This window comes from Mytilus edulis, chromosome 10 (assembly GCF_963676685.1).
Source record: "Mytilus edulis chromosome 10, xbMytEdul2.2, whole genome shotgun sequence".
NCBI lineage: Eukaryota > Metazoa > Mollusca > Bivalvia > Mytilida > Mytilidae > Mytilus > Mytilus edulis.
The window spans coordinates 42217709-42289797 of NC_092353.1; the positions used below are offsets into that span (position 1 = coordinate 42217709).

Consider the following 72089-nt stretch of genomic DNA (forward strand, 5'->3'; position numbering starts at 1 on the left):
GATGTTGCCGTATAAAATATTTTGATATGTGTTTCATTATCTAGAGAATTTGGCGTTGATAGATATGTTTGTTTCTGTTTACGAAATCGACGATTTGATCACGAGCTTGGTATTTTGTATTGTCCCATTCTATAGTTCACGACTTCCGGTTGCTCTCTAGTTATTTTTGGTGTTATTTGAGTTATTGGGTTGCTGTCTCATTACTCTTATTGATTTGTTTCTAACTTGGAACAAAGTTCTTGCTATCTATCAGAAAAAAAATAGAATTCTTTTTTCACAACCGTTCATGTCCATTTTGTCTCTTTTTGCATAATATAAATAATTTTGTGGGTAAATTTTGAGTTTCAAAACTTACACCCTTTTCTTGAATATGTGAAGATATATGGTTTACTTATTTGTATAGTATTAATATCCTCATTATATTGTTGTTTTTGCATGTAATTGTTATTCTTCTAACCTTCTTATGGGTGCAATTTGTGCTTCATAAAACAAAACAATACAAATAGCAGTAAAGAGGTTTTAATAATTCAAATTCGAAGTTAACATTAAAGTGTTGTCAAATGTTTGATATGAATAAATAAATAAATAAAAGCAAGCAGAACGAAAACCAGCTATTTCCATCATTCACACAATTAATCATTGAGGTAATTATGTGTAAAACTATTTACCAATGTGTGTGGATACCAACATACATTTCTTTTAATGTATTTTACACTAATGAAATCAATAAGGTTAAAATTTCGGTTTTCTGCCATTTAAAACATTTTTACATTGAACAAATAGCGCAAGGTAATTCATTATTATCTACGTAACTTGGGCATGGGAGTGCCCCACATTTTCCTTCAACCAAATAAAGTTTAGCAGTATCATCTCCTGAATAGCTATTATCTATAGTAACCGGGGAAGCATCCAAGCAAAGATAACCCTTTGAAGTCCTTCCAGATGTCGCTTTTTCGGAAACTAGGTAACCAGCGTACTCAAGGTCGAAGCCGGCAGGACAAACAGGATATCCTGGGTACATAAACGTTGTCTCTGCAGATTTAGTCTGACAAAGAGCGCATGTCAATTCGAGAGAGTCCAGAGAACTACTATACGGTCCAGCGCTGTCTGTTATAAGCTGTGTACCAAAAATTGCACCCTTGTCCGTACCTAAAGTAAAGTTGCTACCACCAGTACTAGGGTTTGTAGGTAAGCAGAGGAAATTTGATCCCGAGCCAGTACCACCAAAATTTGCACCACCCATAACGCCTGTAATGTAAATCAAAATAAAATGAATATTTAACATGTTTAACGATATACATGTATGTATGTTGTTAGATGAAAATATTAACATCATTCATAAATTATATAATTCATCTTTTGTTGGGGCATAGCTATTTTTTTAAATTTATTATTGTCGTGATACAACTTTGAATAATGTTTTATCAGGACCACATTTTTTGTCACTTTCTCATTTTATTTTCTCTTTTATTAAAATCACTTATATTTTTCTATTGTTTTAGATTATTTGTTTTCTGTCGTAATAAACCCTTATCAAGGTGGTACAGTACATAAAATTACAGAGAGATAACTTAGAAAAAAGCAGTTGAACGTTTTAATCACAGTCTATTGTTAAGGAAATCTTAAGCTTTTCAATGATTAAAATTAGTGTTTGTCAAACTTCTATGTATCCAATGATTTTTTTTATTTTTTTTTTAATTGACGTTCACGTCTCAATACTAAGGACACTTGCGTTTTCTTAAAAAAGGAACATTTATTCTTTGTTATACATGATATATGCACTTTAATCCACACTATTCTAACTTTGATGCAGTTAGTGGGTTGTAATTGGAGGGTTTTCTTCAACAGGACAACAACTTCAGTATGGGGATGAGTTGAGTAAAATTGTTTATAAGAGTGGGCACGATTGATTCTGGAACATTCGGTGTTCCTTTAATGTTGGTTTTACCCTACCCATTGTATTGGCAAAAAAAGAAGCCAACGGCCATTCTATATAGTTTGAACATTGAGATTTCTTAAATTTTCAGCCATCCAACTTTCAAGGTGATTCGTTGGCCGAATGGTATAAGTAGTTGATCTAATGTAACACTAGCCTGTCAATACTGGCTTCCAATTGTAATTGACTAGGATTGTCAGTCTTACTGGAGGTCGTAAATTCTCTCCGGGCTTTCCAGCTTTTCACACCAAATAAAACTTACTGACATGAATTGGACAATAGTGCTTAAAGTGCCGTTGAACACCAATGAACCAATCAAGAAAAAAATCTTAAAAATCGTTATCTTGAAGAAATGATTACACGAAAAAAGAAAAAAAGCATGCGATAATGTTCTTACTTTACAGGTTCTCTCTTTGTGTTTCCTAAAAAACCTCAATGACCGAATCTTTCACCATCAAAAGTGTGTATGATATAAACGACTATATATAAGCGAACAGGTGGTAAATAAAACAATGACTTCAAAGTAAACAACAAAATTATTTTTATAAAGTTGAAATGTCCGTCTCATCAACATGAATGATGCTTAGACAATTGAAATAAGGATGTTTAAATACTTCGGATTATCAGGGCAACATCATTAACACAACGCGAATATAATTTCAATTTTCAAATCAACAAATCGTATAGATATTTCTATTTTTTTTAAATATTCTTCGACAAACCCCAACTATAGTACCGGCATTTGTTAAAATGATATTTCCATTTACAGGTACACTTTTACGGGAAAAAGCGCAAATTTGCGGTCAATTGTACATAGGTGTATCAACGTTTAAAGCACAATGTCCATAGCGCTTGAGTCGAACATGTTTTGCACCGATAAAAAATATATGGTTGAATAACTACGCTGTAATAAATTCCGGTGTATTCTTTTGTTGTCTTCATTTAGATAATGGCAACCATGAGCATTTGGTAGCAAAGTCATGGAATCGGTAAATGGGTGCAGAACAAAGTGTCATTTACTTTTGACCATCTTTAGCATTTTTTAATAGTCAGGTCAGATGATATGGCGACCGTGAATATATTTCTGTCGCCGGTCAAGTTATTCGAAATTAAAAAACAAACATATCCCGTAGACCAAACATTCCTTTTAAGTGTTAAAAAAAGTAAGTTGTTTAAACAATGCTTCCATTTTTTTCTTTTTTTATCAAATTAAAAGATTGCTTGTACTTACCAGCATAGATTAATGAAGCCGAAGTTGGACAGGTAACGGCCCCCCAACGTTCATACACTGGACCACTCGCTGTAAAAATATATTGAAAATGAATGTTTTAAACAAGTGTTATGCAATAATTATATTATATATAATGTGTAATATATGACCAGATTTGTGCTTTTCCAAGCGAGAAAGATTACGAAGGTAAGTTTGCTTTTTTTTCTATTTTGCTCAGCAGAATTTCTCGGGGACCTAAATTTTTGTAACAATAATAACTAATATAAGATTTAGAGTAGACTTTTTTTTAAAGGCATATAACAAAGCTATTTTTTCATATTTTGACCCTAAAGATTGACTAAATCTTATACTACCGTTTATACAATTTACATCAAAGTCCTGATGGGGGTGTATTTCATTTCTTTCTTCTTTCATTTTTAAGACAATGTCTTTCTGTTATCTATCTATTTTAACCATTATTCTCTATTCTTTAGAATTTAGCACACCATTATTCTCAAAATTTTGGGTTTTTTTTCTCTCTATATTTTTCTTATCTTCTGCTCTTTTACCCATTATTCTTTTCTTTAAAATCCCAACAAAAACACTTGTATATAAACTTACGTTTTTGACAGACGTAGGAGATTTTCAATTTTTCACTCTTACTGGCGTCACATGTTGAATCTGTAAAAGTAGCATCATCGGCCGTGACGCTGCAGGTTGTTAGATCGTCGCATAGTCCTTGGACAATAGTAAGTGCAGTAGGAGAGAAACACGAACCCTTACTGTAACTTGCTGATGTTATTAAGATGAAAGATCCTCCAGTACATGTAATAGTTTGTGTTTCACCGTTTTTTACAGTTGGTACTTTTGCTTCAGCTGAAAGTTTAAAAAAAAAAAAGCTATTTCCAAGAGTCTCCAAAAATAATTCATTTTTTTTCCTAAATAGCAAGGGGTTAAAAGGTAATTTTCCTCTTTCGGTTATTTATACACATTATTATCCAATGAACATAACGGTTTTGCATACAGAGACAAACAATACCAAATAAGATATAACAAAAGACGACATTCGACATTCGTGGTAATATTTCAAAAGCGTACACCACTTGAAAACGCTGTGATTGGCTGAACAATTGAAATTCAACCAATGACGTCTTGACGTTGTTTTCGTTTTGGGTACGAACAATAAGATTACCCAAGGTTCTTTAGATTCTGTAACGGCGAATAATCATGCGATAGAATAATGTTTTGAGTATCCCCCCTTTATTTTATGTTGATAGTATTCCTGAAACAAGACATGATATGTCCTAATTGTCGTAGTCACGTGACAATCTTGTCCTAGCGAATGTGAATAATCACTGAATTTTAACTTGCAGTGAGCAACACAATGGGTACAACTATTCAGGAGGGATCAGCTTACCCTTCGTGAGCACCTAATACCACTCCCGGTTTTCTCGGGGGTTAGTGCTGCTCAATTTTTGGGTTTCTGTGTAGTGTTTTATAGACTTTTGTTTGTCCTTTCGTCGTTTTGATTTTCTGTTTGACCATGGTGTTTGTCTGTTTTTCTCCACCTTGTGATATTTTTATTGTTCTTGTTGTTTGTTAAATAATTTGATGTCAATCGAAGTGATATCCGAACATTTATGCTGTTTCAAATATTGATTAAACTGTCGCGTGCAAATTCCTGCGAAATCTATTCGGAACATCATTACTTGATTCTTATTTGGATCTTATATATAACTCATCATAGACACATGGATATCAGAATAATTTCATATTTCTTTTACATTTTCCAACAAGTGTGTTTGGTAAAGAGAAGCAAATAACCGATGAAAAAAAATTGCATGCGTAGCAACAGATGAAAATGGATAGTCAATCCGTCTAAAAAACCCACCTCGACAGAATATCAAAATTAATGGTCGTCCCTTGCGAGTTGTTAATCTACTGTATATATGTGTATAAATTTTCTATTGTACATACCATTTACACAATTATATTTGATCTTTAATTTCTGTTTGTCCGCAGCTGTGCATGTTGAACTTGTAAACTGTGCGTTTGAGGAGGGAACTGTACAACTTGTCCTTCCATCACACAGCCCTTTAACAATTGTATCAGCGTTAGGATCGTTACATTTGTTATCATTTCCCGGTTTTTTTCCGTAATCTGCAGACGTCACTTGTATAATTTGTCCAGCCTTTTTACATAATATTTCCGCCACTTTACCTTCCTTTACAGTAGTTGACTTTGTGTGTGAATCTACAACAGAAAAAGATACATTGTAAATTTATTCAAAGTCTTAAAAAAAACTTTATCATATTTATAGTGTATGTCTGAAAAGGGAGACCAGCACTGGTAAACGTGTATATATACAGCCATGTATCACCATCATTGATGGCGATCCGATGGATACATCTGTTGTAGAGTTGTACTGACTCAGACGTACTTATATATATATACATATATAACTCGTCTAAACATCAACCCAACAATGTTAGATCTGTAAATTTGCTTTCGCAAATTTTTGGTTCTTCCCTCGTCGGGATTAGAACCCATGCTACTGTGATATCGTGACACCAAATCGTCTGCACTGCAGCCGTCCCGCTAGACCACACGACCACCTGGGCTCTCATAAGAAGAGCTTTCGCTGGCCGTGTGTTACCTTTCCTCGTCAGTTTTAATCTAGCGGCGTACTACAGTACATGATATATAAGGCTGAAGATGTTATTGTTACAGATCAGCTAAATTATCTATAGTAAAGGATCCTACAAATTAATTTAATATACAGTCACAGAAAATAATTATATTTATAAGTACGTCTGAATCAGTGACAACTCTTCAACAGATGTATCCATCGGATCGCCATCAATGATGGTGATACATGGCTGTGTACATAATGTATATACAACTCGTCTAAACATCAACCCAACAATGTTAGATCTGTAAATTTGCTTTCGCAAATTTTTGGTTCTTCCCTCGCCGGGATTCGAACCCATGCTACTGTGATATCGTGACACCAAATCGCCTGCACTGCAGCCGTCCCGCTAGACCACACGACCACCTGGGCTCTCAGAAAAAGAGCTTTCGCTGGCCGTGTGTTACCTTTCCTCGTCAGTTTTAATCTAGCGGCGTACTACAGTACATGATATATAAGGCATGAAGATGTTATTGTTACAGATCAGCTAAATTATCTATAGTAAAGGATCCTACAAAGTAATGTAATATACAGTCACAGAAAATAATTATATTTATAAGTACGTCTGAGTCAGTGACAACTCTACAACAGATGTATCCATCGGATCGCCATCAATGATGGGGGCTAGGATGAAAATTTTTCACTCTATTTGTTCCGGCCTTTTTTATTATTAGTTTATCCTGACATTTTTAAATAAATTGTCATCCTGCCTTTTTTTTTAAGTTGCTCATCCTTTTTTTTTAAATTACTTAAAACTCCTGTTCTGTCTTTTTTCAAAGTTCATCCTAGCCACTCCCCTCTTTTTCTCTCCCCCCCCCCCCCCTCCTCCCCCTAAAAATCCAATGAGAATTCCCTAACAACATATAATAATAAATATTGATGTTTTAAATCATCTTGCGTTAAAAACCACGATAAGAGGAATTGCATAGATCAATCGAAATGTGAATGGGTTACATGCAATGTAACAGTCAGGAATCTTCTTTATCATAAGTATCTCCCCAAATCGTAAAATGGAAGCCATTGTAGAGGTGACGCACTTTCAATTTAAGCGCTTGGAAACTTATTAATTTATCCACATGGCATCATTACGATCCTTACATACCAGTTGTATTTTAAAAGACATTTTATGCATCATTTAATGTACGTTTAGGACTTAAGTAAATTTAAAACTACGATTCACTCACTGATCGGTTGTAAGGGGAAATTTTGAAAACTTTAAAGGAAATTTTGCGTGGTAAGGCAAACTTAAAATGAAAAGAAGGTCTAGACTAACAACCCTATATAACACAAACAATGCAATTTTATTTTTAAAGTTCTTTGAGTTAAACTAGATGTTATTCAAACACATCTTTACTGTTGTAACAACACATTAAAACGTTATTTCGCCTGATCCATATATTTCGTTTTTAGTACGAAGTTGTGAGTTTTTAATGCTACTATATCATCTGTAGCCTCAATATACAAAAGTATAATCTTAAACGAGATAATGTTTCAAATATTTTGCTTAATTCGTCGACAAGACAAAATAGTCATATCAAACACGCCTACACATTAAAAGGTGTATTTGACTTTCTATTTACAATGAAACTATTCCCCATTTAAAGGATTTTTTCTCAAAAAATCATCGCCAGGGACAACAAAAATGCACCATAGCTGTACTTCCTGTATTTCTATTATATAAACCTGATAATGAACACCGTTGTTCCTTGCAAGGAGTTATTTCCCTTATGCAAAATGGTTTAAAATAGGAAATAGTCGGTAATTTTAAGATAACCTTTTCCAAGCATTCGTGTTTATTAATACTCACATGCGGCCAATAACAAAATTGACAGGCAAAGTCTGCATAAATTTGTAGCTCCTGAAAAGAAAATGAAAAGATAATGATTTTATAAAGTTGTCATCTGAATTGTGTCGCATTTACATAAATAAATAGCTGAAATAAGTTTTTTTTTTTTATTTCTTTCCAAAGCTGTATAGGATGATGACTTATACTTTTACCTCAGGCATAGATTACCGTAGCTGTATTTGGCAAAACTTTAGGAAGTTTGGTCCTTAATGCTCTTCAACTTCATACTTTATTTGGCCTTTTTTAACTTTTTGGATTTGAGCGTCACTGATGAGTCTTTTGTAGACGAAACGTGCGTCTAGTGTATATACAAAATTTAGTCCTTGTATCTATGATGAGTTTATTTATAACATTTATGTGTCTTTAATCCATTTTGTTTTTTCTTTGTTCCGATTATATAGTGATTAAGATTATAAAACAACGTAACTGCTCTTCGTCATTTTTTATTTTTTTTACATTTTTACCTGTTACTGACCTAAGGTCTTTATTTTGCTCACACATTGTTGTCAATCTATTAGAATGTATTCGAATGTCGTACATGTGAAAGGTTTAGCTAGCTATAAAACCAGGTTTAATCCACTATTTTGTATATAAGTAAATGTCAAAAATATTTTTGTAATTTTACTTTTTATCATTTGATTAATTAATTTAGATTTAATATATATTAAAAGTTTTTTTATTGAGAACGCAAATTACAATCTACTAGCAAAGCTTAATCAACTGTAGGAATATATCAGAAGGGTTTCATTAATATAACTGGAGAAGGGAAGAAAATATCGATCATGGCGCAGGTGCTTCTGAGGTCAACGGCTCTTGTTTCCCAAGTGCACGTGACCACCGATGTTACATATGTTTACATCCGTTTTTCGATGCATCTTATAACTGTTCATTTTGGAAATACATATTGTCTGATTCTAAGACAACATCAACTCTAAATCATCAGAACATTTGCATAATCTAATCTTATTATATTATATATATATCAGAATGTTTTTTAAAAAATCCCAGGGGGGACCGGTAACGCCAATTTTATCCTTTTTTTATTTTTGTATCAATATTTTTTCCTCTATTAAAAGTTATAAGTGGTCGTTCTTTTATGCGCTAAACTTTTATCATGAGCTTTCATATTTTATCGTTAATATTTATATAGCCATGTGAATTGATATGTTGTAAAGCTTTTAGGGTATTTTCACATTATATTATGAGCTGTAATACATACTTTATAATAATAATAATACGTTACGATGGAGTGTGCTTAACGTTTATAAAAAAAATGATTTTGATTAAACAAGAATGTAATTAAATATACTTATTAAGAAGGCTTATAAAAATGAGTGATTTATGTTTAACGCCCAGTGGCAAATATTTCTTGCATTTTCAGGGAAAATGTACAATTCGTATGAAAGAAATGTTTACATTCGCTCTTACCTTTCATGATTTTTTACCCAACCGGTCTATACTGTTCCAATAAAAGATAAGTTGTGGTCCAGATCAGTTTTTGATATTCATATTTATTCATCCGTATCCTTTTTGTAATCGCATTAATTATTTAACTAAAACCACTTACATCCTGCATGGGACGGATCTATATATTACAACATCGTATAATTTAATTACTTATATGGAAAATGAATTTATTGTACACGTTAACTTTATGGATTGGCAACTTAATTCAAGACAGTTCGTAAGTGACCTATGGTCAAGGAGATAAAAAAAAAAACGTTCTCGTCATAGAAGTCGACTTGGTCTTGTAAATGTTGAGGTTTCAAGGTATATTATTAGAATTGTGCATTAAGAAAAAATCAATGCAAGTTATTTTTAAACTTTATTTGTGATGTGTGATTTTTTTTCTTCTAGAAATAAAATCTCCGTAACGAAGAATACAAAGCCACGCGTACAAACCTTAATGGGATTTATAATGACATGAACACAATAACTGACAATTTATTGACAATCTCTAATCGAAAAAATTACTATAATCCAAAATGGAAATGGTAATTTGTTTTTACATTTTCGTAGGACTACTGCTAATAGCTAAATTGTGTTGATACTTCATAGTTGTAAAGGGTCTTTTACAATTATGAGGGTGTGGATGGGGGTTTACAAAATAGTGAATAACGGGCAAAAATATGAAAATAGACCCAAAAAAATAACGAAAAGAGAATAACCAGATGCTAAGATAAATAATAATAGAGCATAATAGTTAAAAAGTATGAAGAATAGAGAATAAAAGTCAAAAAGTCTGAAATAAGAGAATAATAGTCAAAAAGTCTGAAATAAGAGAATAATAGGCAAAAAGTCTGAAATTAGAGATTGATAGACAAAACCCCTAAAGAATAGATAATAAAAATAAAAATGTCTGGATAATAGAGCATTATAGGCAAAAAGTCTGGAGAATAGAGCATAAAATGCAAAAAGTCTGAAGAATAGAGAATAATAGGCAGAATTTCTGAAGAATATAGAGAAAAATGGCAAAAAAAAAATTTAAAAAATGAATCCAGACCCTTGAGTAACAAACTTATCAAATACTTAAAGAAATTAATTAAGTGTTCCTAAAGCGCGTATCGTATTTTGAAGACTCATCAACGGCGCTCGTATCAAAGCAGTTGAAAATACAAGCTACATACGAAATAGAATAGCATTGAAAACCCCAAAAAAGCCTAACAAAAGATGTGCCAACTCTGTCTAGGGCCAACTATGATCGGGGGTCAGAAAACCTTTTATAATGAGTGAGTGTTTCGAAAAATTAACATATTAAATAATCCCATTATAGATACCAGGATTGAAATGTTATATTTGCGCCAGACGCGCGTTTCTCATCAGTGACGCTCGAATAAGAAAATGTTAAAAAGGCCAAATAAAGTACAAGGTTGAGCATTAAGAACCAAAAATTCCTAAAAGTTTTGCCAAATACAGATAAGGTAATCTATTCCCGAGGAAGAAAAGCCTTAGTATTTCAAACACTCACAGTTTTGTAAACAGTTAATTTATGATTATGAACATAATTATCATTGATAACTCAAGTCAACACAGAAGTGCTGAATAGTACGGAATTCGAAGTGGCCGTATCTTTGATATTTCATATCAATAATGATCACAGTGTAAATAATTCAAAATCTGCATCCGGGCAGTAATTGTCTGTTCACTAATGTTTGATTGGACAGGTAGTATATGTTTTATAATCTTCTTGGGACTTTAATTTTATGAGAGAAAAAAACAACAAATAACTCTTAGTCCTTAGTTCAAAATAAGAAAGGGAAACAAGATTTCATAAGTTTTTCTTGCGTCTGAAACCCTCAACCAGTACAGACTTACTAAAAAACAAACAATGGAATGGTCCAATGACCTAACCTTGTGGCGGGAGATAGATTTAATTTAGATGTCAACCTCTCTGTATTTTAACTAAAAGATGCAGTTGAAAAGCAAAAAATGAAATTTGATTGAGTATGTTCGGCATTTAAAGAGAAGTAAATATAATTGGGTTTTTTTTGTTTATTTTTTTTCCATATTGAGATTTCTCCACACAAACGACTACTGTCTCTTGTTTGTCTTTTTCAAAGTGAAAATATACTTACCGTGTGCACTTGAGTCAATGTCAACATAGTATTCATTGAATAATAATACACTGCTACATGTACTATTTTGTTGAGTGTATTTTCTAAAGTATATTATATTATTTTATTTAAGGAATGACTGTAAATTTTTTTCTGTCTATGAAGAAATAACATAAAAAAATTTGGTGCACACTGAATAACGCTCGTAGCGGGTTATTTAACAGTGTGCACCACATTTTTTATGTTATTTCGAATAGACAGAAAAAATATTACAGTCATTTCTTATAATTTAATTCTTAATTCCATTTTAAACCGTAGAAAACCATGAAAAAAACGTTGATGACGTCACGGTCACATGACTAAATTATGTCTATGGGCTCATAACAAAATAACGTCAGCCAATCAGAAGACGCGTTACATCCAAAATTAAATTATTTTATTGCAATACGCATGTTGCATATCTATTGTCTGTGTATTGTATATGTTATTGTTTATCATCCTATTGTGTGTATGCTATATGCCCTCCTGGGGCCCTAATTTGGTAAATAAAAATATTTTATTCTATTCTATTCTATACAAAAAAAACTAAAAACAACGTTTAAAGTACATCGAACTACAGAATGCTGCCCGTAAATACAAATAAAGTACTGTTCTCCTGATTATGTAATATCAGTTCTACTCTTAAATTTTTTTAATTTTTTTTTTTGGAAAATTGTAACAGCCGATCCATTTTTTTTTATTTACTTTTTTTGTTGTTGTTGCTTATTTACTTTTTTTGTTGTTGTTGCTTTTTGTACTATTGGTATATGATGTTTAATACTTTATAATGTTCGCATTGTGTATATTGTTGTATTGTTTGCCTACAACCCCTCGGGGTATTAGTTGCATTACTCAAAACAGATATTCAATTTTATTCTAGTTTCCCATTTTTTTTAATATGTTTGATGACCGGTTGCTGTTTATTGCAGGAAACTGCAGGACCAGGCAGACTTTGAAATAGGAAGTAAGAGGTACATGTAATGTCTTTGAAACAAAATTTGGGGCATGCTTTTTATGGTTAAATACGGACAGACTATAATGTTATAATTTATAATATATTTCTTTTTTCCATTTTTCTTAACCACATTCCAAGAGCACATGTGCTCACGCCGATTTTTAGTTGGTTCGTTTGCTACTTTATATTTTTTCTATGCATTTTTTGTAGACTTAACGTTTTTTGGTTGTTGTTTTTTTTTTCTTATATCCGCTTCTTTTTCACATATTGTTTATAAAATAATAACAAAGCTATATAAACACATTATTTTTTTATATATATAGAATAGAAAAAAACATGTTTCTAATTTCCCTATAGTTATAAGCATAATAGTATTTTTCCATAAAAGCAGTAAGCTCTTTCCCCTTAACTGTCATCTTGTTATAGTTCTAAATGAGTAGACCGGTTTTGCTGGAGGGATGTAATTTGTCTCATTTTGGACCTACGTATTTGATAAATGCATAGAATTTTTATACTAGTATCACTCTTTTCATTGGATTTATTGCAAAAATCCAAGATCCCCAACTGGTGCGTATCTTTCTCCTGAAGCTAGCATGCGAAGAGACGTATGCTTTTCATAATTACATGTATCATTCATTTGGGAATAGTTTTGAAAAGAAAAGTATGTCCGAATATTATGTATATATAAATGTAATGGCCATAATTTAGTTTCTTCTGTATGTGATGAAAATAAAGTCCGACTTCTTTCAACAAATTCCACCAAAAACCGGAAAAAATAGATGCTCCTGGAAAGGGGGGTCTTTATCTGAAATATTCCCAAAATGTTAAAATTAGACAGTTTCAATATTCCGAAACAAAATACTAATGCAGATTATGCTAATTTCAGAGATTTAAAATATTTTGTGTCGGAAGATTGAGACATAATATAAAATATGTCCTTCTAGAATCTGTTAATGTGTCAACCATGTGTCAACTGTGTTTACAATTTAATATAAATTAATTCCCTAAATGTTTCACTTTAAACGGTGGGAGGGGCGTACAAAAAAATAGCTTTGAGGGATTTGCAATTGTAATTGAGTGATTTGCAAATTTAACATAATTATGCAGTGATGAATAGTCATCTGTTGATCTGTGTATTAAGACACACAAATGTATTTATCATGAATAATTTTTATTTGTACAAATCGATAAATACACAATCACAAATATCATGTTACACCTTTATTTTTGATATTCGTATTTCACAAGATCTATACACTATTTGCAAATTTTTTATCTCAATAATGACATGTGCCTCAGAGATAAATCAATTTCTAATTGATGGTTGACTGATATTTTATATTTACAACGATAAAAGATTAAGTTGTAAATTCGTTTAAACTGTCTACGTATCTTACGTTTCCTTTCCTCCCTAACTTTTTTTCGCATTTGGATTGAAATCAAAATAAGTTTTGTTTTTGTCGGCATTGACTGAGAAGGTTGGTTATATTCTGAAGAGATATAGATTAATTAAACATGTTAAAGGGTTAAATTTTACAGGTTGTATTCTATAGTTGTTTACAATATTTATGCAAATAAATTAAAAGATACTAGATCATATCTCACATGATACATACATGTAAGATATAATAATGAATATATAATAAAACAACACGTAATGTCCATAATCATTATATATTATATACATGTCCCTTGTATAGAGAAATTATAAGGTAGGAATAGTTTAACTTTTATATTTCAACTTAACAAAAAGGAATATTAAGAACAAAATGATATTTATATTGGCTGCAGCTAATAGTATTTTAAATAAGGAAAGACTTAGATGCAAATTCATGGATGAAGATGTAGATTGGGGATAATTAAGGTTTTTTTGTTTTTAACTGTTTTAACTTTTCTTAATTTAATTTTACTCTTATTCTCTATTCTTTATATGTCAGCACCCTGTTATTCTCATTTCTTTAAATTTGTTTGCCCATTGTCTTTATTCCTTATATTGTTTCTTTTTGTTCTGAACTTTTGGTCCATTTTTACTCTATTCTGTAAACCCAATTCAGACCTTCATGTATAGTGAGACATAATGAAAGATTCTGTTGTTGAAGGAGGTTGGACAACATTCCCGAGATATCTCAAAATCTATGATATATTTTTTTGTAAAGCGTCTATACCCTAACTGTGCTTATATCGGTATATATAAGCATAATACAAAATAGGACAAATGCGCTTCGTGTCGACGTTATTTAATACTGTTTCATAAAAGTTCAAATTCTCCATAAAAGTATTATGCTTTTATAAAGAATGGACATCACATGTACTGTTTCATTTTTCTGTTGTAGAAAAGAAGACAAAACGATTTAGCTATGTATATCGTAGTAAATATTATTGTGTCAGGATTACTGTTTATAGGAACGGCTTTGTCTTACGAATTTACATGTAAGCACTGTGTTTATATTGCATTTTATATCTGTTTGACCCAACTAAAAGTTTTTATATTAGCGATTAGAATATTTTCTGCTATAAATTTCAATCTGCGAAAATTTTCATAAATGCAAGAAAAAGTTGTATAAATGATGTTTATTGTAAGAAAATTGTTTGTTAAAGGGTACATTCCACAAGTGTGTGATGCTTACGGTATCAGACCGTGTCTTCTCTAAATTTCAGTAAACTTTGATAATTGCTACACATATAATATCCACAACACCAATGAAGATGAGTCATATTTGGTTTCGTGGGATGGTGATAGTATCTCCTCTTATAGCTGTAAAATTGGTTTCCATGGTTACGACAATGCCAGCCCTCTCAATGAATACAAAGTCTGTATTCGAGCAACAACATGGAACATTCAAAACACAGAGGTCCGGCTGAAATATTATACTGGACTATCAGATGTTCTTGTAAAGGTTTGTTGAAAAGTCGTTTTTATGAGCATTTTACTCCCTTTTATCAAACACGCATAGTTTACTGATGCAACCGTAATTGTTAAATATCATTAGTTGTTTAATGTATATTCGTCGCTTGGGAAGTAAAATGGATCCAAGGAGAGCGCGGACGTGTTTAATTTGATCCCAGACTATCAAACAAAACCCTTTTTTAAATCTAGTGGTTTTTGCTTCTCTACCAAGCACGCGTAGTATTTAAGAGCAAACTAAGCAAATACTATTTATCTGAAATAACGTGTCTTGGTAGACCGGCGAGCGTCACTTTTTTTCCTGTTTCAATAGAACTTTACAACTTACATCTTGACTTCTCTTTAAACTAAAACATTGTTGTAAAACGCTGCCGTCTAATACAAAACACCGTCTTTAGATGTTTAAAAAAAATATTAGGACGAGAGGCATTTTAGGGTTACAACATTTATATAGGTCATTCCGTAACACTTATACAAAAACTTTTTGTGATTGCATTTTTTTCGTTCAGTGTAATTTATGAACTATACACACAACAAACAAAAACTGGTGCTCCCAGATATACAAAAACTTAAACACTTTTGATACAGATTATAATTATTTTTTAACCTTAGACATATTCATACTACGCATATGATGATCCCACCACAGAGTGGTGCTCCGACTCAGGAGAATACGTAGACATTGAACTGACTGCGCCTGACGTAAACGATGGAGATAATAAGATAATACTAGAAGTCAGAGGTGTCAGGACATACGATTGTAAGTAAACACTTATGCAGATTCTCTATGAACTATTTTGGAAATCTAAGTTTAACTTCATATAAACAGGTCTAGTTTCTGGTTGGTCAGCTGTCACGTGCCAATGAATTCAAATATTATATCGATATTTTACAGTAATTCTTCCCATTTTTGTAAAAAAGACAATTCAGTGAGCACTACCAATTCAGGTTACTTGAGATCAAAGTTGGTTTTCAATGGCGGGTGGGTGTTTTGGCTAAGTCAAACAATACAAGTTAACTATTGACACGTTAATGTGTACATCCTGTCTTATTTCCTCTGGTTAAGTGTAACATTTTATATCCAATATCTTACCTCTGTTTGTATTTTATAGTTGCCAATACTTTGGGTTTTATTATCGGTGGTGCTATAGGAGGCGTACTTCTCATTACATTGGTGTGTATAGTGCTTGTCGTCTTGGTATTTAGAAGAAGAAGTCCTCCAATGGCAGGTACGGTATCTTGAGTCATTTCGTCAAAAAAATCAAATATTCTTTTCCTAGTTGCTCTGTTATATCATATTCTTGTATCATTTTTTTTAAATTTTTGATCGATTATTTTTCAATGTTACACGTCTAAAGACAACATTTTGTCATATGATCGTGACGTCATCAACGTTTTTTTTTTCATGATTTAATCCTTAAAAACGGAATGCAGAATTGAATAAAAGTAATTACTGTAATATTTTTCTGTCTTTTCCTATCCCCTAAAAAGTGTGATGCATACTTTTAAATACAGTTAATTGTTTAAAACTTCAAAAACATTTACCCATAATTCAACATGCCTACGCAGTTGATCCCTTAGCTAATTTAATTTGTGAAGTATGTGTATATGTTAGGTATTGCTTTGTCCGTTCGTTTGTTCGTTGGTCCGTTCATTTGTTGTATCGTTCATTCGTTCATCCTTACTTTGATTTATTTCAATATTTTTCCAAAAACACTGACTAGATTAAAGTGCAGTACATTTATACTATATTTTTATAACCAGGGATAATGGACACTGACAAAAAAATCGAAAAAATGAGTATCGAGTATCTAAAAGCATAACACTTCGGTGGACATATCCTAGTATGATAAATAACAAACTCCCCAACCGCAAAGAACTTCGTTGGACAAATCCTATTGTCACAAATAGAAACTGTGACTGGGAAATGTGTCGGCCTGGAACCTCACACATACAATAAACAGTACGACAAGTCTGCACGGACTCTAACTCTGGGACTAGCTGTTGTAACAAGAGACGACTCTGGTTAGCGCGATGTATAATTTAATAAGTTCAGCATGGAATAAAATTGTGTAGAGTTGGAACTGCTCAGTGTAATACTAAATCCAATCTGCCACATCAAAATAATAACATAGTTTATATAGCAAACCAAACACTAATTCAATAGACTTGACAAATATTTCTCTTAAATGAGTGAGAAAAGTCAATTAAGGGATTACAGAAAAATTAGCGCATAGATATTATGATTAACAATAGAACATACAGACTTATTTATGGAATTAAAGTCTTGCCTTGTCATATACGAATAATAGATCAATTGAAGTAAAATGTCGCTAATTAAAAAAACAAATTAAAACATGAAATTAGATTAGCTTAATCTTCTAAACTTGACTTAAATCTTGCACAATAAAAATAACAAAATCCCTTAGTGAAATATTGCAAATATAACAAAAACAGTGATTTTACAAAATCTTTTACAAAATGTCTGAAAAGTCTCAAAATAAATGTTTGTCCATTTTCCCACTGTGACACTATGCTAAAATAATGATTCTTTAAAATCATTGGAACGTTGGAACGTCATCCAGTAAATTGTGCACATATTTTTGATATTCGGTATCATGTGGATGCTTGAAAAAGCATTCAAGAAACTGCCCGTTAAACACGCATTACCGATTTTCATGTATATAGATATCTCTATTCTTAACTAAAAAAGTTTACCCCCTTACGTATATTAAGAATTATTAGTGTAAATGATGCCTAATTTTAGCTTTTTGTTTCACTTTAAGGATATGTTAATCAAGGTTATCCAAATATACCAGCACCACCACCATATTATGGCACAACAAAGAATGTGCAGACTGGTTACGAAGCGCAAAACTACCAAGATCAGCCGTCCTATCAACAGTACCCAGTCCAAAGTTCATCACAACAGACGACAACGACATCAAATTCACAATCACAACAATCGGGTTCACAGGAACAGTCAAACCAGTCGACTTGAATTTTCTGAATATATATTTAAATACGTTTTAACTGTGATCTAATATATGTGCCATCTGCATCTGTGTCTTTCAATTAATATCTAATAAAATGTATAAAGTGATATTTTTACTTATTGTTGTTCCGAATTGGACCTTAAATAAATATTTTGAACATTAAATTTGCAACTAATGTTGCAAGAATTTTTATCACATACTAATTCCAAGTTATTTTTCTATACAAACTTGTATACATAAGTATACATGCATGTAAATATACTAAGAATTGACCTTGTCCTTGAAGAAACAATGTAGATATTTTTTAAGACTTTAAGATGTTAACTAAGTATAGCCGTTCTCGTCAAAACTATATGTGTAAACCTTCTTTTTTTTAAATTTGCAATATATATTTGAGATATAAAAAACATATACTCAGGTTAACAAAAATTTTAAAACAATCACTGAGAATATTAAGAATAACACTGAGATTTCATAAAGATGCATTGAGATTACAAAAAATAAAAAAAGCACACACTGATAATTGAAAATGTAATAGATAATTTAAAATTACACACTGAGAATTTAAAATAACATACTGAGATGTATGCGCTCTTACTATGCGCACTTATCTAGTTAACATGCATAATCTGAATCTTTTACCAGTTTACAAACTTAAAACAACAAGGGGACATAACTCGTCAGTCTTTCAATTTCGTGTCAAATGTTTATAAAAGAAAAACAACGTATAGAAAAACTAACAAGAAAAATACCCACTTACTCTCGTTACCAAATATAACAAAATGATGAAAAACTTGATAAAAATCTGTGTAAGAAGACATTGGAACAATCTGAATAAAGACCAACTATTCGATGAAATGTTTTCACAAGTACCTATCGTGTCAAATAAACGTAAAAAATTATACAAATTTACCTTGCAAAATATGGCTAATAGTTGAAAGGCTTTTGTAAAGGGGCCCATACGTCCAAGCAAAATATCCCAATTAACTTTAAGTATTATTATGATAGTTTGTCAAAATTATCTCCCCATTACGCCAATCAATTTTGACAATCGTCAAAATGGAAGCCATTGTAGCGATGATGCGCGACCAATAAAGCTCTTGAAAACCGATAAATTTATCCACATAGCCCCATTACGATAATTTTATGCCATTTGTATTTCAAAAGACAAAAATAATTCAAGTAAAACACTTTTATAAGATGCATACAATCCTACATTATGCTCATCAATTTCGTACTCTTTTTTTTGGCCTTTTCATCATTTTTTTATTCGAGGGTCACTGGTAAGTCTTTTGTAGACGAAACACATTTCTGATATATATGATGATTTTATCATTTAACTTAAAAAGTGAATGTTTTTCGTATTTTAAAATCTCAGTGTGTTATTTGAGATTTTTTAAACCTCACTGCTTTTTTATAGATTCTCAATGTGTAATTTTTACGAAAAATTAGTTTAAACATAGTTTTGACAAAATTGGTTTGCCATACTTGACCTGTCAACTATCTGAGGCAAAGTTGACCTGATATGGATTCGGCTATTTCATGTGTATTTATGTACATGTTCTAATACATCATTTCTTTCAAATAGTCGGCTTTTAGTGTTCGTCATAAAGGTAAGTCCTTTAAAGCGCTGTATATGAAAACTATTTAAAAAGTGTTGTTTATAAATTTCAACATTATTTAGAAACTAAAGTTTCAACTCCTTTAAGCAAAATTTATATTGAATTGAGTTTGGTATTATTTTTATGTCCTGTTCGGTCATATTGCTCTTGAACTGCAAAGGTTCTTAAACACCATTGACCTTCAAATAGTCGGCTTTGGGCGTTCCTCGTGAAGTCAAGTTCATAAAAGCGTAATATGAATACAATTTAAAAGTGGGTTTTTTTTTCATTTTTTCCAGAATTGGGTCGATACCTTTGCTGGTGGACTATCAGTCCCGGAGCGTCTCATCAGTTCAATCGTTAGTACTGACTTGATTTATAACGAACCTCATTATAATTGTCCGTTTATAAATTTCGACATGACTTAAATTTTAAACTCCCCTAAGTTGACATTAGATGGATTATTTTTATGTCCTTCCGGTCATATTGCTCTTTTACTGTTTAGGTTCTAATGCACCATTGACCTTCAAAAATTCAAAACGTTGCTAAAGGTGATTGCATCAATTCCTTCATTGGTATAAAACTGAACAGAAAGGAACTTCCACCAAACCTCATGTAAAGGCTCCGGTCTTTCTTGTTAAAAAAAACGAAAAGAAATTTTACCTTCTAATAACTATGTACCATGCTTTATGTAACATGTATAGATAAAGCAATCTCTTAATTGAAAATTTACGTGGATGAGAATTTATACATTCAATAAACAATAGAAAAGAGTACACATTTGAATATGTTTGAATTTGTTGATGACAAAACGGATGTCAATTTCAATATTAACAGTATTAAAAGATCTTATTTAAACATTAAATAGATAACCGTCACTAATAAAATTGATTTAAGGTTCGATGAGTTAATATGAGTAAAATAATTATTTCCGCTCTTTTAGTACAATACCGTCAAATTGAGGATGTGAAATAGCGGTTTTAAAACTATTATCTACAGTTACAGCTAAATTTATGAATCAAATTTCTGTATATATGAAAGAATATAGTAAAAGTTTATGTAATACATGGTAACGAAATACCTGAGTTAATAATTTATGTTAAAATCGATGACATCACTACATGTACAGACATTAAAAACGAGTTGGGGTATATGAACACCGTATGATGGAGCCTTGGGGAAAGGTTATGTTCAGATTACGTCTGTATCATTGATATAGATATCTTTGGTCGCTATCTGAAAAAAATATGACGATTTATGACAGTAGTTACACCATACAATGGCGATGTCGTGTTCTAGAAAACACGCTTAATACGTTGGAGACAACGAAATGTCAACCGCTGTTACGCATGTGATTATAAGGAATAATATAATGAAACAAAACAATAAGATTTTAAAATACATTATTGTTTTCTCTATAAGAAAAAAAAATGCGCTCGTACTTGATAATAATACAATATATGTAATGTCAGATCATTAAAAATAACATATTTGGGTATCAATTTTAGGTTATTTGGATCGGAAATAAACACATTTATTCAAAAACCAGTTGAAGGCATGATACACGCGCTATGTTCTTCTCATATATTTTATGATGGTATGATACTAAACCCCTAACGGAAAATATAGTGCTTGATTTTCGTATGATGAAGACACAATCTTTAATCAATTTTATTGAGGTCTGGAGCTGGCATGTCAGTAACTGTTAGTAGTTCCTTGTTTATATAATTGCCTTTTTGAGTAGTTTCTTTTGTTACCTATTCTGACATCGTACTCGGACTTCTTTTAAACTAAGTTTAACTATGTGTATTTAAGTGTGATTGTTTATTCTACATTGACTAGCGGTATAGTGAGAGGGCTGAGATATCACATACCATGTTAAACCAGCGGTATAGTGAGAGGGCTGAGATATCACATACCATGTTAAACCTCGTCGCATTTTTGCGACTGTCCCAAGTCAGGAGCCTCTGGCCTTTGTAAGTCTTGTATGTTGTTAAATTATAGTATCATTTATATGTTTTGGAGTTTCGTGTGACGTCTATTTTCTTTGAATTATTAAAAATATGTTTAGGGTCAAATTGTAGCCTGCTCCCGGGTTTGTGCTTGTCTCAGCCGTTCTCTGTTCTGTGGTCGGGTTGTTGTTTCTTTGACATATTTCCCATTTCAATCCTCAATTTTATCTTATCCTTATTATTAATTCTATTTTTAAAAAGATATTTAAAATCAACTCCATAGGTGACCTGTCGTTGGGATAAAATAGAGTTTAACTTCCATAAAGAGGCGATTCTTAAAAGGGCTGACCCAGAGTGAACCATCGAAAAATTAAATGGATTCTCAGTAAAACAAAAACACAATTGTATTGTTCGAGGATATGAGAGAGACAATGCTGCAGATATTGGGTTTTTTTTTGGCAATCTCATGTACAATCGCAATGCATAATGTTAGTCAGAATATTTTTCTTAATTTGGTTTTTGCAACATTATTCATTTATTTATGAGTTGTAGAGTCATATTGTTTATTTTAGAAATCCTAATCCCCCGCACAGGATATTTCAAAATGTTCGTCCCCTTTTAAAGCAATGTATATCAAACTATTTATTGTAGTTTAGTCACGAAATATGTTTTAACATATTAGAAACAGTTAATCATCCAAATTATTAGATGACATTGCTTTTTCAGTTTTACTCCACCATTTCCTACATTGGAAAATGCCTGTACCAAGTCAGGAATATGACAGTTGTTGTCCATTCGTTTTTGATGTGTTTTGTCATTTGATTTTGCCATGTGATTAGGGACTTTCCGATTGAATTTTCCTCGGAGTTCAGTATTTTTGTGATTTTACTTTCGACTTACGCGTTGGAATACTCTTCCGCCACTCTTTTGTTAAGATAACTTTACACTATATCAAAGTCACTTTAAAATGTTTCCATGATAACATTTAAAGAACTTTGATGTATTGCCTTGAATAAACTTAATTCATGTAATAATAGACAGAATTGTTTCCTGTTGAAAAACAAGGATTGATAAACATACACCTTTACAGAACAATTGTTCATATTTTCCAGCTGATGATCACCCGTGGCTCAAGAAAACAGAAAGTCGTGTTTTAACAATTCTTTAATCTGAAGTAGTAAAAAGTTCAAATTTTAAATTTAGCTATTAGAGTCATGGTTTTAGATTTCAACCAAAAGAATCTTGTATTTCAAAATTCGTGTAAGGTTTGGTTCATACTTGGCAACCTTTAATCGGATTACAATCTTGATACTTTCGTTGTGTAAAATATACTCATCCCTTCTCGCACAATGGAAAATCAGATTTTCACTTCTGAATTTTATAGGACTTAGCTTGTCGTGCACTATACAATGCTATGTTTTTAACAATGCTTTAAAAAAATTAGTTGTGGTATGATTGCGAATTAGAAAACTCTCCACAAGAGACCAAATGACACAAAATATAACAACTATAGATCACTGTAAGCCAATACCTCATAGTCATCTTTATAAGGTATAAAATGACAGGTGTATAGCAATTCAAACGAGAAAACTAACTGATTTATGAACAAATTGATGACCGAAAAAATATGTAACACCACAAATAAACGACAACACTGAAATACAGAATTCTGACTTTGCACCGGCACATACGGATTTCAGCGGGGTTCAACTAGGTTTTTGGTGCCAAACCCTTCCCCAAGCATGTAAATTGGTGTTACAGTACAAAATAAAACGAATTATACAAATCAGTGGAAAAACTGATCACAGATACAAACAGAAATATATAAAACAAAACACAGAGTGGACTAGAACGGGTAATTATATATCCACACAACAGATATACATTAGGTATTGCATTACAAAAATTAAAAAAAATGTAAAACCTGATTTAAATAACATTGTGTGCTTTTCATAATCAATAAAGGATGTATACGTTTTAAAAATATTCATTATTTATCCTTTTTTGCGAAACTGTCTCAGTGATGCTTCGTTGAAATGATTATCATAAATGATTTACATTCCCTCTAGTAACCAAGGCATCCCTTAATTATAAAACGTGAATTATTATATATGTGTACTGTTATTTGTCTGTTTGTCTTTTTTCATTTTTAACCATGGCGTTGTCAGTTTATTTTCGATCTATGTCCCTCTGGTATCTTTCGCCCTTCTTTAACAATGGGAGAGGATAATTATGTAATGCCATTCGAATGTGTGAATATATTCTAAACATCTAAATTTGTCAGAAAATACATGGTCAAGATTTATGAACATTTAAAACACTCGACTACGCCTTTGGGCGTTGGTTATTCATAAAAAAAAAAATTGGTTAACCTATACGTAGAAACAATGTTGCCTTTGAAATAGTGACTACGATTACAATTTTAACATTTTTAACACAAGCAATGTATTACAAAAGTTCAGTTGTTGCAAAATACGCGGTTCTGGTTTTATTTTTGAACATAATTGTTTACATTAATTATTTGTAATGGATTCTAATGACAGTTATAAAACGGAGCTAAGTTACCAATTGATATGTATATGCTGTGTACAAGATGTAAGTTGTAAATTATGATTTGTACAGTGTTTTTGTACAAGTTATATCTTGACTTACATCTAGAAATTAAAAATGAGAGTCGGTTGAAAACAAAACTTTACGACAAAAGAGATGATTTCAGCTTTCCAATTGTGAACTTTTCATTTCGAAGTAGCAACATTCCAGCAGCACCCGCATACGGGGTATATATCTCCCAATTGATACGATATTCCCGTGCTTGCATTTCCTATCATGATTTTCTTGATAGAGGGTTGCTACTCACAAGGAAGCTATTAAACCAAGAGTTCTAAATGGTGAAGTGGAAATCATCCCTTCGTAAATATTACGGACGCCACCACGAGTTGGTTGACCGTTATTGAATAACCGTTTCACAAATGATATCGGATATGTTCCTTACGTCGTAACTACAATCCCCTTCTCTTTCATGAATGTGACCTACCTAATTAGACTATTTACCGGATTTGATTTTACATAAGCAACACGACGGGTGCCACATGTGGCGCAGGATCTGTTTAGCCTTCCGGAGCACCTGAGATCACCCCTAGTTTTTGGTGTGGTTCATGTTGCTTATTCTTAAGTTTTCTATGTTGTGTCATGTGTACTATTGTTTGTCTGTTTGTCTTTTTCATTTTTAGCCATAGCGTTGTCAGTTTATTTTCGATTTATGAGATTGACTGTCCCTCTGGTATCTTTCGTCCCTCTTTTATAAGTTTTTTTGCCACATGCTTTCATGCATCAGGCGAATAAAGTTGATATTTTAAAATGTATCAGTTTAATGTCTTCAATTCAATTTGTATACTTAAACTTTACTTTTAGCACTATTCTTATTGTCTTCAAACTTGAAATGAGGATACCTGAATGGTTTAAGTTCTAATTTTATTTCTTTCCATATACCAAAATCATATCCATAAAAAGTAGTTTTGTATTATAAACTGTCAGAGTATCTATCAAATGACAATAGTACTAAAGATAACTATTTCCTTTATACATGACATGTATACATGTTAATCAACATTCAATTATGTAATATTTTTGCGATATGACGACATAATTAATGGCCACATCCCTTCGTGACAATCTGATACAAAACATTGTTCTGCAAATGGTCCCTACAATTTCAATTTACTGCGTCTTCTCACGTTCTCCAACAGACTCTAATTTCAGTGTAATAAATATCATTATCAAATTAGTATCCTGTGTTCGTATCAATTTGAGTCCAAGTTCAATGTCCAAGTATCAATTTACTATATTTCAGTTTATCTAAGAACTGAATGCTTGTTTTTGTAACTTTATTGGGGTGTACAAGCGTTGACCGAAGTACCTTTTGTTTGAAGCGCGCAAGCGATTCATTCTAAAAATGTTCGCACGGTCAACGCTTTTATAACCCTATGAAGTTACAAAAAGAGGCATTCAATACTTATAATTATATTTTTTAGCTAGGATCATGAAAACAAGATTTTTATCAAGTTTTAAATTAATTTACCTGCGCACTTTATTGTGGGACCTCGTGTCATCATGAATGAGAAATTTTACTGTGTAATGAAATTTACTAAGGAATAACGCGAGATTACAGTGTTGCCAATCAGAATAAATTATTATAACGAAACATACATCTAACATAATTATTTGTTTATAAATCTTTAATCATGGTCGGCTTTGTTTCTTGGTATAAATATTTATTTTGATAGTTGCTTAATTTTATAGTATTTATTATTATCTGATATTTTCATATGGCTTTAAATGAGTTGTTTGTATTATTGCTGTAAAAACATGGTTAGTGAGTGTTTTATTTGGATAGTTTAATAACGGGATTGCATTGAGATTTTTCTAATATTGTCGACAAATTTATGGATTCTGTACATCTTAAATGTGTGTTTTTTTAACATAATGAATACAAAATGGCAATTAATTCCTTATTAGATGAACACGTTTTAGATACGTAATTTCACAGAGTGACATATATACAAGCGGGAGGTTTTGTTAGCCCCAAAACCAGGTTCAACTAAGCATGTCTTTCTTAAAATGTCCTGTACCAAGTCAGGAATCGTATAAATAATGAGGTTTAATTAAATGAGAGGGGAAGCTTATATAACTATTTCTCTTAAACAAAAATAAACATAGTCATACTCGTGAAACTCGTTTCCATAATAGACCAGCGGTAGAATAAAAAAAAAAATTTTTTAATGCACCCACCGAACACACGGCTAAATTATATATCATTGAAAAGATAAAATTATTAACTTTAATATTAATGATGCCGTAAGCATGAGAAGTGGTCGGAATTTTGCATAATTGAGGTCAAAGGTCAACAATTGAATATTACAAAATTTTGACTTTACTGTCTATTTTGGGCTAAACTTAGGAACATAAAACATATTAAACAATCAGGGGACAATATTTCATTCAACATATATGGAGCCTGTTGGGCATACCATTTTTTTTCTAAATACGTCATTTTTAACATTAAAATTGACGTTTTTCTTTATATGATACATTTTGTTTATTTATGACTTCATTTAGTTTCCATACAAGGATGACCTTGAACTTTGGTAATATTTTTTTTCCATAAAAATGAAGTCTTAAGACGACTTGCTACTATACAAAAGTTTAAAGTCAGGTAAAGGGTGATAAAAGTTAATTTCATTGATTTCAGGTTATTTCAGTAAATTATTTACATTTTTTTTGCAGACAAAAGCTGTCATTAATATTTTTGTTGTTCAATCAAAATGTATTCATATAAGGTTTATAAAATATGATATCATCATATCAACGTTTTTTTGACGTTTTTTAACATTAGGAATGCCCGATCGTCCTATCATAATAAACGGAAATAGCTTCAGTGTCAAAGTAAACTAAACGTATATTAAATCAACAGAAAAAGTGGACAAAAACTAAAAGCAGGTTTATATATGAATTAGCATTATTAAGACGTAGATAGGTCAGGTAATCTAGCAGGTAATCAAGCATCATCATCATCATCATCATCATCATCTATATCTGCCAGGTGTGTATTGATGTTTTTACAAAGGTCTGATGCTTGACATTGACACAGTTCAGTACAGAACAAATTCTGTTCAAAACACACACAACTTTTACTGCAAACTGATTTTCCTTTGCATGTGCACACCAAATCTTGAAGGAAGTCAGATGACATTTGACCTTCAAACAAGACAGGTTCAAGACCACACTTTCCTTCTTTCCAACCAAACTGTAAAGGCGACCTAATAGCAGTCTTGGCGATATGCGCAGTCATCCAGATTTTGGTTTGGAAAGACCTAAGGACGTGCTGTTTGAAAGATGCTTCACAAGGAGGGAGTCGGACCAAGCTAGAATCTTTACATGTGGCTAATTTCACCCGGAAACTGTTCAGATTAGTATGACAGCTTTTGGACTTTCCTTTGGGATCATAAAGCCTAGTTACGAGTTTTCGACTGACGGCTACCGAATCTTCTATATCTAATAAAGATATCTGGGACAAGTCATTGAAATGAACAGGCGTTTCTTTTAGTGCCTTTAGCATGGATTTCTTGCCTATGCCAAATAAAGACGATGTAGTATCACATCCTGTAATAGCGTGTGCAGCTGGTAGGATTTTACACAAAACTGAGTTTAACGACCCACACAGCTCATGAACAGGAATGTAACGCCGACAATCCTTAATACTAGTGATCATTCCTGTTTGAAACCACAATTCAGATATATGAGTCATCTGTGGGAAATAATGTATTAAAAGTACTAGCACGTCCGTATCCGGAGACTTTACAATAATGCGACCGTTTACATCGTTTTCCCTGTACAGTTTGTCAGCATTCAATGCATGCAGAACAATACGTGTATCTGCCTCTTCTTGTGTACTTAACAATTCACTGCAATCTGATATACCTTTGGGACTTATTATTTTCACTTATTTCTGGACTGGGAAATGATCCAGCAAGGTACAGTTTTTGTCCATCCATTAGACAACTATTTTCTTTCATATATTGCAAAGTGAATTCACCAAGAAACTTTATAAGTGACTGCTTGTTTTCACCTGAACTAAGAAATTTTTTCCAGTCTGGAATGATTCTTCCTTCGATTACTTGAAACACTTTTGGATTGAAAAATGACTTTGATCGACGTTCCCGTTCAGAGCTTTTAATGGAATTTTGAATGTCATATCTATCAAAAATGTCAGCAACCACTGAAGCATATTGAAAGCAAGCAACCTGATTGCGGACAAAATCTAAAGTCAATTCACCAAATGTTTTAAACCTTTTTGCATTGATAGATTGCAATAATGCCATGCCATCTCTTATATGGGTGGTTCGGGATATATCGAATATTGGAAGGATTTGACAGACTACTACATCATGTTCCAGTATGTGAGCTAAATCTGCCTTGCAAGTCTTGCGCATTGTACCATCGTCAAGAAACATGGATGTTGGGATTGGGCCAATTGGATAGGACAGAACTTTTTCAACTGTTACATCCTCTCGACAATTTGCCAAAGCTAAGGCACGCCTAAAAACTAACTCTGGGTTGATATGCACATTAACTGTGTCACCAGAACGACACTTTAGTCTAGTTTTTTTCGTCATATCCTCGAAAGACTTTAGTTTAGATCTTGATATCGGGTTATAGAAACTTCGAGACTGCCCATTCGACAAAGAACCATCAACAAAGGATTTAACCCTTTGTGTGCCCTCATTAATAGAATTCAATAAAGAATCTTGAACTTCTTTAGATGCGTGCATCCCAGTTGAAATGTTTATGAGAGGAACTGGATGTAAGGTAACATCAAAAGGATCTGTCATTTTGTTGATGATATGATCTATCAAATCACTAACCTGTTGGTTATCTCGTGTCATTGCTGCTGGTTTCATTTCCTCGTGAGATAAATCACTTTCTATGGACAAACCAGCTCTATCGCGCATTTCTGAACCGAAATGACCGAGAACATGTCTCGTTAATGTCCATCTAATCAATGCAGATTTTTTGCGGGTTAATCCAACAATCCCCCCATGCCCTTTAGAGTCTTTTATAATGGTTTTTTCGGTGGCCATGTCACTCCAAATGCCGTTAAAAGTTCCCTTTTTTGGGGGAATTGCAAATTCACCAGAATCAAATGCTGATTGAACTTTATGAGGGATATCAAGCATATCAAGAATATAAACCGGGGTCCATCTGGAGTAATTTGTTCTGTTGGTTATGAAGAAGTATGGCAGCATATCAGTAGTAGTATGTAAATGCAATGACCACAAACCCTCCCGTTCTGCACGAATGTTTTGAAGCATTACTTCAACCGCGTTCAGGAACATATCCCAGTACTTAAATGTCGGGGACTCGAGATATCCCCAGTTCCTGAATCTTACTGTTAATGGTAATACATGGGTGGTATACAGAATCGTTAACTCGTTAAGTACATCTTTGTAAGATTCCGATTCATCTGAAAACTTTGCTTGACATTTGGACAGCATCACCCATACATCCTTTGGTATTGCATCAATACCATCATTTTCCTCACACCATTTAAAAAACGAAGCAAACCATAACGATCGTAATGCTTCATATACGAGTGTTAAACCTCGAACTGATCGGTTAAACTGTTTCCCTAAGAGCATCTGGTCAACAGTGCATCCGGCATAAACACCAGAATCAACCATAAGATCACGAAGACCTCCATCTGCCCACAATTTGCCAATACAAGCTATAAAACAAGAAAGTGTGTGAAATCCACCAAGCCTCAAAATATGGGATTGAAAAACTTATGACTTTATATATTTAGTTTTGATGTTATATTTGTATTCTCATCGGATTTTGTGAAATGTCTTATCGTTTGTAGTTGTCAATCTAATTTTTTTCCTGTTGTATTCATGTGTTATGGTAAAGATAATTGATCACCCAATTCATTTATTAGATTTTAGTTTGGGTCGACAACTAAATTTATACGATATATTTGGTTTGCAGTTTTATTTAGAAGAAATATTGACAAAGCTAGATAACACAATTGATTATCTAATTACTACCACATTTTTATATTTAAGGAATGACTGTAATATTTTTTCTGTCTATGAAGAAATAACATTAAAAATTTGGTGCACACTGAATAACGCGCGTAGCGAGTTATTTAACAGTGTGCACCACATTTTTTATGTTATTTCGAATAGACAGAAACAATATTACAGTCATTTCTTATAATTCAATTCTAAATTCCATTTTAAACCGTAGAAAACCATGAAAAAACGTTGATTACGTCACGGTCACATGACTAAATTATGTCTATGGACTCATAACAAAATAACGTCAGCCAATCAGAAGGCACGTTACATCCAAAATTAAATTTTTAATAAGTATTGTAATTTTCATTGTTATTTAAGGAATGACTGTAATATTTTTTCTGTCTATGAAGAAATAACATTAAAAATTTGGTGCACACTGAATAACGCGCGTAGCGAGTTATTTAACAGTGTGCACCACATTTTTTATGTTATTTCGAATAGACAGAAACAATATTACAGTCATTTCTTATAATTCAATTCTAAATTCCATTTTAAACCGTAGAAAACCATGAAAAAACGTTGATTACGTCACGGTCACAAGACTAAATTATGTCTATGGGTTCATAACAAAATAACGTCAGCCAATCAGAAGACGCGTTACATCCAAAATTAAATTATTAATAAATGCTATATCAGTATTACAAACCTAATCCTGAATTCTATCCTAATTCTATTCTATTGTTTAAAAATTTTTAGAAATTCAAAAGTTGTGCCCAATACGGCTTAGGGTTTCTGCCTAGGATAAGAACTTAGTATCCTTAGTATTTCGAATAATTCATACTTTTGCAAACAGTAAATTTAACAAAAAAGACTTTATAAGAGATATACATGATAACACCGAAGTGGTGACTAACTACAGAATAAAAACGAATACCTCAAGCAAATGTATAATAAAGAAACACATAGCAAAACGAACAGTAAATCAGTTTAAACGATGACGTAGTCCGATGTAAGAATAGGTTACAAAAGAAACTAAGCAAAATGACAATGATTCAAAAATGAACAAAGACTACTAGCAGTCTGATTGCAAATCTGAAAAACGGCATGTTGGATTAAAAACAGAATTTGGGCGTTGCAACATGTTTCCCTTTATCTCTCAAAAAATTGTTATAATGTATACAGGGAGTTTGGCTTGGGACAATATGTGAAAGAAGAAAATATCAGAGTAACAAATGGCGTTGCAGAATTGTCAAAACTATCGGCACCTTCGTTCAACTTTATTTCTGATTTATTTGTTACATTAGGAAAGGCAGAACCAGCGTTCGAGAAATATATTTCAACCACTTCAACAAGTGTGTTCCGATATTTTGTCATTTCGAGACTTTCAAATTTTGATATTCAAAGTGCAAGCTATTTAAATATTTAAAACTTTACTATTGAGAGTGAAGAAATATCATGATTCACGAGATTGAGTGGTAGAGTCTGATTCTCTTATGATTATTATCCTTCCTTTTTTAAAGATTTGCAGAAAATAATTTATATATATGACGTGTTCAGGCATGGTCGCCAATTGTCATGACATGAAACATGATTCTGGGAAGAAACCAAGAAATTCTGACGTCATAAATAAATTTTGGCTAATCATTTGCCGAGAACAGTTATATTACTAATGAAGAGAACATTTTGTTCACTATCAGTTGGGTAATGTGCAAAGAGCATTATTATATTTTGTCTGACAAATCATTACTGAGAAAATGAAAGTAATTAGTATTAACTAGAATCCCGTTAAGAATATAAATACCGTAACATGCTGTAAATAGTTCCTTCAAGTATTATTACAGTTTTATAAAAGAAAAAAGTATATGTAGATTGATGAGGTTGATGTGAAAGCATCACTAACTGGTTAAAGTATATCATTTTCTCTAATTCAGACTCGATTGATCCCTTTCAGGACCTGTTCATTTTTTAAATTTAAACAACGTGTGGCTTATGACGTAAATTATTTTGCTTTCTTGCGAAATTCTTTTGTGACGTCATGGAAAAAGGCGTCCACACTGCCTGTTGAAGTCACTTTGAAATAACACATCTTTTTGCAGGTCGTCCGAAAAAAGAAGGATTCAGATTATCTACATGTCGTAAAAAGTCATTCGAGAAATATATTCCACTACTAAATCTCTTCTAACACGATATTGATCCACCCTCGACAGCAACAGTTTAGATAATTAAAACGCTCGGCAAACCTCACGTTTTAAATTGGAAATTTTACTTTCTACAGTTGATAAAAATCCTACACAGTTCATGCACTGGTGTAATCTATATCTATCACACACGCATCGTACTTTTTATTGTTGATATTCTCATTGTGTCTATAACTATGTCATTATTTTTTGTTATTTATATCATTTTGAATCAACTATTCAAGATACTAGTATTAGTTTATATACAAAAACATATTATTTTCAAATAATGATTATGGATATAATGTATGAGTAACTAGTGACCAAAAGAAATTAGTTTTGAAATCAAAAATAATGTTCATACCTGGACATTCATCAAAAAAGCTGGAATGGGGAAAATTCTCTTCCTTACATTTATCAATGTCTGAAAAGAATATTAAAGAAAACTGAATGCTATGACTATGTCATACGTATAATGTTCATTTTGTTTCGTCTGCCAACCATCAGCCATTTGGTTAATAAAGTTAAGATGTTAGAAATGAATCAACACGACGGGTGCCACATGTGGAGCAGGAGATATCAGAGATCACCCCCAGGTTTTGGTGGGGTTCGTGTTGCTCAGATTTTAGTTTTCTATGTTATTTCTTGTGTACTGTTACTTGTATGTTTGTCTTTTTCATTTTTAGCCATGGCGTTGTCAAGTTTATTTTCGATTTATGAGTTTGACTGTTCCTCTGATACATTTCGCCCCTCTTTGGTTACAAATGACTACTAGTATTTCATCTGCCATCATACATATGTGTCATCTATTAGCGACCTGCTGTTTATAGGTTAACAAGTATTCCTAGTATTGCATGGTAATATATAGTTCCCACCGATTTAAAATCCTTGTACTGGAACAATATGCAAACTTCATTCATAGTCATGGTATAAAGTAAATATCAATTGCAAATTTATATTTTAAAGCATGATGGAAGTATGATGAACACTGATAACTTGCGTCTAATGCCCTTAACTCTGCATACAGTCATCGGACCGGAACAAAATCCACACTTGATCTGTAACTTGGCATGATAAAGCTATATACTCAACAGCAAATATTCAAGCACGAACAAAAAACTGTTGAAAACTAATTTGTCGGACTGACGGACCTAGAACATATAAAATACATGCTTTACAATGTTTTGAACGCTTCCTCTGTCACTGAAATGTTTCCATCAACAAAACACAAAATAAGGAATTTTATCATAATTAGGTATATTTGACTTTTTTCATATTACCTAATTTGCCGCAGGATTATATAATTTAACACACGTTATCTTTTCTGTAGAAGGACATCCAGGTACTCGGTCAAGTAAGAGCAACACAAAGGAGTAAAATCTGTTTTCGGATGACTCCGCCGTGTAAAGCATTTAGTTTTTCGCCAAAATTATATCGATTGAAAGCTTGGTTTTACCTCTTTACGTTGCCCTTATTTGAGTTTCAACCTACAGGTCCTACAGAGTAGGTTACCTGTCTAAAAACTTTAAACTTCGGAGTCAAATGTCGATAAAATGAAATTATTTTATAAAGTCTAATACAAAATTCCTATGATTCACATAAGGTTTAAATCGACAATTTGGATATTTTAATGATCGATATCTTTTGTTCTATTGCATAATGTCGATTTCTTCAAATTCGACATCACCTTTAATTTTGAAATACATCATATTTTTTATGAGAATATGAATATAGAAACAAATTTGATGTAAATATAGTGACTTAATTTCATATTTGTATTTTGTAAAATATAATCTTATCTGACTTTGAAATTGAGTCACAGTCACTTTATACCAAATAGAGCACATACATGTATTCGTAGTTCGAGTAATCTTATCAATTGATATTTTTCTATTAGTGTCTATTTGTTTCTAACATGTATCAGTTAAAAGGAATTCATTTTTATTTTGTTTTATTTTATGCAAATTAAAGAAGAGGGACGAAAGATACCAAAGGGACAGTCAAACTCATAAATCTAAAACAAACTGACAACGCCATGGCTAAAAATGAAAAAAAAGACAAACAAACAACAGCACACATGACACAACATAGAACACTAAAGAATAAACAACACGAACCCCACCAAAAAACTAGGGGTGATCTCAGGTGCTCCGGAAGGGTAAGCAGATCCTGCTCCACATGTAGCACCCGTCGTGTTGCTTATGTGATAACAAATCCGGTAAATAGTCTAATTCGGTAGGTCACATTCATGAAAGGAAAGGGGATTACGACGTAAGGAACATATCCGATATCATTTGTGAAACGGTTATTCCATAACGGTCACCCAACTCGTGATGGCGTCCGTAAAATTTACGAAGGGATGATTTCAACTTCACCATTTGGAACTTTTGGTTTAATAGCTTCCTTATAAATATGCACTAATATCATATCTGTCACATTCTTCACATTTGGACAGTGCTTATAAACCTGATCTCATATTTTGAATTTAGTTAACAAGGATCTGGTGCTTGATGGTTGTTCGGCAATTGAAACAAAATGATTAGCAATTTTAAATGACCCAATCAATTGAACCCGAAATGAGCTGGAGTAGTATGTATATTTAAATAAGAAGATGACCATCCTCTTAATGACTAAAAAGTGTCAAAATAAATTGACTAATATAAAGCATAGATATTTTAGTTGAAGTTGAGTGTGTACATTTTTTCTAAAGCATGTTCTAATTCCCCAATAAAACTAAAGTAAAGCTAGTAATTTTATAAAACAAAATAAAAATATTGGTGGCTCTGAGATACCATAGCGGATACGCATTACAAATAAAATGTTATCAATAGATCATTTTTTCAAATAAATGAAAACGTTAGTGTTATTTTATCAATATATCGGTAGTGAGCCTTTCTTTCATATATTTTCACAATGATTCTGCTATATTGGATGATACTGTAACGACTGATATAGTGGAAGAAAATAATAGATATGTTCTGTCATAAAAAAGATCTTAGATGAGAAAGAACAGTCCTCTAGTTTACAATATGTATTTACCATATACAAATTTGACTATTGTCTTCCGTTGGTCCGTACTACAACACCCAGTTCTAAACATATACTAAAATTTCCACCGAGAGTAAACATTGCTACATGCGGAGATGTTCTACAATCAAACAAAGTCAATTGGAGTGGAAGGAAAATGTCATCTATGCCAAAATGGAGACGACCGAATATCTCATAACAGGCTTTTAACTCTTTTTATTATCTTACTTCTGAGCTATAATTATGGAAAAGTACAGAAAAAGGGAAAACAATATAAAATTTGTAAGGGTAGGCTTGTCTCAGCTTAAGAATTTTTTTAATATCTATATAGATTAATTTTATTTTAGATTTAAACGACCCTGTTTTATTTGGAAATTCTATATAATAACGACTATATTTAGTTATTAGAGTTTCAACAGAACCCTGAGTTTGACCTTTGAACCTTCTCGAGTAAATTCAACATAAGCCTATTCTGAGGTAGACTTAAGAGAGTAACAAAATGGCGAAAAAAAGAACAGCAAAAAAGAGTGTGATACAACCAGGGTTTCCGCTGGCGGTCAAAAATAATAATTGTGGCGATTAAAATTCGTCATTTGCAAAAGAATTTGGTGAAAGAAATATATATAACGATTTATTTTGATCAATCTTGTTTTTTTTTACTTTTTTCAGGTTTCTCGGACTTTATCTTATCAGACAATACTCAGAATTCACCTTGAACTCATTAAGATTTTGACAGAAAATCAATAATCGGCTGATTCCATTTGATAGCTAACGACAACAAAGGACTAAATAATAAAGGTATTGATTGTATAGTTAGTCAAAATGATATTGTTACATGGCATCCGTCATTTGTCACATAAAGGACTTATAAACCACTTTGCGACGCACGTGTTCGAAGCAAATTTTCGACTTCTCCTCTGCTCTAGTCCTGAAAAGAAAACTGTTGTATGACGAAAAATGTTCAAAAGCAAGAAAAATTTCCGATTTAAAACTTTATCCTATGACTTTGATATAGATAATTGATTTGAGAGAGTACTTTAAAGTCGTTTGAGTGATACGACGTGTTTCAAGCATAGCTTTATGTCCCAACTTTCTCATTTACGACGGTGTAGAAAAGAAAACTATCGTTATGAATAAATCTCTTCAAAAGGTTGGTAACAATCCCTCGAATGAGAGTAACCCTACAATGTAATGACTACACTTTAAATAAAGGATCAATTTCAAGTGATAAAAGCTTTTGTTTTGTTGTAAAAACCACTTTTTAGTACAAAAGGACACATATTTTTCTTTTTAAGAAACTTTACCAAAGAACTGTACACCTTTCTGTTATTATATGGTCAAAACATGTCCAAACTTTTTTTGATATTCCGGGACTTATATTTTCTTCATTATTAAAAGTAAGTAGCACCTTCTCTTAGAAAAGTTGTTCAAAATATAATGAATTTTCCGTCTTTTAAGTTAAAAACAAGTTCGTCTTTTTAAAAGTAAATATTTAGTGTTTGTTCATTACCATAATGTAGAATAAATATAAGTTTGAGAGAATAATCATAGACAACAATGGGGAAAACTCATCGTATTTAGAAAAGGGGGAAGGGGGTGTAGAAAAAAAGGAAAATTGTAAACAGAAAATATATTTATGGTACTTGGCGAAAAAATAATAAGGGGCGAAAAACATATTGTTTTGGCGAAAAAGGTGGCGAAAAAAAATAGTGACCTAGGGTTTACCTGATACAAAATAACTAACAAAGAAATAAAGGAGGATGTTAAATGAAATTTTGTTTTGTTTGGATCTTTGTTCATGTGCAAAACATCTTCGATACTTTTACTAGACTATTTGATTTGCGCAGGGTTAAATGTCAATTCATTACGAAAATGTATTCCCTTTACACAAGGGACGAGGCAGAATGGTTTCTGAAATAACTGACTATGAATACATGATAGATTTAAAAAAAAATATTCATGTTACAAATTTGAACACAAAGTTGTTCAATGCATTATTAACGTTCATTAAAAGAAAAGTAACAACCGCAATTATATATTTATATCTTTTATTTTCAGAGTAAATTTGAGGTGAGTTTTCAATTCGAATGATCAATCGGGAAGGTTGCGCACATGCTCATTAAAGCCCCGGTCACAGCAGATCGTACGATTTTGTTTTGTCGTGGAAGGTCTATAAAATAGTTGTCGTGGCACTGCCGTGCAAAATGTAAAAAAGAGATATTTAGAGTGGTCACATCAGATACGACATGTCCACGATGGTTTCCCGATGGGTACACGACATAAGAACAAATTGTAATTGTACTGTCGTGGGTTTGTTGCAAGTCGATCGAGCGACAGTCGTACGACAATCGTGAGTTGCTTGGGGCTATTTTACAGGTTTTTATGTCATTGGATGCGCGTGTTACTGTCGTGTCATTGTCGTGCCACTGTCGGACGATTGTCGCACAACAGTCGTTGTTCACTTGCACGTTTGACTCCGAACTACTAGTATATAAAGAAGACCCGATATTTTGCGTGCCATTTGCCATTTACTTTCAATATTGTTCAGTGTCATTATAAGTTCGGTCAAAATAAACGACGTTTTTCGTATCAGTTTATATTATAATTCTTCAGCGAATTTAAACCGAATTTAAACCGTTAACAAAGTTATCTGTTCTCAAGAGTAATCATTTGACAGCGTTAACAAAGTTATCGGTTCTCAAGAGTAATCATTGGACACCGTTAACAAAGTTATCGGTTCTCAAGAGTAATCATTGGACACCGTTAACAAAGTTATCTGTTCTCAAGAGTAATCATTGGACAGCGTTAACAAAGTTATCTGTTCTCAAGAGTAATCATTGGACACCGTAAACAAAGTTATCTGTTCTCAAGAGTAATCATTGGACAGCGTTAACAAAATTATCTGTTCTCAAGAGTAATCATTGGACAGCGTTAACAAAGTTATCTGTTCTCAAGAGTAATCATTGGACACCGTTAACAAAGTTATCTGTTCTCAAGAGTAATCATTGTAATCATTGGACAGCGTTAACAAAGTTATCTGTTCTCAAGAGTAATCATTGGACACCGTTAACAAAGTTATCTGTTCTCAAGAGTAATCATTGGACAGCGTTAACAAAGTTATCTGTTCTCAAGAGTAATCATTGGACAGCGTTAACAAAGTTATCTGTTCTCAAGAGTAATCATTGGACACCGTAAACAAAGTTATCTGTTCTCAAGAGTAATCATTGGACACCGTTAACAAAGTTATCTGTTCTCAAGAGTAATCATTGAACAACATGACCAAAGTAAACGGTTTTCGAAAGTCATCAACGAATAGCATGCCTAAAATTATCAGTTTCCGAAAGCTATCATTAAACAATGTGAACATAGCAATCGGTATTCGAGAGTAATCATTGAAAAACGTGAACAAATAATCGTTTTTTCGAGAATTATAATTACACAGCGTGAACACAGTAACCGGTTTTCGAAAGCTGTCATTGAACAGCGTGAACAAAGTATTCAGTCATCGAACAGCTTGAACAAGGTAATCAGTTTTAGGAGTTTATCATTGATTAGCAAAAAAAACAAAGTAATCGCTTTTTGAAAGCTATCATTGAATAGCGAGAACAAAGTAATCGGTTTTCGAAAGTATCACTTAACAGCGTGAGCAAAGTATTTAGTTTTCGAAAGCTATCACTGAACAGCGTGAACAAAGTAATCAGATTAAGAAAGCTATAATTGAATAGTGTGAACTAAGTAATCGGTTTCTGGGAGCTATCATTGAACAGCGCGAACACAATACTTGGTTTTTCGAAAGTGATCGTTACACAGAGTTAACAAAGTAAAAGGTCACAGAGAGTAACTATTGAAAGCATTGCCAAAGTAATCAGTTTGCGAAAGCTATCGACGAACAGCTTGAATAAGGTAATAGGTTTTCGAGAGCTTTAATTGGACAGCGTGAACGAGATAATCGATTTTCGGGAGTTATCATTAAAACATGTACGTATAATGTAGATACAATGCAGATTATATAAACATCTAAATAGTAACAAATTGATGTTCCTTGTTATATGTTCTGTCTGTTTATCTGTTCTGAATAAAATACACTTTTAATATGCATTCAATTAACATCTCAATGATATCAAAATACGAAATAAGTACTTACTTTGTACCGTCAAGGAAACTCTTATGTCATGGCAATCTTTCATGTCAGAAAATTCGTTTTCATCTACAAACGAAAAAGGTATTAAAATTTATAAAATGAAATGTAGATTATCCTTTATATTACACAGTTGCAGATTAACTTGTTGTTGAAATAAAATTCACTTTGCGCGACAAAACATTCATTCTATTTTCAATAAGATTGTTCAAAGGACTATTTAATCAATAAAGCAAATTTCTGTGTTGAGAGGACCATCAAAAGCACTTCACCAGTTATTAACTTGCTACATTTTGTAGCTTCATGTCTGAATTAATCTGCTTGAAAGAGCATATCTTCTTCATTAGAAAATGAAGCACAATTCCTCTCGTTATGGTTCTAGTATAATATCATCATTAACTAATTAAGAGGAACATAACCCGTATCCTGCCAACCACGCCAATCAATATTGATTCCAAAATATTCCATCTTTATTAATAATATCGTAATTATATCTCTTCTGAAAAATTCTGTTTAAAGATTTGGTAGCTTTAAAGGTTTGATGTTAATCACGACATTTTGTGCTTTGTATAGCATATTAACATAAAAGTTGATATGATATCATTGTACCGATGATGAAATTTAGTAAATGTTTTGACTATTTTGTGATATCGAAAACCCTGATGTAAATTTCTTTTTGGAATAAAGAGATTTATATCGTTAAAATCAAATACTAGTGTGTTGTTACATACTCGATCAAATCAAACAAGTTGAGATACATGTGTATATACAAATCTATATTTGTAAGGTGTTTTGTACATCTGCTGAAGCCAGTAAATAGTTGGAACTTTCATTGTAATTTGATCTACTTGTATAGAGGAATCTTTAATTTTGTGTTAAATACATATGTCATTTGGAATGTATGCGTATTTGTGATTTCCTTTTGCAGAATCACAATCTAAAAATTTCCTCGCACAATAAAAAAAAAAAATCTAATGATTTTTTGTTAGTTTTTTGTTTTACCCTTTTCGTCCTGTATGTACGGAGAGACTTGTGGAGGGTGTAACGACACGAATTTCAATTAATTATTGACAAAGAGGTGGGTGGGGTTATATAGGTCCTTGACTGAGAAATGATTTCAGCTGTCGGTCATGGAAGATTTTAAGGTCTCTTGTTATACGATTGGAACTGGGTCAATAAATGTATTCGGCATTACTGCAATTTCAAATCAGTGAAGTGTCAGTGTTATAAACATCTTCACACTATCGCTAAAATAAAACAAATATTTTCAGGTACATTGTTTATAAAAAAATAATAATAAGAGGGATCTAAGGTATATCAAAATAGCCAGGAATTTGTTCTTAAAAATAACGGCAATATTTACAAAATTAAAACCTTATATTCGATTTTAAGAAAATGTTTTATTTGACCTACAGGAGGATCAATTTGGGGAAGCAAATTAGAATAATAATATGCAATTCTAGCTTAGACAATTTAATACTTCTCTATGGAACTGTGTTGCAATCCTAAACAAATTTATAAATTTTGCTTTGTAATTTAGTATGTAATTTATTAATACATACAGACCAAAGCTTGATCACAGAAAACGTTTGCCATTGTTGATATTTAAATACTAATTCTGTACGAAATATTTGTATTGTTAGTACGAAGTTTAATAGTGAATGAGATTTATATCTGTTTTTAGATAAACAGAAGCTGTAACAGAAGAGAATGATCTACCCAATAAGATCTGCAAAAACTATAAATTCTCCAAACAAGATTTTGAGACTTTAACATTTTCATTGGATGATTAATACCAAATTTGATAAAAAGTAACTGTGACCAGGGAATAAATTTGCCATAAAAACATAAAACTACTAAATGCCGTGACTCTTTCCATGACTTAAAAAAGAAATTTTCCTTAAACGACCACTGGGTAAAATTTGACTGACCCAAATTTCCGGATAATGTAATTTGAACGTTCCAGGTCCATCAAATGTTACCCAGTTTAATGTTTTATATTCACCGGAAGTGACGTTTCTTGGAAATTCTGGGAAATCATTTTGAAAACAAAATTAATATTTGCCCACCTCAAATGAAATCGTACCTTATTTTATCATTTCTTTTGGATATTTCTGGATTTTTATTTGCATCAATAAGCATAAAAAAGGTAGGACTTTGTAACATGATTATTTGGACTAGTTTTCTGTGTAATGTTTTGTTATTGATTTTTTTTCGTCGTTGTTTTGTTTGTTCTAGTGTTGTCTGGTGTTATTCGACATTCTTATTTTGGTTGCCGCTTTTTTAACTGATCACCTGTTTGGTCGAACAATGTTGTCTTTCATAAAAATGACTGAGATTAAAATATTTTTTGAATAAGTACGATGTTTAATGGGTAAAACATGAAAGAAAGTGAATTTACAAGATTCAACGAGGTTCAAACAACCATTGAAAGTCTGAAGAATAATAATACACGTATTTTACCTCGCAAATTTCAAGTTCCTATCTAAATTTTTCCCCATGTATGCTATTTATTTCTCATTGCCTTGTTTAAATTATGTTCTCTGTCTCTGTCATTCAGCATGTCTAATATAATATTTTAAGGTAATTTTATAGCAAATGACATTCTGTGTATTTAAGTACACTTGAATTAAATCATGTGTTTTTGACATCATCCGAGCGATAGCGTAACCATATTGTCATTTAAGGATGCAAACAATGAAATAACAAACAATCTGAAACAACAATTGCTTTACCTAGTTCTGTGCCTTCCACATCCTCAGAATAATAGAATTTTGGAAATTGATTTGCAGAGCTATCGTAGTAAAAAACAGCAAATGTTTTGTCTCCATTCTGATTCAACCACCGAAATTCGTAATTCCCTTCGCTGAAAAAAGTGACAATAAGTGAAAATTTATTAGCTATGTAGCACCAATTATATAGTTTTATTGTTAATATTTACCCCACATGTACCAAGTTTTACAATAGTTTTATTGATATACAAGAATTTCTTGGTATTCCTAATCGAAAGATTATACAGACAAAAGAAGAAGTATACTTAACAACAAAATTATTTTCATTTACCTGTATATAATATGACGTAATTTATTTCAAAGTAATTATTCAGTCAATAATTTTTATTAACTTTTTATTTACATTATACCATAGATCAAATGTATTCGTTAAGTGCGTGTTCATTTGTGTTACTACGTTTTTTGGTCGAGTTTAGCCATTCTAATTGATATTTTATAGTTTAGAGTGAGTAGGGGAGAATGTTTGGTACGCGCGCGTGTGTGTGTGTGTGTGTGTTGAGGGGAGGGTGGTGGGTTCGGTCCCTCATATCAGTTATCTTTATTTTTTTCTGGTCATTATTAAGTATTCTTTATTTTTGCTTATTTGTCTCCATTCGGAATTTTCTGTACCAATTTTTGTAGTATTTGCCTATTATTTTCGATTGTGTTACCCACAACAAACTTCCGATATGACCAAACAGGACCTACCTACTCGGGATAGCCAAATTTATCCGAGGTCAACTTTGCCTACCGGTTTTCTATCTTTTTGAGAAAACGAATAATCTGTGGTCGAAGTTTTTGGAAAAATTTAAAATTACGTGTATGTGTTTTTTTCAGATTTTTGTTCGAAACCACTTACCTTCAGACTAAATTCGAAATTTTTTTTTATTAAAACATCACGCACAAAAATAAAACGTTAAAAAAAAAGAAAAAAGGAACAAACACGATATGATGTAGAAAAATATTACATAACAATCCTTTCATGAATGCCTCAATCTCTTATTAGCACAAATGCAACGAACAAACTTAGATTTTGGATTTTTTTTGGACATATGTGTTTTGTTTAGTGAGAAACAATCATATTGCTTGGGTTTAATACTTATAAACGTATCTCATCTTATCCATTTTGCCATATTTCAGAACTGTAAAAAATTATATGCTCACCAAGACATTAGTGTTAATAGACATATACAAAGATGTGGTATGAGTGTCAATGAGACAACTCTTCATCACCATTTATAAATTAAACCATTAAAGAAATTCGGCTAGCGCTCATATCGAATAGCAAGCTTTAAAAAGAACCAAATATGACTAGTGTAAAACCCTTCAAACAGGAAAACCAAAATATCTAATCTATATAAAAAAGAGAAACGAGTAAACACTTATGAACAAAATCAACAAAACGACAATCACTGAACAGTTGCATACAACTGCAATTGGTTTAAAAGTTTTGATAGGCACCAGCCTGCCCCATAACCGGAATCAATTGTATATCATCACAATATAGATAGACACACTATAAAATACAAACTGAAACGGCTTAACTCCGTCTAAAAACACTTAAAAAAAGTTAACATACACTGAACGATTAGATTTGATCTATGAGACAATGTTAATACAAAATTAATAAAAAAAGGAGGGTTAAGATGTAAAAGAATATCAGAATGAAAACCATACATATGGACAAAATACCGCCAAATGAAATACGTACACAGGTAAAATTAATTTGTTGTAAGGTAAACATTGGGTACGGAAATATTTTTCTAACATGTAAAAGTTGTTGAAATTTACTTGTGAAGCGATTTATTTTTATATATACAGCTTGCAAAAATTTCCGGTATACAATTAAATACACATAACTAACAAATCATATTCTTAATGAAACTAAATATCTTTTCAAGCATTCGAACCATTCCAAATATAATATGGATTATGGATTGTATCATTTTTGATGAAAATATAAACGTTTTGTAGGGATACAGTTGTGAATTTTCAATTAAAAAAAGGTATTCACTATGTATCTGTTAAGATCATTTCATTGATGAAAACTCCCAATTTGTCCTAAAACATACAGTCCTTAAATTATCCACGTTATGTATTCATTATAAATATATGTGTATTGCCAAAGAAAATATAATATGTTCACGTACCAAATGTGTAATTTGAATTCACATCGACCAAAATAAAGAGATGGCGTCTGTAACGTATTTCTACATTAATTTTAATTTCCTTAGTTTGAGTGAACTAAACTAGCTATCTGAAGTGTAGAAAAAAAAAGTGAAGCTGCGTCTTTGAGTATTATTGTGTAACCTTACACAGATTGTGACAATAATTGCTCTATAAATAGATTTTTAATCAAGGTAGTGCTTATTTGGTACTATAATACATTGTAATTAACCATAACTTACTACACCGTTTATTTTAAATAGATAAACTGTAACCTACTTTACAAGATATTGATCTGTTGGTAGAGGTACCATAGGATCCTCCCAACTTTCTGAGGTTACACTATCGGGTTTTCTGCTCAGGTAGTCTTCTAATTTCTTAGAGGTAATATTCGAATATTTCATCACACACTTGTTGTTGCCTTCGATGTCTTCGAAAATCCGTACTGTGAGCTATAAATTTAGAAAAAAGGCAAAGATAAGGCAATGTAGACCAGAGACATCAATAACTCTACAAATTTAAATCAGTGAAACAATAAGATGGTGTGTTTCGAAATTGAATAATGTGATTAAAGTTTCATGTTGCGTTTTCATTTTCATTTTATCTATCTAAATTATTATTCAAATAACATTTATATATGCAATAAGTTGATTAGAATGTGTTTGGTACATGTATATTTGTCAATAATCGTACGATGCCCAAAGCTACTTTAAAATTTATAATGAAATGTGTATAATTTCGCAAGACAGTCACCGACTTAAAACCATTTCTCCGCAATTATATTTTGAACATTTTACAAAATATGTTCTAGCTTGTTCTTATTTGTTAAAAACATTTCAAAATTACAACAAACACATTATTACGTTCATTCTTTTTATTCTGAAATCGACCGCATTAGTTAAACCGAATGAATTAAACTGCACATATCTATATTAAAACGAACACATTTTCCTCTGTGAAAGAAGGATGCCTTTTTGGACCTCCTTTAAGATGAACCGTTTAAATGAATAAAAAAAGATAAAGAAATAACCAAATTGGTCTATTATTTATATGTATAGGTTGCAGTCTTGTAATTGACTTCTCCAAAGGCTTACATGCTAAACAGCTGATCTTTGAAAATTAAAAAATTAAAAATGCTACATACATGACATAGAAAAAAAAATTCATGTTCATATCATGTATATACTAATGTGAAATTGTGATTTAATCGAAAACAAAAGTGGATCATGCCACTAAGAATAAAAAGTTACGTAACCCTGAAGTCAAAACATTTTTTTTCTACTTTCTGTTTGCTGTTTTTACTAGGCCGCATTACTTCCAGTAAACATGATATCCTTCCACTTTCCTAGATTGATATCCCCAAAAAAGATGCAAGATCTATATATATGTTTCAATTAAGCATAAACCTATAATCAAACAGAAAAAGTTGAGTCCAGAAAAAAATTAAGAAAGAAATGGACTATTTTGTTTCTCTCCATGTTTTCACATGCACCGGAAACTGGAGTTGTAATACAAATCTGGTACCTATACTGACAACTATATTGCCTTAACTTGACACATACTAACAATTTGAAAAAAATCAATTCATATACCTTAGTCTTTTATTTTTTTTTCATTACTACTGGAAACATCTTACTGTTTATTTGTAAACACATATAATATAATTTCTAACTTTCAACAAGTAATAGATTACAACATGTTATTCAGAGATTAACACAGTAAAGAACAGGTCTTTTGTAGACGAAACGCACGTCTTGCGTAAATATAAAATTTCAATCCTGGTATCTATGATGAGTTTATTTACAACCACTGGGTCGATGCCACTGCTGGTTGAATTTTAATTCCCCGAGGGTATCACCACCAAGTAGTCAGCACTTCTGTGTTGACTAGAATTATCATTGATATGTTCATAATTATAAATTAACTGTAAACAAAACTTTGATTTTTTGTAATACTAAGGCTTTTCTACCTCATGAATAGACTATCTTAGCTGTATTTGGCAAATGTTTTAGGAATTTTTGGTCCACATTGCTCTTCAACTGCGTACTATATTTGCCCTTCTAAACATTTTTTGATTCGAGCGTCACTGATGAGTCTTTTATAGACGAAACGAGCGTCTGGCGTTAATCACTGATGAGTCTTTTGTAGACGAAACGCGCGTCTGGCGTAAATATAAAACTTGAATCCTGGTATCTATGATGAGTTTATTTTGATAAAATCATTGAGTTAGTATCAATATTTTATATTAAAATTACCGGAACAATTGAGTTCGAATAAGTTTATTAAAAAAAAAATTTGAAGTCATTTATAACGGTCGTAAGACTTCTACGTAATATCGTACTGAACATACATGAAACATTTGCCACTGGACGTTAGGCAACCAACAACCAATCAATCTACGTAGTAATTTGTGAATAAGGTGGTGTTTTTGTTTTACTATTTTTATTAGTTTTGTCTTTATACGACTTTAAACTTATCCTGTACAGTTTAGGTTTTTTGTTTGATCATTTTTCAAGTTTTCAGATTATATTCAATAAACCCTTTTTCAATATAGCACCCCATAAAAAAATTAACACCAAATCAGCATTATATAGAAATAGTGGTTTTCGCAAACATGGTAATAGATTAAGAACTTGTTAGCATATCTTTAATTAAGATTAAGAGGATAACACAATGTTGACTGCTGTATCCCTGTTTTAGGTATTTTAGTGTGCTCCTTACGCAGAAACTGCTCCAACAAAGTTATGAGGAGGACAGATTAAAATTGACACTCCGTAAATTTTATGGACACCATCACGAATTGGTGGAGCCATACGATGTCTCTTTGACCAAACTAGCTAAGGACATTTTTACCACATGGTAGGTTGTGGTTTGTCATTATGTCGTCTAATCTTTTAATTACCAAACGTGACTTATTCCCGATTGTGACTGTTTGGCTGAGTGTGAATTCGCATTACTATAAGACGTGTTACGGTACTTGTCTATCCCAAATTCATGTATTTACTTTAAATGTTTAATGTTACATTTGTAATTCTATCGGATTTTGTCAAATGTGTTGACGTCTTTTCTATTATATTTATGTGTTATGGTAAAGAAAATTAATCACCGCATTCATTTATTAGATTTGATTTTGTTCAACGTATTCAGTATGATATTTTACGTTTCAAGTTAGATTCAAAACAAACCGGACATAGCTTTATAATATAGTTAATTGCTACCTTAGTTTGCTATAAATAAGTATTAAAATGTGCATTGTTATTAAATGCAATATCAGTATTTAGTTCAAATATAATTTTAAATCAATCCTAATTCTATCTTATTCATTCAAATGTGACGTCATTTTTCATTTTTTAATGATCTGTTTACAAATTCAAATGACGTAATTTTTTTCTCATTTTTTACAATTTCAAATATGACGTCACTTGGCGTTGAGGTTTAAACTTATTCGGATATGTCTACAGTTTGTGTTGCAAATGTCTGGTTATGTAATGTATTTCAGTTGTTTCCTGTAATTAGTTAATACTTCAGTTTCATCATGTAAATCTTTTGTATAGTAATTTTATAAATTTACTGTTTGCAAAAGTATAAATTATTCTAAATAATAGGGATGCTCTGGTAGCTAACAGAAAACCCTGGCCGTTTTTGGCACAACCTTTTTTTATCTTTTGGTCCTCGATGCTGTTTGACTTCGTGCTTGTTTCGGCTTTCAAATTTTTGTATCTGGGCGTCACTATTAGATCTTGTGTGGACAAAATGCACTTCTGGCGTATTAAAATTTTGAACTTGTTGCCTTTTGTTGGCTGTTGTTCGTGTGTTTCTTTGTCAATTGTGTTCTCCAATTTATTTATATTGTAGTTCTGTGGTGTTGAGTTGTCATTTTAATGTTATATTTCACATGGGTATAAAAGGGGAGGTTTGGCATGCCACAAAACCAGGTTCAATCCACCATTTTTTCCTTTAAAAATGTCCTGTACCAAGTCAGGAATATGGCCATTGTTATATTATAGTTCGTTTCTGTGTGTGTTACAATTTAACGTTGCGTCGTTTGTTTTCTCTTATTTTTGAGTGTAAATTGACATTGCGATAAGACGTGTCACGGTACTTGTCTATCCCAAATTCATGTATTTGGTTTTGATGTTATATTTGTTATTCTCGTGGGATTTTGTCTGATGCTTGGTCCGTTTCTGTGTGTGTTACATTGTAGTGTTGTTTCGTTGTTCTCCTCTTATATTTAATGCGCTGCCCTCAGTTTTAGTTTTTTACCCCGATTTTGTTTTTTGTCCATGGATTTATGAGTTTGAACAGCGGTATACTACTGTTGCCTTTATTTACCTATTGTGTCTGGTTATTTTTTTACGCATCGTTGTCAAAATAAGGGAATTTGATGCGACTGTCATAAAAGTGAGAGGTTTAGCTATCTAAACAACCAGGTTCAATCCACTTTTTTCTACATAAGAAAATGCCTTTACCAAGTCAGGAATATGACATTCGTTTGATGTGTTTGAGCTTTTGATTTTAGCATTTGGTTAGGGACTTGCCTTTGTAACTTTCCTCGGAGTAAAGTATTTTTTTGATTTTACTTTTTACATCATACCTTTTCTATACAATCCAGGTCGACATTGTCAATGTAGTCATTCCTGTATGCTTCGTGCTCACCCCATTTACCACAGTATAAATTTTTAAGATTCCATAACTCTAACACTTTAATTTCATCGTGGCGATGAACGAACATTACATCTATATCTGGTGCTAAAAAATATAAACATTAATTAAAGATATTTGAGTATGTTGTTGCATTGATTGTTTGTGATTAACGCCATTCATCTATATCAATGATACGGCGACTCAGCAGTTTTAATTGGTAAAAATAGCCTTAATACACGGATAGAACGACCGACTTTAGACAGGAGAACTTTTAAATGGCAAACTTAGTCAACTATGAACGACGTTGAACGCACCCAACCGAAGTTGGGTTCGAACTCACAACCCAAGTGTTGAAAGGCTATGGATCAAAGGGTATGTTGTAGTAACAAAACAAATGAATTTAAGGTGGTGTGATCGCTTAATAATGAAATATATATATATAGTATATATATGAACAAAGGTTACACCCGGCCATCGAAAGCTTTCTTATATGTAGAGCCTAGGTGGTCCAGTGGTCTAGCGCGTCGGACATTTTGGTGCCACGATATCTCAGTAGCACGAGTTCGAATCCCGGCCAGGGAAGTTAAATTTTTTTTTACAGATCTGACATTGTTGGGATGATGTTTAGACGGATTATGTATACAGAATGTATTTTCAGTCATGTATCACCATCACTGCTGATGATGCGATGGATAAAATCTGGTGTAGTCATCACTGTTTCAGACGTACTTATAATATACTTATATCTGTGACTGCATCTTACATTAATTTGTAGAATCCTTTACAATAGATAATTCAGTTGATCTGTAACACTTACATCTCAATGCCTAATATATCATGTACTGTGTTACGACGCTAGATTAAAACTGACGAGGAAAGATAACAACCGGCCATCGAAAGGTTAATTATATGTAGAGCTTAGGTGGTCGAATGGTGTAGCGTGTCGGGCTAATTGCTACGCGATTTGGTGACAGGGTACCTTAGTAGCATGAGTTCGAATAACGGAAGGGAAGAACAAAAAATTGGCTAAAGTAAATTTAACGATCTAACATTGTTGGCAGTGATTAGACAAATTATATATACAGAATGTATTTCCAGCCTGGTATCACTAGCCCTGCTGATAATTCGATGGATAAAATCTGTTGAAGAGTCGACACTGGTTTTTTCTTAAGAAAATTCTATAATTTGTCCAAAGTAAGAAGAAATGTCCTTTTTTTTGTTTGCTTCCAGTCATCAATTCGCCGAAATGTTTTCCGTATGCAATGAACTAATCGTGACCGTTCTCAATTTTTCAGATTTTTTTCGACGATTATACAATATGGATGCGTAAAAAGTAATAAAATCGTACACAAGACTATATGGAGGAATTTCTTTCTAACACAAACGATGCAAACGGCTAAGCGCGCACATGTTTTGATCATTTATTTCTAACATACGTTTACAAAGTTTACATAAACTTTGACAAACTATGCACTCGCTAAAAATGCGTCTACAGTTTGTCGTTCATCGTTTGTTAGAACAAACGCTGCATTTGTTTCTTACTCCACCCAGATTAAACGATGAATATGTTTTTACGTTTGTAAAAAGTCTGTTTACCAACAACATGTGCATGCGTTATTTATAATTCAAACAGGGTCAGTAAACACTGATTAACCGATGTATTTGTTTCTACTTTTGTAGCGTTTAGAAAACAACACCAAACACCCCACAACGTTTACAAGATATTGGTTAGAAAGAAATGCACTCTAAGTTCATGATATATACATGCATTGGTTAAAAAATTGCATAACAAGATTAATTTCTTCAGTTACTCGTTTCATATGATTTTAAGACTAATAAATACTTTTACAATTACAGTAAAATTTCCAGTAAACAGAATAGTCTTGTTGAAAGTTATAGATAGATGAACAAATTAATCTACTATTTACTCTGTTAATATTTGTCACTGGTCCCAAAAAAATCATTCTCAGCGGAAAATGCTTTAAAAATCGAATTGAAACTTATAAAACATTAAGGCACGGCTATATAATTTTGTTTTGTAAATATATTGCAATTCATTCCTCATCAAACCCTCTTATTAGGAACATCGCTGTTACCTGCAAATAACAACATTTCAAGGAATTTAATGTACAAGAAAAAGTAGTTCTTGGACTATTGCATTTTGTCTCAACAATAGACAATTTGTCTAGCTCATTATCGTTCATCCCTTAAAAAGTTTTGAAAGAATTGAACAGTGATTTTAAAGAAAGAGCAACTTCAAACTTGGGCGTAAACATAATTATACATATGGTGGGGTGAAGATCATCATCCGCCTGAATTCCGATTCCTTCTCCCTGTATCCCTGTATCCCGGTTCCCTCACTCCGGACTATTCCAGACATTCTGGATTATTTCGGAGTAAATGTGAATCCCGATTCCTTTACTCCGATATCATGAGAACAAACTTTATTTTTTTCTTTATTCTTCTACCTGTATTATAAGAATGTAGGACAGACAAAAAGTCACGGACATACAGTTACAATGCAGTTCTGAGATAACTATTCTTTGAACAAGAAAACACTTTTTTCTTTAAAAATAATTTATCCTGCAATTGGGTGTCTTACTATACTTGTCTATCCCAAATTCTTGTATTTGGTTTTCATGTTATATTTGTTATTCTCGTGGTGTTTTGTCTGATGATTGGTCAGTTTCTGTGTGTGTTGCGTTTCGGTGTTGTGTCGTTGTTCTCCTCTTATATTTAATGCGTTTCGCTCGGTTTTGGTTTGTTACCCCGATTTTGTTTTTTGTCCATGGATTTATGAGTTTTGAACAGCGGTATACTACTGTTGCCTTTATTTACTATACAGATACAGTCCTACAGATATCACTGTGCTGTATCTGTATACTATACAGATATCGCACTTAAGCTGCGCTCATCGATTTCAAAACTTGAATTTTTACGTGTGAAACAAAATCCGCCATGTCAATTTCAGGATCTGCTTACACTTCATGAGCACCTGAGATCACCCCTAGTTTTTGGTGGGGTTCGTGTTGTTTATTGTTTAGTTTTCTATGTTGTGTCATGTGTACTCTTGTTTGTCTGTTTGTCTTTTTCATTTTTAACCATGGCGTTTATTTTCGATTTATGAGTTTGACTGTCCCTCTGGTATCTTTCGTCCCTCTTTTTTTTAGCATACATGTTAAGTGAATGTCAACTTCAGTTCATAATTCTGAAGCGTATGACAACTCGTACATTTCTGTTTCAAATTGGACAATGTTAAGTTATTTGTTTTTACTGTTGAAATTAGTTCTTATGTTAAAATAGACAACAATTCACCTTGATCGATGTACTATTGTTGACTATTCGAGTTTTTTTTTTGCGAACCCATCTTCTCCTACTGAATATGTGGTTTACTGTTTTAATATTACTACGCGGGCCTCAAGTGACTTGAAATCGAAAATAAATGCAAAAAGTTTGAGTTTTTTACCTTTCAAAGCACAAACATTATACAGAATTAATTGCAGGAAAAGACAATAACTGGTTAGTGTCTTGAAATATCAGCTGAATTTGTACTCGGCTCGAAACAGGAGTGATAGCTCGCTAAAGCTCGCTATACACCTGTTTCTTAGCCTTGTACACATACAGCTGATATTTGAAGACACCAGTTATTGTCTATGTATAAAGCAAGTTTGTAATTAGAATTACATATTAATAGTGATCAAAATATTGTTATGACAACAAATTGTCGAAAAGGCTTGATCTTTAAATGGCTTCATGGTGTTTACATCTATATTGAATATGAGTTTGACCAATTTTACCGATTTAAAAGAACTAATATCAAAATCACAAGTTAGATTAAGTAAAGGCTATTCGAGCGTCACTAATGAGTCTTTTGTAGACCAAACGCGCGTCTGGCGTATATACAAAATTTAGTCCTGGTATCTATGATGAGTTTATCTACCACAGATATTTTTTTTTGTATGCTTCGATTCATATCTATTTATGTATGAAAAAAACTGTTTTGTACCTTTGTCGATTTTTTACACAGTTTGGAGAGAAGGTTTATGGCAAAAACTATTAGTAAAAAATTGAGAGTAATTGTTAATATGAGTAACGGTATAAAATCATGTGCCAAATAAGGTAATGCATCACCTGAGCTTTTAAGTTGTGGTAGTAAAGCACGTCAAGGTGAAAATCTATTTCTTTTTTATTTTCGAATTTTTATGATGATTTTGATTTTTTTTTCATCGAAAGTGACATCATTACCAACTTATGTGAAGAAAACATTCGGTGTTATGTACAATTATTTTTATTGTGATATGCTAACAACACATTATTATTAGCTGAGAGTCCTGAAAAATTGCAAACTATGTTAAAATTTTTAAGAACTACTGTACACAATGGAAACTAAAGGTGAACACACAGAAAACAAAAATTGTTATTGTTGCTTGTCTGTTCGTTCCATTTTCTTATTATTGGATGGTAATTAGCTATGTAAATCAGTCATCAGCACTTCAGTGTTGACATGAATATCAATTATATGGTCATTTTTATAAATTTCCTGTTTCTTATCCCAGGCATATATTACCTTCGCCGTATTTGTCAGAACCTTTTTGAATTTTGGGCCCTCAATGCTCTTCAACTTTGTACTTGTGTGGCTTTACAACTTTTTTGATATGAGCGTCACTGATGAGTCGTATGTAGACGAAACGCGCGTCTGGTGTATTTATTTATAATTCTGATACCTTTGATAACTAATTATTACTAATGAAATATGATTAAAGTATAAAACTTTAAATGATTGTACTTTAAATCTCAGCATGCAATATAAGTAGTCAACGTCACGTCCTGCAGGAAGTAGTCAATAGAATTGTTAGTATTTTTTTTCTTTCTTCTTTATTACTGCACATATATCTATAACACTTTGTGAATATGTTTTTTTATGTTATGAAGATCATATTTAAGGGACTACATCAAAAGTTCAATGTAGGGTAGCAAACTTAATTCATACAGTTTTACATTGACCACCTACACCCCTCTTAACTCAATTTTGGAAAAATTGATAGACCAATAAAGATATATATATAAAATCGATGTATATCAAAACAAAACTTTCAGCAATTTTGACCCCCAGTCCAAACTATTTGAAATAAGTTTTTTTTATCCTTCATTGATTTTGTTTTATGTCGTCCCTAAGATATAAGTTAAACTCGCGACTTTTCCCCTTTAAGTAAGAGGTAAATAAAATGAAAAGGGATCACTAATAGACAGAGTATAACATCTAAATTTTAGGTCAATGATTGAACCGGATTAATTGTTTATTTTTCTTTTTTAATTTAATTTTGGTTTCATGATTACAGCATTAATTTACAACAAAGTTCGACAACTTGTTTAGGATTAAATGACCAAGTTTGAAAAGTTTTGAAAGCCAATATATTATCCAGTTTGAACTTCGGGTTTGTAATTAACAGATAACCTGACACAGAGATGCTTCATATAAGTCGGCCGCGTTTTTTTACTTTATTTAAGGAATGACTGTAATATTTTTTTCTGTCTATGAACAAATAACATAAACAATTTGGTGCACACTGAATAACGCGCAGAGCGGGTTATTTATCAGTGTGCACCACATTTTTTTTTATGTTATTTCGAATAGACAGAAAAAATATTACAGTCATTTCTTATAATTTAATTCTGAATTCCATTTTAAATCGTAGAAAACCATGAAAAAACGTTGATGACGTCACGGTCACATGACTAAATTATGTCTATGGGCTGATAACAAAATAACGCCAGCCAATCAGAAGACGCGTTACATCCAAAATTAAATTATATAAGTATAAATCGTTCCAATGATTAAGCATACAAATAAACTTTTATTATGGCAGTTTAATTTTTAGACTTCACGTCATAGTTTGAAATGCTGAATTCACAGAAGTTTTGTGGTCAAAACAACCCAACCTTTCTAGATTATCTTTGGTAAATGAATTGTAATCTTACTTTTAGCAACATGAAAGAATATATATTGTTTTGCATTATTAAAGCAATAACACTGAACATTAAACCTAAACCGTAACTTTTCGATAATCGGACAGTTATGGGTACATGGGGAATGATAGCCCATAAGCAACACTGTCGACATAAAACTTGTAATACAATGCATGATATCGTCATCATTGGTCATAGCGCACATAACACGTGTTCTTAGAATAAATATCCGCAGATAACAGTTCAAATACACGACAGATCTCTATTGAGAATAAATAAAATTGAAATTGGAAATAGGGGAATTTGTCAAAGAGACTTCAACTTAACCAATGAGCAGAAAACTGCCGGTGTCCTCCAATGGGTCTTCAACACAGCATGAAAATCCCGCACCCGGAGTCCGACTTCAATTTTATTTTTAGCCATATGTCTGACTCAATCAATTACTCCTTTTTAATTTGATTTATGAAGATGCAATTGAAAAGAATTAAAGAAAAAGAATTAAACCAAAAAACAGTAAGTTATGAATTCAAAGAAAAAAGATTGATGTTTTTGACATAAATTAGTCTTACTTTTTTACAATTACCCTATTGTATTAAATAAATTGAATTGCGTTCCTCATGATAAAGTCAAGGAAATAAAAATGTTATAATGCAACGATATATAACGTACATAGGGAAATGAAAAAACAACTAGACCGAACATTCATTAATTATATATGAAATAGATATTTTTTTCTTCGATTCAATAGAAGTCTTCTTTTATTTTAACTACAAACTCATAATGTCAAGTTATAAATTGAAGGCAACAGTAGATTACCGATGTGAAAATATATGACTCATCAGTCCAGTAATAACAGTAGTTTATTGATGTTGTATGTCTAATTGGTCCAGTAATAAGTTAAAGGCAACAATAGTTTGCCGATGTTTTAATGTCCCATAAGTTACAGGCAACAGTAGTTTATTGATGTGTTATATGACTTATCAGTCCAGTAATAAAATATAAGCAACAGTAGTGTAACGATGTTCCTATGTGTCATAAAAAGAATAAATCCAGTTATAAGTTATAGGCCACAGTAGTTAAAAAATTTGTAAAATCGTCAAGGATATAAAAATCAAAACTAATAACAGATATAAAAAGCAAATCGAAACTCACAAAAGAAATGTTAGATTTAGCCAATTGACAACATTTTGAGTGGACCTCTGATAATATCAGACTTAGCTTGTCCTCCAATGACGGCAGAAACACCAGAATAAGGTACAAGCGGATGCATTTGTTTGAAACACTGCAATAGGTCTTAACAATCTTCTGTAATGCATGCGCCACACAACTCATCAATCAAATGTAGTCAAATCAAACAATTACAGTAAAAAAAAATGAATTTTATACGCTCACAAAAGAGACATACCAGGTCCTTGGCAAAAAAAATCATCATCATCTGTTTTCCATTTATTCAATAATTTTACAGTCGCATAGTTTCATTTAAGAAATACAAGTAAGCGTCAAATTTTGGAATATGATACAACCGGTTAAATGCTGTAAATGGTAAATAGATATCACACTGATACACACTATTTAACCTTAACAAACTAACTAAACCGCATGCTTAAAGAGCGAATGATTCGAACCAAATTTATCATTTCATCACGTAAGAAACATTATTTAATCTGATGCAAACAGTTGCGATATAATACGTTTACTTTATTTCAATAACCCTTCAAATATTTGAGGCATCCACAGCTGCACAAAGTGTAATGCAGAATGGTTAATTCTGTTCAAGTTGTCCCCGTTTTCTCCTTAACTACTGTCAATTTCAATTTCCATTCTTCACCCAGATCTATTTAGTTTGGAAAATTATTAAATTTGAATTAATTTGGTTCTCGTCATGTTGATAAATTAGCTATTTGACACTTCGTTAATAAATACTAAATTGGAAATAAATAAGTAAGCTTTGTTACCTGGTTTAGTTAAATGTTATCATATTCATAATCTGCACATCGCACTTAAACTGAATTTTATATGAATTACAATCAATAAAAACATATGTAATTAATTCCGAGCTGAGGGTCTGGAGGGTCTGAATAGAGTAAACAGACAGAAAAATGGGATAAATGTACAACATTTATAAAGAAAAGGGTATACAAAATGAAAAATATACAATAGGCAGTACAAAAAGGGAAGGAGAATAAGATCATGTACTGAATAGAAACAATAGAAAATATTGATTAAAATAAAAAAAAGTTATTGAATAAAACTGAAGGGACCTCCCCTCCCCCACAGATCAAAACCTATCATTCTGGATTTCACAATAATCTATTACTAAGTGGAAAAATCCGGATGTTGGGTTTATCTAGTAAAGCGCCTCAATCATCAATATAAATATTATTATGGGGAGCTGACTGAACAAAAGAAATTCTGCTACAAATGAATGTAACAATTACCGAAAAATGCATTACCTATCTAACATTATACCTATTTATATGCATAACTACTTAATTAAATATATAATGAAATGTCACATTAAAAGGTTATAGTTCGTACTAAAATATCATGCTTCGTATTGTTACCCCGCTGAAAAGATTATATCATCTCGTTAACGATTATTATTATTTTTAAAAATAACATACATTTTGAAATTTTAAACTTGCTAATTACAAATATTATACTTGTCTATTTGATAATAATAATTATCAAATTGATTTTTCTTAAATCCGGTTTCAATTTGTAAATAATTAACACATGTATTGGGTTTCACATACTGCATGATTACAAGTTTCAATTGTATTATATTTTGAATGTTAGCGGAGGATGTTCAAAATTAATATGTAGGTTTTTAAATCATTTCTTAGATAAAGGCAACAGTAATTTACCGCTGTTCACAATTCATAAATCGATTGAGAAAAAACATATCCGGGTTACAAACTAAAACTGAGGGAAACGCATCATATATAAGAAAATAAGTACGACACAACAGTAACACAGCATTAAAATGTAACACACACACAGAAACAAACTATAATATAAATGGCCATTTTCCTGACTTAGTACAGGACATTTGGTAATGGGGGGGAGGGGGGTTGAACCTTGTTTTGTGGCATGCCAAACCTCCTGCTTTTATGGCAATGTTAAATATAACATTAAAATGATAACATTACATGACAGGACTACAATACAAATAAATGTGAGAACATATAGGACAGAGAAACACATAAATAATAATCAACAAAAGGTAACGTTTCCAAGCGACATAAATCAGACATTTAGAGATTGATTGTGTTTGACTATCATCAAATACAGAGAGAACATTATGTTCTTCCATAATGTAGTATGAACATACTTCATTACATCTTATCAAATCATTGAAGGCTCTAAACGCTTTACGATTCTTATCTATTGCTATTAGTATTGCCAAATACCTTTGACACGAACATCACCTATTACTCTAAGTTTTATCAAATTCTAACACAAAGACAATAAACGTTTCAGCTACCCAGTTGTTGAGAATAAATGCATTGATATAGGAGTAAGGTTGAATTAATATGGATCAATGCATTAAACTTCAAATAGCATAATTTCTCCAACAATTCTGAACCGTTTTAGTTATACGCGTGCCCTTGCATTGTGTGTACAGTATTTCATGTACTGTGTGGCCATGTGGGCATCTCCCGCGCATTGCGTACGACGAACACATATGCCCCTTGTGATTGGATCTTGATAATATCATGTGATTCATGATTACTTTTATAAAAACATAGTTGATTTAAATCTTGTGTCTATATTGTAATTACATAAGCAACACGACGGGTGCTACATGTGGAGCAGGATCTGCTTACCCTTCCGGAACACCTGAGATCACCCCTAGTTTTTGGTGGGGTTCGTGTTGCTTATTCTTTAGTTTTCTATGTTGTGTCATATGTACTATTGTTTGTCTGTTTGTATTTTTCACTTTTAGCCATAGCGTTGTCAGTTTATTTTCGATTTATGAGTTTGACTGTCCCTCTGGTATCTTTCGTTCCTCTTTTTTAGCATAGAAGCGCAACTATATCCCATTCAATAACCTAATACTTAGAAGTAGACAACTAGTGCCTTTCTGATATATGAGAAAAGGAATATCAGACGGACTTTCCCTTTACGGATGTCAAGAACGACTGAATCAATTATCAAGTAGTCACTATACGTATTGATTGCAGAATTTAACAAAGGCAAATTAATATGCAATACATCTTAGTAAATAAGTCATTTTTTAAAATACTGTAAATTAAGAAATTATTCCGTGCATTTATTATTGCAATATTGGTGAATAGAGAATTAATGCGTTAATATAAGAGTACAGTTTAATGAATATAGTAAACAAGTTTATGGCTGCTTAAATCATTTATAGAACCCCAAAAGAAGCAGTACCGGGTCGTCCTTATATGCATGCATTTACCGCGGCATGCAATACCACATTTAGTCAAATGTCACATTCGTGAACAGTACACAATTGGTTACTTTTTAGATTCGACGACTATCCTAGTATCTAAAGATCTAAGACTACTTTGGCATGGAGCTAGTGATTTGTAACACAGACATTACGTATCGTATTCTTAATGTTGACAGTAAAACTTATTTAGTGTCGTTTTCTGGCGTTCTTCTTAATAACTCTCTTTTAGTAGATTTTGTTATACTGTTAACGTAAATGGTCTTGTTAGATCATTCTTACAGTGACCAAATTATTTATATTTGTCTTCTACTTGTCATCTACTTGTATTTTGTAGGTATAAAAGATAGCAAGAGCATTTGATTTAGTATGTAATTGTCCTGTGTTCAAAATTAAGTTAGATAAGGATGCAAACAACTGTTTACTTATAGTGATTTAAAACAATTCAATTATTAATATATCATTAGAATTGAGAATGAAAATGGGGAATGTGTCAAAGAGACAACAACCCGACCATTGAACAGACAACTGCAGAAGGTCACCAATATTGTTTACATTGAACCGGTTTTGTTTCCATCAAAATCCTTTTTAAATAAAATGTGAATACATGTCTTTCTTGCCTATATTCTACATGATTTGATACTTCTGATATCTATTTATAGTGAAACAACTTTTATAAAACTCATCAAAGAAACAAGGATTATAACTGTGTACGGTCAGATACACGATTTGTCTACATCAAAATTAAATACGAAGAAGTGGTGTGCCACCTATGAATAAGGCAATCTATATTTCATTTAATAAAAGAACATTGTACCAACTATCAATATCCCCCCTCCCCAAACAAAAAAGCTGTTTAAATAATTATCTTCACAAATTATAAAAAATAGCTATTCATCTGTGTCACTGCGTGATAATCTTACAGTCGCGGCGACAATGGGGGTACCATCTACTTCACAAGTTATGAAAAAGGGTATTCATCTGTATCCCTGCGTAATAATCTTAAAGTGGTGGCGCCAATGGGGGTGTCAACTTCTTGTTTTATGCAGGTATAAAAGAGAGACAGATATTTGGATTTGGTATGTAAATGTCCAGTGTCCAAAATCAAGTTTTAATTCACCTCGACCTCTTGGTTCATTGGTTTGTTACAGTTAATTTTATTTTAGATCAGTTTCTTGCGTTGTTAATATTTGGTATATTTAATCATTTTAATCTTTAATTCTAAAGGAATATACCAAAACAGGAAAAGTTCATAATGACTAATGATCTAGCAAGACCATTCAATTAAAATCTGACTTTAAACTCGGGTCCTTTAGACTATATCATTGCATAAAATATTTGTATGCTACAATGCATTAAACTACAAATCTCAACATTCCCCAAAACTTGTGTACCGTGTCAACATACTACAGTTGTTCATTATTGACCATTTAAATTAGATAATTGAAATAGAAGTAAATTCAATCTAAATTCTCACAAAGATTCAGAAATGCTTGCATATATTTATTTCATATTATACATTGCAAAAAAAAAAATGCTTTCATAATTTAAAATGTGTATGTTTATCTACTCGCAATTTTTGCAATCCAAAAACCTCGCAACTTATTTTTCATTTACAGTAATTTTATTTTCACTTCACATTTACGTTTCTCAATTGAAAAAAATATGTAAACCATTGAAAGAAATATCGTATTCATTATTCGTAGTTGAATAACTCATTCATATAAAAGCTTTTAGAGTTAAAAATATTTTGCTATATTGCACGATTTTATTATCATTTGTGATACAAAATTATAAAACAAACTTACCAATAGCAGTACAAAAATATTGTACCACTAGAAAAAATGCTAAAAAGCACATCTTCATTCACTTTTAAAACTCATAATATCTAAATCCAAACTAATACTCATATTTTCTGATCAATTAGAAATGCATTCTTTTATAAAATATTGCATCCTACCACGCCAGAAATGAAAGTGTACCCATAGGAATTGTCAAATGATGTTTTAAATATTAATAATTAGTTTTGCTAACTTAAAGTCATTATAGATATTATTGTCGTTTTCAGTTGATATATTGTTCTTTATAGATATTTAGATAATTTCTCTGTAATTATCACACTGTTTAAAGGAGAGTTAGCGGGAAAAGATGTATTATATAATTTTGTGATCAATTCCTGATACGAGTCAGTACAGAATCATTAATTTCGTCAATGTTTGTATCCGGTTGTATTTTCGTTTTTTTGTCTAATGGTAAATTGTAGATATTTGGAAATCTCTGTTCAATTTATTCATACCTTTTCCATACCCTGGGCGTATTAGTACATGAGTTATAATATAAAAGATAAAGGCAACAGTAGTATATCGCCGTTCAAAAGTCATAAATCGATCGATAGAAAACAAATCCGGGTTAAAAACTAAACCTAGTGGAATCACATCAACTATGAGAAGAAAACAAATGAACAACAGAAACTACGAAGTGCAACAAAATAAACCCCAACATACACAGAAACGAACTATTTTTATATAAAATAACAACTGTCATAGTCCTGACTTGTTACATGACATTTTAAGAAAAAATGGTTGGTTGAACCTGGTTTTAAGGCCAGTCAAACCTTCCGCTTATATTTCAACGCTACAAAATATCGCCAAAATGACACCAATTAGTGACAGAAACACAGCACAAACAAATGCAAGAATACTAATCACAGAGAAAAGCACAAATAACTAATATAATAGTAGTAATCACATGTAAACCGCAGAATTACAAATGACGACAGACAACACATGATATCACAAACAGTAACGTATTTTTGTAACAAATATATAATCTTGAAATTCATACAATTATTTTCGCAATACTAGTCTAAACAATTGTGAAAATTAAGGTTTTGAAAGACTAGAACAAATGATTGATGTGACGACGTCATAAAACACTTGTTTATTTTTCATTTGGCTAACTATCTAATAACAAATTTAGCACAACCGAAGTATATCATACAAGATTTGTATTTAAAATATAGTTTCTCCCATGATATTTGCAGCCAAGAAGAAATTCGATTAAAGAGCAGAAAAATAAACACAGAATAATAATATAATGATTGAAAAGTGCCTGATTTGGTTTTATGGAGGGGGGTGAATAAGAACCATTATAACTTGTCATTCAATTCAATTAATAAACATAGATTTTTTAATTCTTTAAATATCTTATTTTATCGATAAATGTATTAGATAATATAGCTTGGTAATTTCAATGCAGAAAGGTCACTTGTGTCGCTTTAAGTATCCCCATAAACTGTTCGAAGTAGTCTAAACTAAATTAGGCACCTATAACATGGTTTGTGTTCATCAAGCTCATAAGGTGTAAAGCTATTTTTGAAATTTCTGGAGTTTGTTTTGCAACAATATTTTAATAGAATGATAAGAAATAATAATCAAACCTCATCTTTTTATAGTTTATGTCGGCTGAAAGTTTCTAGCATGTCAGCATCAGACTGTGATTCAGCGGATTTTCATTAAAAAATATCAAAATTAAACAATTTGAGTATTTTTTTTTATCTTTTGGCAACCACTCTTGCTATTCAATCCACCTGTTACAAGGTATTTCTATCAAAATTTGATATTTTAGAGATCAACCCTTTTTTTTTTTTAAAGAATTTCTGTTGAAAATATAATTATATTCACAAAAATCGATAAATTTTTTGTTTATAACATTTTGTAAATCTGTAACCTAAAACTGATTTTCCCGTTCTTTTAAAAGTGTTCATTGGTTGAATTTCTATTACGCAAGAAAAATGCTCAATAACATTATTAAATATATATATACCGTTTGACTGAACATGAAATTTCAAGTAAATACATGAATAATAAATTATTGGCTTCGATTTGCCTATAAAAAATATATATAAAGATGGTATTTGATCACAGCCCTCACACCTTAGAGTACATGATTTATATAATAATTAAAAAGCGATCAATAATTTAAACTGAAACTAATCATTGACGTGTATATGTTGAAATTATTGAATTTGTGATATCTGAATGCATATTATGTCCCATAACAAGCTTTAAGTGATAAATTCAAATAGCTTATTTAAAATAAATATGCAGAAAAAGTAATGGTAAACTAAGTTTAAAGAATATCGTTATGCAAAAATGTTAAATAAAGGCAACAGTAGTATACCGCTGTTCGAAATTCATAAATCGATTGAGAAAAAAAACAAGTCTGGGTTACAAACTAAAACTGAGGGTTACGCATCAAATATAAGAGAACTACGACACAACAGATACACAACATTAAAATGTAACACACACAGAAACGAACTATAATATAACAATTGTGATTTTCCTGACTTGGTACAGGACATTTTAAGAAAAAAATGGTGGGTTGAACCTGGTTTTGTGGCAAGCCAAACCTCCCGCTTTAATGACAATGTTAAATATAACATTAAAATGACAACATTACATGCCAGGACTTCAATATAAATAGATGAGAGAAAATATAGGACAAAGAAACACAGGAATAATAGCTAACAAAAGGTACCAGGTTTAAAATGTAATACGCCAGACGTGCCTTTCGCCCACACAAGACTAACCAGTGATGTTCAGATGAAAAAAATTTGAAAGCCAAAACAAAGTTGAAGAGCACCGAGGACCAAAAGTTCCAAAAAGTTGTGACCAATACGGCTAGGATTTTCTGCCTAGGATAAGAACATCCTTATTAATTAGAATGATTCATACTTTTGAAAACAGTAAATTTAGATTATTAAATTTGACTTATTTTTGTTCTCATCGTGTTCATACATTAGCTATTTGACACTTTGTAAACTAATACAGAATTGGATATATATAATTAATCTTTGTTTCCTAGTTAGTTTAGGTTACTTATTATCATATTCTACATCTGCACATCGCGCTACAACAGCATTTCATATGAATTACAATCAATACACACATTTAATTAATTTCTTTTCTTGATGGTCTTGAGGGTCTGAATATAGTAAACAAACTAGAGGAAAATGGCATTAATGGGCAAAATGTACAAAGAATGGTCATACAAAATAAAAAAAAATAGACAAAACAAAAAAGGAAAAGAGAATAAGATTATTTGCTGAATAGAAACAATAGAAAATATTGATTAAAAGAAAAAAGAGTTATTGAATAAAACTGAAGGGACTTCCCCTCCCCCACAGATCAAAACCTATCATTCTGGATTTCACAATAATCTATTACTAAGTGGGAAAATACGGATGTTGGGTTAATCTAGTAAAGCACCTCAATCATCAATATAAATATTATTAGGGGGAGCTGACTGAACAAAAGAAATCCTGCTACAAATGAATGTAACAATTACCGAAAAATGCATTACCTATCTAACATTATACCTATTTATATGCATAACTGCTTAATTAAATATATAATGAAATGTCACATTAAAAGGTTATAGTTCGTACTAAAATGTCATGCTTCGTATTTTTACCCCGCTGAAAAGATTATATCATCTCGTTAACGATTATTATTAATTTTTAAAAATAACATAAATTTAGAAATTTTAAACTTGCTAATTACAAATATTATACTTGTCTATTTGATAATAATAATTATCAAATTGATTTTTTATTAAATCCGGTTTCAATTTATAAATAATTAACACATGTATTGGGTTTCACATACTGCATGATTACAAGTTTCAATTGTATTATATTTTGAATGTTAGAGGAGGATGTTCAAAATTAATATGTAGGTTTTAAAATCATTTCTTAGATTAAGACAACAGTAATTTACCGCTGTTAACAATTCATAAATCGACCGAGAAAAAAACATATCCGGTTTACAAACTAAAACTGAGGGAAACGCATCATATATAAGAAAATAAGTACGACACAACAGTAACACAGCATTAAAATGTAACACACACACAGAAACGAACTATAATATAACAATGGCCATTTTCCTGACTTAGTACAGGACATTTGGTAATGGGGGGGGGGGGGGGGGGGGGGGTTGAACCTTGTTTTGTGGCATGCCAAACCTCCTGCTTTTATGGCAATATTTAATATAACATTAAAATGATAAAATCAAATGACAGGACTACAATATAGATAAATGAGAGAACATTTAGAACAGAGAAACACATAAATATTAATTAACAAAAGGTAACGTTTCCAAGCGACATAAATCAGACATTTAGAGATTGATTATGCTTGACTATCATCAAACACAGAGGGAACATTACGTGCTTCCATAATGTAGTATGCACATACTTCATAACATCATATCAAATTATTGAAGGCTTTAAACGTTTACAATTCCTATCTATTGCTATTAGTATTGTCAAATACCTTTGACACGAACATCAACTATTACTCTAAGTTTTATCAAATTCTAACACAAAAACAATAAACATGTTTCAGCTACCCAGTTGTTAAAAATTAATGCATTGATATAGGAGTAATATTGAATTGATATGGATCAATACATCAAACTTCTAATATCAAAATTTCTCCAAAATTCCTAAACTGTTTTAGTTATACGCGTGCCCTTGTATTGTGTGTGCAGTATCTGATGTACCGTATGACCATGTGGTCATCTTCCGCAAACTGCATACGTAGAACACATGTGTCCCTTGTGATTCGACCTTGATAATATCCTGTGATTCAAATTTAAAAAAAAATTATTTGATTTACATCTTGTGTCTATATTGTAACATAGAAGATTCAATTACCTTATACTACATCTATTTTACTTAGATGTAGACAATTACAATCTAGAAAAAAACTGGTACCCCTCTGATATTTGAAAAAAAAAGGAATATCTGAAGGACGTTATTTTTACGGCTGACAATAATGACTGAATCAAGTAGTCACTTTTCGTATTGATTGCAGAATTTAATGAAGGAAAATTAACATACATTACATCTTAGTAAATAAGTCATTGTATAAAATACTGTAAATTAATAAATTATTCCGTGCATTTATTATTGCGACGTTTGGTGAATTGATATTTAAAGAGAATTAATGCGTCGATATAAGAGTACAGTTTAATTATATAGTACACAAGTTTATGGCTGTTAAACTCAGTTAAAAAAGACCTAATGCGGGGTTCACACATTGCCGATTATTGCTCCCGTTTGAGATCAGACAGCGATACGAAACGAAAAGTGAAAAAGTCGGATTACTATCCTCAATTATCTGGAATGTCCTATCATTGTCTGATCACAGTCGTTTAAGTTCGTAACAGATTCCTACGGGTCGGGAAGGGTCCGAATAGTTCGGCGAAGCACACCGACAATTAGGTGCGTCCCGTAACATTCGTGGAAACTCAGCCGATTTAGTATAGTCGGATTACAATCGGGCCTATGTCGTGACAGATTCTCCTGTATCGGATCACAATCCTAACAATGTTCTGTGTATTCTGGACGGTGTCCTGTGGAACGGGAATGATCTGGAGAAATTTTTCATTGCTGTTTTTATGCCGTTTGAGTCCAGATTGTATCCAGATCTTGTCGATTGCGAACCGTTTTTGCCGAAACCGTTCCGGAACAGTCCCGTAATTAATACGGAATTCGTCAATAATACCCACGTCAGAGTCGTCCCGACAATTACAGAATACAATACGACTGAGACCAGACATAGCCGTTTGCAATGCGATAGAGCGGACCGTGATAGAATTACGTTCCGACAGTACCTGCGGATCCCGATTATGCCGACAGTTTTCGAACGGATAACTTACGTCAGCGTCGGTTCACTGTCTGGTCACTGTCTGATCTCTGTCGGATTACATTCGGTAGAATCGGGACGCAGTCGTAACAGACTCGGTCGAAATTTACCTGGCGAAAGACACAAATTGGATTAGAAGCGGATTGAGAACGGGATTATCGGGATAAACTCGCTTGGAAACGGTTGAATACCGACGCTTCCTGAACAATATCTGATTGTTGTCGTGATTAAATTGTTTGTTTTACAAATTTTAATTAAAGTTTGAATTTCCATCCACGATTCACAGAATCTTGATCAGACTTTTGACAAATTTTAATCGGGAATAGTCCTGTCAAGGACGGCAGTAAAAATCGTGAATGTGTGACCCCAGCTTAAGGGAAATATCTGAATCACAAAAGGAGCAATACCGGGTTGTACTTCTATGCATGCATTTACCACGGCATGCAAAACCACATTTAGTCAAATGTCATATTCGTGAACAGTACGCAATCGGTTACTTTTTAGATTCGACGACTATCCTAGTATCTAAAGATCTAAGACTACTTTGGCATGGAGCTAGTGATTTGAAACACAGACATTTCGTATCGTATTCGTAATATTGACAGTAAAACTTATTTAGTGTCGTTTTCTGGCGTTCTTCTTAATAACTATTTTTTAGTAGATTTTGTTATACTGTTAACGTAAATGGTCTTGTTAGATCATTCTTACAGTGACCAAATTATTTATATTTGTCTTCTACTTGTCATCTACTTGTATTTTGTAGGTATAAAATATAGCAAGAGAATTTGATTTAGTATGTAATTGTCCTGTGTTCAAAATTAAGTTAGATAAGGATGCAAACAACTGTTTACTTATAGTGATTTAAAACAATTCAATAATTAATATATTATTAGAATTGAGAATGGAAATGGAGAATGTGTCAAAGAGACAACAACCCGACCATTGAACAGACAACTGCAGAAGGTCACCAATATTGTTTACATTGAACCGGTTTTGTTTCCATCAAAATCCTTTTGAAATAAAATGTAAATAGATGTCTTTCTTGCCTATATTCTACATGATTTGATACTTCTGATATCTATTGATAGTGAAACAACTTTTATAAAACTCATCAAAGAAACAAGGATTATAACTGTATACGGCCAGATACACGATTTGTCTATATCAAAATTAAATACGAAGAGGTGGTGTGCCACCTATGAATAAGGCAATCTATATTTCATTTAATAAAAGAACATTGTACCAACTATCAATATCCCCCCTCCCCAACAAAAAAGCTGTTTAAATAATTATCTTCACAAATTATAAAAAATAGCTATTCATCTGTGTCACTGCGTGATAATCTTACAGTCGCGGCGACAATGGGGGTGCCATCTACTTCAAAAGTTATGAAAAAGGGTATTCATCTGTATCCCTGCGTAATAATCTTAAAGTGGCGGTGCCAATGGGGTGTCAACTTCTTGTTTTATGCAGGTATTTGGATTTGGTATGTAAATGTCCAGTGTCCAAAATCAAGTTTTAATTCACCTCGACCTCTTGGTTCATTGGTTTGTTACAGGTAATTTTATTTTAGATCAGTTTCTTGCGTTGTTAATATTTGGTATATTTAATTATTTTAATTTTTAATTCTAAAGGAATATACCAAAACAGGAAAAGTTCATAATGACTAATGATCTAGCAAGACCATTCAATTAAAATCTGACTTTAAACTCGGGTCCTTTAGACTATATGATTGCATAAAATATTTGTATGCTACAATGCATTAAACTTCAAATCTCAACATTCCCCAAAAATTGTGTACCGTGTCAACATACTACAGCTGTTCATTATTGACCATTTAAATTAGAAATGCTTGCATATATTTATTACGTATTATACATTGCAAAAAAAAAATGCTTTCATAATTTAAAATGTGTATGTTTATCTACTCGCAATTTTTGCAATCCAAAAACCTCGCAACTTATTTTAAATTTACAGTAATTTTCACTTCACTTTTACGTTTCTCAATTGAAAAATTATGTAAACCATTGAAAGAAATATCGCATTCATTATTCGTAGTTGAATAACTCATTCATATAAAAGCTTTTAGAGTTAAAAATATTTTGCTATATTGCATGATTTTATTATCATTTGTGATACAAAATTATAAAACAAACTTACCAATAGCAGTACAAAAATATTGTACCACTAGAAAAAATGCTAACAAGCACATCTTCATTCACTTTTAAAACTCATAATATCTAAATCCAAACTAATACTCATATTTTCTGATCAATTAGAAATGCATTCTTCTATAAAATATTGCATCCGACCACGCCAGAAATGAAAGTGTACCCATAGGAATTGTCAAATGATGTTTTAAATATTAATAGTTAGTGTTGCTAACTTAATGTCATTATAGATATTATTGTCCTTTTCAGTTGATATATTGTTCTTTATAGATATTTAGATAATTTCTCTGTAATTATCACACTGTTTTAAGACGAGTTAGCAGGAAAAGATGTATGGCCAATTTTGTGACCAATTCCTGATGCGAGTCGGTACAGAATCATTAATTTCGTCAATTTTTGTATCCGGCTGTATTTTAGTTTTTTTGTCTAATGGTAAATTGTTGATATTTGGACATCTCTGTTCAATTTATTCATACCTTTTCTATACCCTGGGCGTATTAGTACATGCGTTGTTATATAAAAGATAAAGGCAACAGTAGTATATCGCTGTTCAAAAGTCATAAATCGATCGATAGAAAACAAAAACAAATCCGGGTTACAAACTAAACCCGATGGAATCACATCAACTATGAGAGGAAAACAAATGAATAACAGAAACACTGAAGTGCAACAAAAATAAAGTCCAACATACACAGAAACGAACTATTTATTAACAACTGCCATAGTCCTTACTTGATACATGACATTTAAAGAAAAAATGGTTGGTTGAACTTGGTTTGATGGCCATATGTCAACGCTAAAAAATATCGCCAAAATGACAACACTAAGTGACAGAAATAAAGCACAAACAAATGCAAGTTATTTATTCCCTGGGTAGTCAGTGGAGTGTAACAGGGTACATCAAGAGAAGTTTGGAATCTTGATAGTTTTTGTAACAAGTAATCCATTGTATTTGATGAATTAAATTATTATGTTGTTTAAAAAAAGATGAAAAAAATGCAAGAATACTTATCACAGAGAAACACACAAATAAATAATATATTAGTAGTTATCACAACATCTTTAAATGATGACAGACAATACATGACATCACAAACAGTAACGTATTTTTGTAACAAATATATAAACTTAAAATTCATATTTTTTCGCAATACTAGTCTAAATAATTATCATGAAAATTAAGGTTTTGAAAGACTATAACAAATGAAGGCTGTGACGACGTCATAAAATCACTTGTCTATTTTTCAGTTGACTAATTATCTAATAACAAATTTAGCAGAACCGAAGTATAACATACAAGATTTGTATTTGAAATATAGTTTCTCCCCATGGTATTTGTAACCAAGTAGAAATCCGATAAAAGAGTAGAACAATAAACACAGAATAATAATATAATGATTGAAAGACCCTGATTGTTTTGGGGAGGATAGCCTTTTATGGCAGGGTTTGAATAAGAACTATTATAACTTTTAATTCAATTCAATTAAAAAACATAGATTTTTAAATCCTTTAAATATCTTATTTTTTTTTTATTTGCCGGATTTTTATTAAAAAATGTCAAAATTAAACAATTTGAGTATATTTTTTTTATCTTTTGGCAACCACTCTTGCTATTCAATCAACCTGATACAAGGTATTTCTATCAAAATACGATGTTTTAGCGATCATCATTGTTTTTTAGAATTTTTGTTGAAAAAATAATTATGTTCCCAAAAATCGATATTTTTTTGTAAATCTGTAACCTAAAACTGATTTTCCCGTTCTTTTAAAAATCTATTCATTGGCTGAATTTCTATTACGCAAGAAAAAATGCTAATGATAAATTTCAATGACAGCTATTATTTCGTCACACCCTAAATATATATATACCGTTTGACTGAACATCTATTTTATTCATAAATCGATTGTGAAAAAAACATATCCGGGTTACAAACTAAAACTGAGGGAAACGCATCATATATAAGAAAATAAGTACGACACACCAGTAACTCAGCATTAAAATGTAACACACACAGAGAAACGAACTATAATATAACAATGGCCATTTTCCTGACTTAGTACAGGACATTTGGTAATGGGGGGTTGAACCTTGTTTTGTGGCATGCCAAACCTCCTGCTTTTATGGCAATGTTAAATATAACATTAAAAGTATAACATTACATGCCAGGACTACTGTACAAATAAATGGGAGAACATATAGGACAGAGAAATACATAAATAATAATTAACAAAAGGTAACGTTTCCAAGCGACATAAAGCAAACATTTAGAGATTGGTTGTGCTTGACTATCATCAAATACAGAGGGAACATTATGTGCTTCCATAATGTAGTATGAACATACTTCATTACATCATATCAAATTATTGAAGGCTCTTAACGCTTTACGATTCTTATCTATTGCTATTAGTATTGCCAAATATCTTTGACACGAACATCACCTGTTACTCTAAGTTTTATCAAATTCTAACACAAAGACAATAAATGTTTCAGCTACCCAGTTGTTGAGAATAAATGCATTGATATAGGAGTAAGGTTGAATCAATATGAATCAATGCATCAAACTTCAAATAGCATCATTTCTCCAAAAAATCCTGAACCGTTTTAGTTATACGCGTGCCCTCGCATTGTGTGTGCAGT

General features: G+C 31.9%; 2 protein-coding genes across 3 annotated transcripts; one reads left to right on the plus strand and one right to left on the minus strand.

The window, feature by feature from the left end:
* Positions 1-503: 503 nt before the first annotated feature.
* LOC139491207 (uncharacterized) lies at positions 504-9182 on the minus strand. The gene is made up of 6 exons (XM_071278678.1): positions 9110-9182; positions 7643-7693; positions 5124-5399; positions 3768-4022; positions 3168-3236; positions 504-1248 (listed from the first exon to the last, which is right to left on the minus strand). The coding sequence occupies exons 1-6, from the start codon at positions 9114-9116 to the stop codon at positions 767-769; spliced, it is 1140 nt and encodes a 379-aa protein (XP_071134779.1). The 5' UTR covers positions 9117-9182; the 3' UTR covers positions 504-766.
* A 3044-nt stretch (positions 9183-12226) lies between these two features.
* Positions 12227-18239, plus strand: LOC139491208 (uncharacterized). 2 transcript variants are annotated; one of them, XM_071278680.1, is made up of 6 exons: positions 12227-12245; positions 14563-14659; positions 14888-15126; positions 15747-15894; positions 16247-16363; positions 17921-18239. In XM_071278680.1, exons 2-6 carry the CDS (start codon positions 14587-14589, stop codon positions 18133-18135), a joined length of 792 nt encoding a protein of 263 aa, XP_071134781.1. In that variant the 5' UTR covers positions 12227-12245; positions 14563-14586; the 3' UTR covers positions 18136-18239. The 2 variants fall into 2 exon arrangements, with proteins under 2 accessions (XP_071134781.1, XP_071134780.1); XM_071278679.1 differs by lacking the exon at positions 12227-12245 and adding an exon at positions 13865-13941.
* The last annotated feature ends 53850 nt before the right edge of the window (positions 18240-72089 follow it).

What these genes read in the sequence shown, in the direction of transcription:
- LOC139491207 (XM_071278678.1), bottom strand. An exon ending in AATTTTGTTATTGGCCGCAT is followed by an intron (nt 5,400 to 7,642) that starts GTGAGTATTAAT and finishes TTTCTGTTGTAG; the next exon opens with ATTCACACACAAAGTCAACT. An exon ending in CAAATATAATTGTGTAAATG is followed by an intron (nt 4,023 to 5,123) that starts GTATGTACAATA and finishes TTAAACTTTCAG; the next exon opens with CTGAAGCAAAAGTACCAACT.
- LOC139491208 (XM_071278680.1), top strand. Translation starts at nt 14,587, where the DNA reads ATGTATATCGTAGTAAATATTATTGTGTCAGGATTACTGTTTATAGGA. An exon ending in TTTGTCTTACGAATTTACAT is followed by an intron (nt 14,660 to 14,887) that starts GTAAGCACTGTG and finishes TCTAAATTTCAG; the next exon opens with TAAACTTTGATAATTGCTAC. An exon ending in AGGTGTCAGGACATACGATT is followed by an intron (nt 15,895 to 16,246) that starts GTAAGTAAACAC and finishes TGTATTTTATAG; the next exon opens with TTGCCAATACTTTGGGTTTT.